Raw genomic sequence first — 72089 nt, 5'->3', positions numbered from 1 at the left:
TCATATGAGCCCTCACAAAAACTCAACAAACAAGTTAGAATAACAAGATGGGATGCAATCGAGAGTTGCACAAAAGAAACATAACAACAACAGTGTCAGGTAAACAGTGCACGGATGCAATAGAAAACATGTCACAACAAAACACAAAACAGATTAGAGAGCAAATAGAAAAAAACAGCTACTGTCATCATCGCTACTGCTTCGCTTAGCGAGATGCTAGCGAAGCTTCGCTACATGTTCGCTTAGCGAGGTGCTAGCGAATGCCTGCGGGTTCTGGGTTCTTCCTTGATAACAGTCCGATTTCAGGAACCCCAAACCCTATGGTACCCATTTCAGAAATTAAGTGATTAAACATTCAAGGCATTGTTCTACACATTCATGCATATCTAAACCCACATGTGAAACCTAACGATACCCACTCTTCCAAATTCACCCATAATGCCTCATACATTCAGAAATTCCAAATTCAAAGCATAAAGTAATGGAAAATAGGGCAAACCTGATTGGAGAGATCGAATGAAATTGAATTGCCCGGTTGGGTTTGCAAAGCAATCTTAGGGTTTATATGAGATGGAATTGGTAGAGGTGATCCTGTGCAAAGGAGTTTTTTTCTTCAGTGTCTGGAGGCTGCTCTGAATTAGTTAGCTCTTCTCTCTCTCTAGGGTTTTTCCACTTAATTTTTAGAATTTGTAACCTGATTTTCGTGGCTTTGTGGGTTCAAAATGAGGGCAACTCAAGCCCATGATTCTGTTATATTATTATTTATTTATTTTAAACGTGTGGGCTTCGCCTAGCGAGCATGATAGTTCAGACTCTGATGGCTCGTTAGGCGAACCATTCTGTTCGCCTAGCGAGCATGACAGCTCAGGTCATCTTTCCAAGTTTGTAACCTGTGCGCTTGACCTTTGTTCCTTCAAGAGTAATGTGTTGGATGATGAATAGGCCTCATTTGAACATGTTGGAAGTAACTCAAGTTATTCCCTAGCCATTTGACCTTCAGTAGACCGAAGTTGACCAGAGGTAATTCAGATGAACTTTGCTGAAATGCAGTATGAAATGTTAAATGACCTAAAAATGAATGCATGAATGAGGAGGTCAAATTTGAGGTGCTACAGCTGCCCCTATTCAATCAACTGTGAACCTGAACGGATGAAAGCAGCGACTATCAGACTTTCAAGGTAAATAGGGATTGAATACCAAAAGAACCGGAGAATTTACACTCTGTGGGTGATGCATCAAAGAAAGCGAGGTCATTCACCGATGGCGGCTTCAAAACAAATTTGATATTTACCGATATCAAAGAAAGCGAGGCCATTCACCGATGGCGGCTTCAAAACAAATTGATATTTACCGATATCAAGGAAAGCGAGGCCATTTACCGATGGCGGCTTCAAAACAAAATTTGATATTTACCGATATCAAGGAAAGCGGGGCCATTTACCGATGGCGGCTTCACTGGGGTGGAAAAAGATGTTTACATGTGAAACAAGACCAGACATTTACCGATGACTGGGATGGAACTCGATGTTTACCGACATCGAACAAAGATGTTTATAAGCGAAACAAGACCATACATTTACCGATGACTGGGAAGGAGCTCGATGTTTACCGACATCGAACAATGATGTTTACAGACACCAAAGAAAGAACACACTTACGAAACGAAACCATTTACCGATGGCGAAAATGAAGTACTCGATATTTACGGATAGCGAATCTGCTGGGGAATCTTAAACGACAAAACCATTTACCGATGGTTAACAAGTGGCTGATGTTTACCGACATCGAACAATGATGTTTACCGACACCAAAAAAGGAAAGGACACACACGGGTGTTGACGGAATGATTTTTTTGTAGACACCATGAGAGACATGCCATTTACTGACGGCCAACGATTGGAATTCGATGTTTACCGACATCGAAAGATGATGTTCGCCGACATCAAAGAAAAGCACAGACATTTACGGGGATCAACACGACACTTACCGGTATCGCAAGGACGACATTTACATATGTCAAAATAAGGCAGACACTTACTGGTGCCTAAATCGGGAGGGAATCAAGCTTTCCTTTCACAGACTGGTGGGAAAATAAATCTCACTGGGGTTATCGATTCTGAATGTTGCCAAGAGCAATTGCTACAAATGTGCTATATTGATGTGAAAAAATGATTTGTCTCTGTTGGGGATACGAGCCAATCTGGTTTAACACATGTATGCATATGTTTGAATTTTCCATGGCGTAATGCTCCATACTGAATGGAAATGCTACGCGATTTGAGAATGCGAATGCAAATGATGATTACTACATGCAAGATGCAAAGGGAGGAAAACTCCTGCTGGGAAAGCAAATGATCACTTTACTGAGCACACAATTTCTGATTCGATCTTCCAAATCTGTGGGGACATACAACAATTCTGCTGAGGATACTTACTGGTCCGACATTCTCGGAACGGTGGAGAAACCAACTCAATTGAGGAGTCACTTGTTGGGAAAACACGACCTCTCGACCATGCTGGGGGAACAAATTCTGAACTCGACTTAGACGACCCAACTTCTTACACGACTGGACAGCGTTGAAACAAACAGGGTCTTCCTTCGAACAAACTTTGGCTCATCTGCTTTAGCCATCAATCAAAGATAGTAACCTGTAAAACGGCAAGACACACATGCCCCAGGGGATCGTATGGACAAAATGTACTCAAGTGTACTCAACATTCAAAATGATTTTCAGATGTTTTATCTTTCCGCACGTCATTGTCTAACCTTCATGTTTTTAGATGCAATGTTTATCAAAAATTCTGACGTTTTTTGCAAACAAAACAGTAGAAATAAAAAAAACAAGAGAGCAATTTGACTGAATAACGACTTTTATTGATTGAGAATGGCCTATAAAGGCAAGTACATCAGGAAGCAATTCCTAGAAAGAGGTAATTGCGCCAAAAGAGAAAATAAACTATCCTATTGGCAATGTGAACACGGCATTCCACTATTTTCCAATTCTGTTATGACTCACAGATCTTCACTTTCCCCAAATTCTTTGCTTTCTGAGAAGAGTGATTGGACCGATCATATCCTTCAAGATGGTAGACACTGAAACGCGATGAAGTACATGTAACTCAGACTGTAGTCTTCGCTTTAATCCCTCTTTTGCCTGGACCGCCTTTTCAGGTTTTCAATCCACCGGGATACCCATTTTTGCCTAAGCCGCCTTTGCAGGTTTTTGACTTACCGGGTGTACATATTATTTTTTATTCTTTATCCCTAACTTTTGCCCGAACATTTTTATTTTCTTCTCTTGGTTCGCCGGAATGCCCTTTTTTGCCTGGACTTTCTTTTTTTTGTCCAGCGGGTCAGTTTATGCGAAGTATTTTTTGACTACATCTGAATTCACAGGAGACGGAAAATCTTCACCATCCATAGTTGTAAGCATCAAGGCTCCACCAGAAAAGACCTTTTTAACAACATATGGACCCTCATAATTCGGAGTCCACTTGCCCCTGTTATCCGTACCGGGAGGAAGGATCCTCTTCAAAACTAAGTCACCTATCTGATAGCTTCGAGGACGCACTTTCTGATCAAAGGTCTTCTTCATCCTTCTCTGATATAGTTGTCCATGGCACACAGCTGTTAATCGCTTCTCCTCAATTAAATTTAACTCATCAAACCTGGCTTGAACCCATTCAGCCTCGTCAAGTTTTACATCCATCATCACCCTCAAAGAAGGGATTTCAACTTCTACTGGCAAGACTGCCTCCATGCCATACACAAGTGAAAACGGAGTTGCCCCGGTTGACGTACGCACTGAGGTACGATACTCATGCAAAGCGAAAGGCAACATCTCATGCCAATCCTTGTACGTCACAACCATCTTTTGCACAATCTTCTTAATGTTCTTGTTTGCCGCCTCTACAGCACCATTCATCTTTGGTCTGTAAGGAGAAGAATTGTGGTGTTCGATCTTAAAGTCTTTGCAAAGCTCTTTCATCATCTTGTTATTGAGATTCGAACCATTATCAGTGATGATTCTCTCAGGAACCCCATAACGACAAATAATTTCTTTCTTAATGAATCGAGCAACCACTTGTCTGGTAACATTGGCATAGGAAGCTGCTTCCACCCACTTGGTAAAGTAATCAATCGCGACTAGGATGAAGCGATGTCCATTAGAAGCAGTAGGTTCAATCTTTCCAATCATATCGATGCCCCACATCGCGAATGGCCAAGGAGAATTCATAATATTCAGAGGGTTTGGTGGTACATGCACTTTATCTGCATAGATTTGACATTTGTGGCACTTTCGAGCGTATTTGAAATAATCAGATTCCATGGTTATCCAGTAATAACCGGCTCTTAACAACTTCTTGGCCATTGCATGACCACCAACATGGGTACCGAAAGATCCCTCGTGTACTTCCTGCATTAACATGTCTGCTTCGTGTCTAACCACGCATCTGAGCAGAACCATGTCAAAGTTCCTCTTGTACAACACATCATCCTTGTTCAAGTAAAAGCTTCCAGCTAGCCTTCTTAGTGTCTTCTTGTCATTCTTTGACGCTCCTTCAGGATACTCTTGGTTTTTGAGGAAATTCTTAATATCATAAAACCACGGCTTCTCGTCAATAACAGACTCGGCTGCAAACACATACGCAGGCCTCTCGAGTCGATTCACAGCAACGTGTGGCACATGATTCTGCCAATGAACTTTAATCATGGAAGACAATGTGGCTAAGGCATCAGCCATTTGATTTTCATCTCGGGGTACATGATACAACTTTACTGTCTTGAAGAAAGTCAGGATCCTTCTGGTGTAATCTCTATAAGAAATCAAATGCGGCTGATGAGTATTCCAATCTCCATTGACTTGGTTAATCACTAGAGCAGAATCTCCATAAATGTCCATAGTTTTGATCCTTAGATCGATGGCTTCCTCGATCCCCATGATACAGGCCTCGTACTCAGCTTCGTTGTTGGTTACTTCAAAAGTCAATCTGGCGGAAAAAGGTATATGTGCACCTTTGGGATTAATGAGTACTGCCCCGACACCATTTCCATTCACATTTACCGCCCCATCAAACATCAGTGTCCACTTGTCATCGGGATCCGGTCCTTCCTCGACAAGAGGCTCTTCGCAATCTTTCATCTTTAAGTACATGATATCTTCATCGGGGAATTCAAACATCATCGGCTGATAATCATCAATTGGTTGCTCGGCAAGGTAATCAGACAGAATACTACCCTTGATGGCCTTTTGGGACGGGTACTGGATATCATACTCTGTCAAAATCATCTGCCAACGAGCCACTCGTCCGGTAAGAGCCGGCTTTTCAAAGATATACTTTACTGGGTCCATCTTAGAAATCAATAAGGTAGTATGGTTCAACATATACTGTCTTAGCCGGCGAGCAGCCCACGCCAAAGCGCAGCAAGTTTTCTCGAGGAGTGAATATCTTGTTTCACAGTCGGTAAACTTTTTACTAAGGTAGTATATTGCATGCTCTTTTCGACCAGACTCGTCATGCTGTCCCAATACACACCCCATCGAATTCTCTGTTACTGAAAGGTACATTATCAGAGGCCTCCCAGGAACTGGAGGTATAAGAATTGGAGGTTTCTGCAAATATTCTTTTATCTTATCAAAAGCTTTTTGACAATCATTGTTCCACCTGATTGCTTGATCTTTTCTTAGCAATTTAAATATCGGTTCGCACGTAGCTGTTAGGTGAGATATGAACCGTGCAATGTAGTTCATCCTCCCTAAAAAACCCACGAACCTGCTTTTCCGTTCTTGGTTCAGGCATTTCTTGAATAGCTTTTACTTTCGCTGGATCAACCTCAATCCCTTTCTCACTGACAATGAATCCTAACAGCTTTCCAGATCTCACTCCAAAGGTACACTTGTTTGGATTCAGCCTCAGTTTGAACTTTCTCAATCTTTCAAACAACTTTTGCAAGTTTATCAAGTGCTCCTCTTCTGTCTGAGACTTCGCAATCATATCATCCACGTACACTTCAATTTCTTTGTGCATCATGTCATGAAAGAGAGTCGCCATAGGTCTTTGGTAGGTAGCACCGGCGTTCTTCAACCCAAATGGCATTACCTTATAACAGAATGTGCCCCAAGGTGTAATGAATGTCGTCTTCTCCATGTCTTCTGGCGCCATCTTGATCTGATTATAGCCAGAAAATCCATCCATGAAAGAGAAAATCGAGGACTGAGCAGTGTTATCGACCAATACATCAATGTGAGGTAATGGGAAGTCATCTTTCGGACTGGCCCTGTATAAATCTCGGTAATCGACACACATCCTGACTTTACCATCCTTCTTCGGCACGGGTACGATGTTGGCCACCCAAGGGGGATAATTAGTAACTGCTAGAAAACCCGCATCCAACTGTTTCTGAACCTCCTCTTTGATCTTGACAGCCATATCAGGACTAGTTCTGCGAAGCTTCTGCTTTACCGAAGGACAATCTTCTCTGAGAGGTAGCATGTGCACCACAATATTTGTATCCAAACCAGGCATATCTTGATACGACCATGCGAATACATCCACATATTCTTGTAGCATTTCAATCAGCCCTCTCTTGACCTTTTCTTCTAAAGCAGCCCCTATCTTGATCTCTTTCTTTGCGTCCTCAGTACCAAGGTTAATGACTTCCAACTCTTCCTGATGCGGTTGAATGACCCTTTCCTCCCGTTTCAATAGTCTGGCCAATTCTTTGGGGAGTTCACAATCTTCTTCACTCTCTTCTTCGGCTTGGTAAATGGGATTATCGAAATCATACTGAGCCATAACAGAATTGTTTTTAATGGAATCCGCAAGATCAATTCTGCACGAACGGTGTTTCATGCTTTATTTTAGAAAAGAGTTCAAGGAAGTCACAAAAAAAACATTGTCATTTTTATTGTTTTGAAAATGAAAGTAATAAAAACAGAAAGACAGTGAACACAAATTTGATTGCAAAACATCCTTTATTGATGATGATCATTGAAAATTCAAAACATGATGTGGCCCTACAATGAACCACTACGCCTTGGGCAGAGCGTAGGGCTTTCATGCAAAAATGAAAAAACAGAAGAAAATTACTCTGTCTGAAGAGTAACTTGGACTCTTTCTTCAACAGTCCAGTTGTTGATCCTCTCCCCTGGAGCACACGGGCGCACCCAATTATCCGTATCACAATCGCTATCACCATCTTCATTGTCTGCTGCAAAGACATCCCCTTGATTCATCAATCCAGCACTAGTGAAAGTACACGGCCCTTTCTGATCCTGGACACCCTGCTCTGATGATTGAAAAGGCACAAAAATGATATGCATATGCGGGTTGACCTTTTTTCTTTTTTTATGCATTTTTTTTTAAAATAAACATGCTATGATGCAAAATGATGAAACAATGGCTGGTTGGCTGTGTATCACAAGGCACAGGATCAGAACTTCAGCATGAATTCGGAACCGGAAACCATAGAACACAGTCATCAACTTAGAACCCATACTTCAGAACCCTCGGTCACCAACAAGAACCAAATAAAAGTCACCGACAGGACACGGTCACCAACAGAACAAGTCACCATCAGAACAAGTCAGCATCAGTACCTGTAAATGATTCATTCCCGCCCCACTCACGGGTGTAATCTAGGCCAGGGTAAGGTCAAGAGAAACGCAGGATAAACAATCCTTTCAAGAATATTATCATATGCACACCAGGTGTATGCAACGATAATACCCCATCAGAATATGAACTGCTCGTGATACCATGTTCCGCTAAGTGGCGCCATACCACCCGCTTCCCATGAATCACTTTATTCCTAGGTGTCCTAAAGTTCACTCATAGCCTGTGTATTGGGCCTTTTACCTCTTGTGACTCCCCTCAACAGGACATCCTAATAGCAAGTTCCCAGCCTCGGGGTCCTCGGATTGGGCAGCGAGAATACGCCCACCAGAGCTAACATAAACGCGTCTCGAAGGAGAGGCCTCGACTGAGTTCTCGGGAAATGGTCACCAGAGTCGACGATTTCTAAAGGAACATTTGTCGTTATGGAACACCCATAGGACAGAATATATCCAAAAAAAACCTCGTCTGGAATGTGGGTCTTCATGAACGACTTAACGTAACAACATGCCACGCAAGCCTCATGACTATCCACTCTAAAACCTGTGTGTACGCTCAAGCCTGGGTAGTGGGCTTATCTCATAGAACATCCCGCCCCAACAAACAAACAACCCAACAGAATCCACAGATACAGCAGACATATGTACATGAATGCAATAAGATAAAGCAGGTAAATAAATAACTGTACAAAAGAATAAACACCCAAGAAACAAGAAAACTACAAAAGCTAGGAGGGACTCGCTTAGGGAGACATTCCCCAGCAGAGTCGCCAGTTGTCGCAACCAATAAAAGAATGCGAAAAAAAACAACCGGCGAAAAAAAAGAAATGACAGAAGAGTCGCCACCGTGCATTATTTATCCCAAAGGAGGGAAAGAAAACGCTCGAAGTAAACTTGGAAAAAGGAAAGGAAAAGACAAGGTCTCGCAACCAAATCTTGGGTTCGGGAGTCGATTATGCGAAGGGAAGGTATTAGCACCCATACGCATTCGTAGTACTCTACGGGATCCACTCTTGTTGTTCTTGTCTAAAGGGTGTGGGTTTATCTAGTGTACTATTTACTAAAAGAGGGGTCAAAAGAAAATGACTTACACGGATGTCGCATCCACTGCATACGTATCTCATCTGAATATGAGAATCAGAGTCTTCGTAGCTCGGCTGACCTATTTTCGTTTGTTTTGTGTTTTTTAGGTGAACGACGTTACTACGCAATCTACCGGATGCTCGACCTTTGGAGACTTACTCGCCTGTAGTAGAAGGAGTTAACGTGTTCTTAGGAGAAGAAAAATCAATGAGTTTGTTTGTGTTTTAGGAATGCTCATGCAAAAAGGAAGTCCTAGACGAAGGAACCGTGCTACCTTAATTGACATGCAAACGAGAGACTATACGAAGCCTAGCAATCCTATGGGGAGACGATCACACCATACAAAACAAACATGCATAAAAGTAAACACACCAACAAGGGGTTTCAAACATACATGGGTAGGGCTTTAGTCAAGAGGGGTCATATCAACCTCGACAAACAAGCCATGGAAGGGTAATCAAATGGGCTCTTAACCACTGACATTGAACGTCAGGGTGAGCAGATCAAAAGGGTAATGAGGATAAGACCTCATAGCTCTTAACCCTGGACAGGGTGAGCTCATGACAAAGAGTGGGGATTCAGGAAGATGGAACCCTCTCCACTGACTGACCGGACAAAAGATCTTGGGCTTTTGTTCTGAAGCCTCGACACGTAGTGTGAGCCTAGAGAACGACATACTGAATAACAGGGGATTGACTACTAATCCCTTTTATCCGTCAATTGCCTCTTCATGGAGGTCTTTAGCGCTGGTTCCCCCTCTTGGAGGTCTTTGGGCACAAAAGTAAACACACAAAAAACATTGCCTCCTATCGAGGTCTTCCAGCTAAGAAAGCGGTAAAATGCGGGAAAGATGTAAAAGGGATCAAGAGATCTACCACACGGATAAAGATCCGAAGTAACAGCAACTAAAGAAACGAGAAACCCATAGATCTCTCAGGCTAGCACCATCAAAGAAAACAGGTCAGCAAGGTAATCAGAATAAATCTCCCAAATGGTATCCCACAAATAAAGTGGAATACCAAACAAGCTATCTTTTCCGGAGTCATATGAGCCCTCACAAAAACTCAACAAACAAGTTAGAATAACAAGATGGGGTGCAATCAAGAGTTGCACAAAAGAAACATAACAACAACAGTGTCAGGTAAACAGTGCACGGATGCAATAGAAAACATGTCACAACAAAACACAAAACAGATTAGAGAGCAAATAGAAAAAAACAGCTACTGTCATCATCGCTACTGCTTCGCTTAGCGAGATGCTAGCGAAGCTTCACTACATGTTCGCTTAGCGAGATGCTAGCGAATGCCTGCGGGTTCTGGGTTCTTCCTTGATAACAGTCCGATTTCAGGAACCCCAAACCCTATGGTATCCATTTCAGAAATTAAGTGATTAAACATTCAAGGCATTGTTCTACACATTCATGCATATCTAAACCCACATGTGAAACCTAACGATACCCACTCTTCCAAATTCACCCATAATGCCTCATACATTCAGAAATTCCAAATTCAAAGCATAAAGTAATGGAAAATAGGGCAAACCTAATTGGAGAGATCGAATGAAATTGAATTGCCCGGTTGGGTTTGCAAAGCAATCTTAGGGTTTATATGAGATGGAATTGGTAGAGGTGATCCTGTGCAAAGGAGTTTTTTTCTTCAGTGTCTGGAGGTTGCTCTGAATTAGTTAGCTCTTCTCTCTCTCTAGGGTTTTTCCACTGAATTTTTAGAATTTATAACCTGATTTTCGTGGCTTTGTGGGCTCAAAATGAGGGCAACTCAAGCCCATGATTCTATTATATTATTTTTTTTATTTTTAAAACGCGTGGGCTTCGCCTAGCGAAGGATTTGCTCGTCTAGCGAGCATGACAGTTCAGACTCTGGTGGCTCGCTAGGCGAACCATTCTGCTCGTCTAGCGAGCATGACAGCTCAGGTCATCTTTCCAAGTTTGTAACCTGTGCGCTTGACCTTTGTTCCTTCAAGAGTAATGTGTTGGATGATGAATAGGCCTCATTTGAACATGTTGGAAGTAACTCAAGTTATTCCCTAGCCATTTGACCTTCAGTAGACCGAAGTTGACCAGAGGTAATTCATATGAACTTTGCTGAAATGCAGTATGAAATGTTAATTGACCTAAAAATGAATGCATGAATGAGGAGGGCAAATTTGAGGTGCTACACTCGCGAGAGAGACGCAAAAAGGTTTAAAGGCTATTTCTTATCTCTTAAAAAATAAAAATAAAACATTACATAATTTAATTTTTTTTAAAATAAAAAAAAAGTCCACAAAAAACAGATAAATTAATTTGCATAAAAATAAAGTCCACAAAAAATAGACAAAATAATATTATTTAGTTAAAGTAAAAAATATAAAATAATAAAATTAGCATAAAAATAGTTAAAATGAATAAAAAGAGGAAAGTGAAACGTGAGATATATTATAAATTGGACTAACTTAAGTGAAAACCGACGGTTGAAACCGACATATGACCTATTCGATTACGTCATTTTTCAAAACCGACACAATTTTCAGTAAATTGTGGCGGCTTATGTAATCGACCTAATAAAACCACCATAATTTATCCGATTTTTTGTAGTGTTTGGATGCCTGTAAGTGTTTGGCTGACCTCTTCCAAGATAATCATAATGCATGTGTTATCACTCTTGAGCAGGAATTCTCTAGAGTTCGCATGGAGACTTCTTCAAATGTCTCTGCTTATTGTCAACGTCTAAAGACACTTTTTGACCAACTACGAGATGTCGGTGCTCCTGTAAAAAATCACCCCTTGGTCCTTCAATTCATCTTCGGCCTTACTAACTCCTACCATGGTGTTTCCACATTAATTTGATAGAACAATTTGATCCCCTCCTTTCATCACACCAGGTCCATGCTCACATTAGAAGAAGCAATTTTAGATAAGACGACGCCCATTGAGTATCATGTTGCTTATCTTACCACCTTACAGCATCTTTCTGACGACTCATCCCATAGCATCAATCGCCGCTCTAGAAACTGCTCTCGTCCTCCTAACAATCAGAATCAAGGTGGAATCATCGTTACCATGGTGATCCATGCGGTATTAACACATAAATTTTTCCTCCTTGGCACAAGAAGCAGTCCCAACAACAATATCCCTCTTACCAACAGTGGGGTTGGACTCCGCCATCATGGGTCATGCCTCTGTGCTCATATCCTACTTCTCAGCGGATTTTCCATTCTACTCCTCCCCATCAACAAGACAGTATGGGCTAGCGTTTTTAGGCTTACATTGCAACAACGTCACCAGCACCCACTGACATTGCAGTTGATATGCACACCATGTCTTTCACTCCTACTAATAACACACGGTACATCAACATAGGTTCTTCTTCCCACATAGTGGCGTCACAAGGTAATCTCTCGTCTTGTTCTAATTTGAGTCACTTAAATTAGAAACTCTTTGTTAGTAGCTAACAAGGCATTCCATTTAGGGCTCTGGACACACAACCCTACCCACCTCCCATAAACACAAGTAGATGAACCTTACACATTGCATACACCACAAATTGTCAATAATTTCAAATATGTGCGACAACTCACTACTGAGAATAATGTTTCTGTTTCTTTTGACCCTTTTGGTTATTCGATAAATGACTTTCAGACGGGGACTCCACTTATGAGATGTGATAGCTTTGGCGATCTCTATCCATTTACCACTTCCTATCAGTTTGTTGCTCTTGCATAAAGTCTTTGGCATAGTCGTCTCAGACATCCCAGTTCTCCAGCTCTGTAGTCTCTCTATAGAAATTAGCTCATTAGTTATAAAATTTTGAATTCTAGAACATTTTGCACTTCTTGTGTGTTCCGAAAACATGTTAGGTTGCCTTTTGTTTCCTCCAATAATGCTACTATGATGGGATTCAATATTTTACATGGTTATTTATGGACATCCCCAGTTTTGAGTTCAGCTTGTCATCGCTATTATATTTTAATTTACGATGATTTTACTTATTTTCTATGGATGTTACCTCTAACCAATAAATCTCAAGTTCTTGAAATGTTCACTTCTCTCTCAAATCAAATTCGCACACAATTTTCTCAAATTGTCAAATGTTTTCAGTATGATAATGGATGAGAATATGACAATACATATTTTCATAATTATTGTGTTGCTAATGGTCTCATTTTCCGCTTCTCTTGCCCTCACACTTCATCACAAAATGGCAAGGAAGAACAAAAAATATGCATTATTAACAACACGATTCACACTCTTATCGCTCATGCATATGTCCCTCCCTCATTTTGGCATTATGCACTTCAAAGGCTACATATCTTATTAATATTCTTTCCCAAAAAACTATGTCTAATCTCTCTCATACCCAACTTCTATATCATCGTGACCCCTATTAAACACATCTTTGCATATTTGGTCATCTTCGTTATCCATTATTTACCTCCACTACCATCAACAAATTATAACCCCACTCAACTTCGTGTGTTTTCTTAAGGTATCATAAAGGTTATAAATATTTTGATTTGTCACACAGAAAAATCCTCTTCTTGCAGCGTGTGATCTTTGATGAGACTCAATTTCCCTTTGCCCATCTGTCCTCCACACCTGTCCCTATATACAACTATTTCACTAATACTTTACACCCCCAATAGACTCATACATCTTTAGAGTATCCACCAAATTACCTTCTTAGACATACACATATACCTAACCCTTATCATATACCACCATACTCCTCATCCACTACCTTATCCTCATCACTGAATAACCTAGATACCTCTCCCTCACCTACACCACTGGCCCAGACCACACTTCTTATCCAGACCATGGCCATTCGCAACATGAGGGGCATTTACAGACCTAGGAAACTATTTATATTGTTAGTTACCATTGATGATCTGACCATAAACTTGTCATTTCTGACCCTAACTAGAAATCTGACCCAAAAACCATAAACTTGTCATTTCTGACCCTAACTAGAAATCTGCAATGTAGTATGAATTTAATGCTCTTATTAGAAATAATATATGGGACTTAGTTCCTCAACCTTATGATGTTAACATTATTCAGTGTATGTGGGTTTTCCGATATAAAGAGATATTTGATGGTTGTTTTGAGTGTTACAAAGCTCGACTTGCAAGGGATGACAGGTCTCAAACTGCAGGAGTGGATTGTCATGAGACTTCCAGACCTGTGGTGAAACCTGCGACCATTCACATTGTTCTCACCATCGTTATCTCCAAGTCCTAGCCCAATTAATAGTTATATGTTCAAAATGCCTTTCTACATGGCGATCTTCATGAAAATGTCTATATGCATCAGCCATTGGGTTTATGTGATCCTTATCACCCAGATTAAGTGTGCCACTTGCAGAAATCTCTCTATGGTTTGAAGCAAGCACCTTGTGCCTGGTACTAGTGTTTTGCTGACTATATCTTCACCTTTGGATTTCAGCACAACGCCTCTGATCACTCTCTCTTCATTTATCGGTGTGGCTCCGACTTGGCTTACATCTTACTTTATGTTGATGACATCATCCTCATAAGTTTCACTAATGACCTACGCCCATATCCATTTTTACGAATTGTTACCCTACTCATTGTGGGTAATTTTTTAGGGTACCCATTGGGTATGGGTACAATTGCAATCCCTAATTATTACTCTTCATCATTATGAATGTATTCCCTTTTTATCCTTATAAGTGTAACTTTATTTTATCGGTTTCCTCCTTAAATGATTTTATTTCATCATTTTGCATCTTTAATGATTATGTTTCATCATTGTGCATCATTAATTATTGTGTTTCATCATTGTGCATCCTTAATGATTGTTTTCATCATTATTTTAACGTCTCTGAGGATCGTGCCTAACCAATGGTCTGATCTCCTTTCTTGGCCCTAGGTGAGAACTTGGTTTGAGGATGACATATTCCGAGGCTCCTCCGCCCGCGCTCTAGAGTGGCTAGCTACGAAGAGAGGGGTGTCCCTAGTGTGGCGTTGTATCTGTTGCATTAGAAATTCTAGGCTTACCTGCATTAACATATCGATGCACTCCGATTTTCCTTGAAAAAAGAAAATCATCGAAAATATAGTTAAAATTTGTTATATCATTCATTTCAATGGTCTAAACTTTTTGGTGTTCTACTTATGTAAAGTCATTTCTAATTTTTCAAGTATTCAAATAGGCTTTTCAAACTTTGTCGGTGAAATACATTCAATCATCGATAACAACGAATTATGGGAATGCGTACCTCGCTAGGATGTTGCGTTTGAAGAAATTATGTATGTTAACTACAGTTATTTAGCTAAGACTTTTGCATCCACCCATTTAGTGAAATAGTCTTCCATGGAAATTAGGAACTTCAACTGTCCATGGCCAAGGGAAAGGGATCTAGGATGTCCATCCCCCACTATAAGAAATGCTAGGGTGATGTCAACATTTTGAGCTCCGTTAGAGGGTGGTATGGATGTCGATGTGCTTTTGGAAATGCTCACGTTTCTTCACATATGGTTTGGAGCCTTGGATTATGGATGGCCAATAGTATTCAGCCATATGAATCTTCTTGGCTAAGGCTCTGGGATGATTCCTGTAGATGCTCTAATTTACCTCGGCTATCGCACATGCGGATTTTCCCCCTTTGATACATTTCAAAAGAGAGTTTACAAGCCTATCCAATATAATGTACCATATAGGATAGAGTATGAATTGGCTATCCTCTTCACGAGACTAGCATCAATCGGATTAGCGGGAAGCATACCATGTTCGATATACACCATTATCAGTGATATCTAGGAAAAGTAAGAGGTATCACCTGAGATTTCTATCACCACTTCAAGAGTTTTGATGATAGACCTTTCTTAAGTTTCAAGTATAAAGGAGGACATGTCTCTGAAATTGAAGATATGTGTATTTGGAACTTTTGAAAAATGGTTGTCGCTCCAGTAGTTAGGAAATATGTCTACACATTTGAGAGACCCTAAAGTAGTGGGAAGAAGAAGAGCCCGTCGATAAAACAGACAGGCTCTCATGAGCCTCACAACTCCGGGGAATGTCCAAGTAATTTCGATCCCTAAAATTCTTGAAGTTATATACATAAATGTCAAACATTTTTCTCAATTTCCGAAAAGATAGCAACCATTACCCTCTATCCGACATGGTTGAAGTATGTTGTACATTAAATAGGTGAAAGAAAAGCTTTAAAGTAGGAATATCTTTCTTATAGTCACACCAATATTGGAATACCTTTACATAAGCTTAACTAACTAGGTACAATTGTAAGGGGGAAATATTTAAATGATTTATAACCTCAACCTTAATCTCATTGAAAGGAAGTCTGAATCCCATTCTAGAAAACTAACTTTTGTGGATGGGCAACATACACCCTTCGAATCGGCTACACAACCTTTTGGAAGGATCTACATGGGAGACCAACCAATTAGAAGATGGGCCCACGTCATAGTGAGCATTCTCCATCTAGTGTACCTCATTGAAGACAGAAGTCGTACCCAAGACGTCTCATTCCACCCAGAAGTACTGATATGTGTTAGCAAAAAGTTTGAGATCCCTTTATCTCCTCTAAGCCATCCCATCACTATCTACAAACAAAAAAATATGATTGTGAGTTATGGAATGTGACCTAGACTCGATCCACCACCTAACATCATCATCACTCAGCTCCCTACTATATAGGTACTTAAAGGCCTTAACGTAAACATGGGCCTTCGATTCATTTTGATATTCCCCTACCTTCTCTAGGTTTATCACGGGGATTTCAAGGAAAGCAAAATTACTACCAACTTCCCCGATGTCAATCCAAAATAGGTTTGCTCATTCCTCTTCCTCCACATCCACCTCAAGGTTTTTTTGTCATCCTATGGACCTTCTGATCCTTTATCATCTCCTCCAGAGTCCCCACAACATCTAAGTTATACCTAATATCTATAAAGTTTACATGAGGATACCTCACCGCTAAAGAGACCACTTCCAGTATTTAAGGATCTACCACCTCGGTTCTCGAAGAAGCATCACGTATATCATATTCACTAGAAAAATCCACAAAGGTAATTATTGGGTTTCCTATGTTAGCCATGACTAAATTATAAACGAAAAAAACTAAAAAGGTAGAGAAGGAAAGTCTTACCTTAAGAAAACTACAGAGTTTGAGTCAAATGGACAAAGGCAAAATCACCATACACTCATAAATGTTGCTTAAGGGTTAAAATGGGGGTCGAAGGTAACAAGCAGTGGGTCACTTGTAAAGCACAAATTGCAGAAAGAAACAGAGGTGTAAAGCTTTGTTACATAAGGAGCATGGCAATCGATCTTTTCTTATATGCAACCAAAAAGTAGAGATATACGGCTAACATTAAGAAGAATTCCAAATAGAATTATCTACGGGAATTATGTGCACTCAAGTGCTATAACGGTGTCACCACTCTTTACTCTATGAGCCTATGCCTATGTGGAGAAGTTAAACTGTAGAACTTTTCAAGTTACAAGAAAAATATTTAATGTGCGTATTCTCGAGGTTACCTACTCTCACTCAACACGTATTTCGCCTCGTCTCCAAGATAGGGACTTGACCTAGCATAACGAAATGACGAAGGAGGTCGGTCTATGGGCAGTCTCAAGGCTTTCGTCATAAATCCTAGCTTCATACATGACAACGAGAACTTTAGGCAACTATTTCGGACCGACCAAATGGTCCAACATCAAAGGCTCAATCCAGAATGTCCTTATAGGAAAGCGATAAACAGGTAAACCTCCACCAGAGAACCCGAACATCATATCCAAACTTCTTGCTCATCAACATCCATCGGATCCAATTTGATGGTTTTCTGCACTTTGTGTTGTGCCAACAGGGGGCGGTTTTAAATCGCATGTCATATATAAGCTCGTCCAAGCATGATAACATATACATTTTTCATTCACTATTACAAATTACATTTGTCTTAATTCACTAACTTAAACATTAGAGTGCTAATCTTACATACACAATCCACTTTACTACAAGATTTGCTTCACTACAGTAAAAAAATTATCTCTGGGTCATTAATATCATGCCCCGCAGTAGAATACCTTCCAAAATAAAACATAATACTTTAATTTTTTGGAATGTGTTTATTATTAGTGACGGTTTAAAAATCAATTTTACTACAATTCTTTAGACTCATTTATGGGCTCGTTTATTTTCCCTTTTTTTTTAAATGATTTTTAGTGTTACATATTTTGATGTAAAAATAATTTACAAAGGAATTTTTCATAAAAAATTTAAATAAAAATTTTGTTTGAATAGTTATTTTTAAAATGTTATTTTAGATATTTTATCATTTTATCGAAAAACAAATTTATATCAAAATTTAAAAAAATTACTTGATTTTGAAACTATTTCAAATAGTGTTTCATAAAAATCATTTTTCAGATACAATTTTTTTAAAAAATTGTGATTTTTATTATGTTTTGATCTTCAATAATGTATGTTTATGTTATAAAATAAAAAATTTAGTTTTTTAATTTATAAAAAAAATAGAAAAATTTATAATATCTTAAAAAAAAATTGTAATAAAATCCATTTTAAAAATTAAAAACAAAAAAAATCCATTTTTTTTAATTAAAACAAATGACTACAATTTAATAGATTCTGTCCCATATCCAAAACAAGTTTTCTATCTTAAAATGTTTAAGCAATCTATGACAACATATGCTTCATTTACTTTTTTTCTATAAATACAATCGATAGCTCATAGCTACAAAGACATTTGATTAAAAGAACACTAATTTAAATTCACAGGCAGATAAATATCTGACTGCTAAATTATTTGAATAAAATCTTGATTTTTAAGATATTACAAAATAACTTAATAAATTCTTCAAAATAATGTTACTATTGAAATAACTTATCTCTTTGCTTTGGTCCTTAAAATAAATATAAATATATTACAAAAAATATATAATAATTCAATTGCTAATTTAAAAAAATAATTATTAATTTAAAAATATCAATAATTGATTAATTGCACTCATCTTGATCAAATCAGTTGAACTATCTCAGTAATCGGGAAAGTTAAATTGAATGATATTCATATATTGAAAATCTAAATTCACAATATTAATTTATAAACTAGTTATAATTTCTATATTCTAAAGATTTAGAACAAATTAATTGTTTATTCATATTTCTTAATAACACATTCAACATGACCCAAAGTTGCCGGCCCAGAAAATTGTTTTACATCATTCACCAATATATTCTTTGGCGATGGCCATTTCTCAGAAAGTAGTGATTGTTTTACACACTTTATTCTTTGCTCATTTCACACTTCTCTACTCCTTTCTCATTTTCCTTTTCATATGATCTCACATATTTCCCATCTTTCCATAAAAAGTAGTACTAAATTGTATATATCCCCAAAAGTATCATAACACTGATTTTAGGAAAGCTGTGGTCCCACAACAAAGTTACAAAATAGACCAGATCTATTTTCAAAGCATGTTGCTTTTCTTATTAACTTTAAGATGCCCTACCAACCTCAAGTTTCTAGAAAACAGTTACTAATTTCTTGAGACCACAAAAAATTCACAAATTCATATTCCACTGTCACAACCTACTAAAATAACCAAAATTAATGAATTGTCTTGATTTTAAAAGCACAGACCATGTAATTACATTTATAAGTAAATATTTTCAATTTCTATAGTAAAGGAAGAAAAAAAATTGAGGGATTTCCTCAAAAGAATCTTGGACAAGCATGAAAAGAAAAGAAAAAATGAAACTATGGCTAATGTTGTCAGAATCTCTAATGGCTAGTGACTACACTTACACTACCCTCAGTACCACCATGAACTGAAAAAATTAATTTGCAGTGATTTTGACTATTTGAGGGAAGCAAATGGAGCAGCACCAGCAATTACATTAGCATAACCTACGGTTGGTTAGTACTCAGTACCGATGTTAGATCTTATAAGGATCAAGATCTAACATATAAGCACGCATACTCAGTTAATAAACTTATCTAAGAAAAGGTGTTGCAGTTTTGTTCTTCCTCTGGAGGTAGATTTAGATCAGGCAGCAGGAATGGTAATTCTCGGTTATTATTTTCTCGATGAATCTCTCTTTGCACAGATGATGAAGCACCTTCTGTTATGACAGCTGATTCCTTCTCTTGGACTGTCTGAGGCTGGAGTAATTTAGATGATGAAGCACCCTCTGTAATGACTACTGATTTCTTCTCTTGGACTGTCTGAGGTTGGACTAATTTAGATGAAGCACCCTCTGTAATGACAACTGATTTCTTCTCTTGGACTGTCTGAGACTGGACTAATTTAGATGCTGAACCGCGGTTTGTGTCCGCAACCTGCGGTGTGTGAAGAACAGCTTTTCCAGACACCAGAGAGATTATGGCTGTTTCTGTGTTCTTTTGTGACACCAGAGAGATTCTGGCTGTTTCTGTGTTCTTTTGTGACACCAGAGAGATTCTGGCTGTTTCTGTGTTCGTTTGTGACACCAAATCAAGCTGTTACAGCAAATCAAAAACATGATTAGATAAATACACCAATACAAATAGTCATTAATTAAGCATAAGTTTTAACTTTGGTGGTATATAAAAAAAGCACAACTTAATTTTGAAAATACAAAGGTCTTATAAAGGGTAGTAAAAGAACATGAAGTTATCACCTTCATTTTCTTTAAGCTTTCATTGTTGGCTCTTTGCTTCTCAACATTGAGATGCATGGAAGCCACTCTCTGCTCAAAACAAAAAACATTAAGTAAGAAATATATCTCCAAGCAAGAGGGTCTATACTCTATATAGACACGTGTGTGATGCTAAAAACACAGAAAGTAAGGAAAGTAGAACTAGTAAAAAATCATACATCTTTCAAATTTCCTCTTTCTTTCAGAAGCAACCTCTCTTCCTCAAGTAGATCAGGTAGAGACTGCATAAAAGCATTAACACATTAAGCATGTAACCGAAAACAGGACATAACATTTTGCTCAAGAATAGGATGAAATTATTATGACAAAAGATGTGCAATGCAAATACATAGACATTCAAACAAAAGTCTGTATTTACCCTTTTCTTTCTTAGCCTTTTGTTGCCACTGGCTTCACATTGCTCCTCAACCTGCAAGATACAAAAATATTAGACACATAAATCAGAACATATTCATATTAAACCAAACAGTCTAAACTCATAAAAACCAATTGAATCTTAACAACAGGTTTTTGAAAGTAATGGTACTCAACCATCAATTATAAATGCAATAATGTAAGAGAATGCAATAACAAACTATTTACTTGTAGTATAGTACTACCCCACCACACCAGTATCTATCTTCAGAACACAGTGCTCCACGTACCATATTCTATCCTAATGTTACATTCAACCCTACACTGTAATATTCCGTACTATATATATCACGCAAATCTCACTAACCTTATAAGATGCCATGATTTCTAAGATAAATAACATCACCTATTTTTTTGGCACACACTCCTATGTCCCACTTGATAATTTAATATACTCACCTAATTAAAAAAAATACCTTTTTCATATATTTTTTACTGGGAATAAAAATAAAAATGTTTCTTCTATAGATAGCCAATTGTAGGAAAGTTATTAATTATACTTTAAAAAATGTGACGTGGACCTTACAACAATCATAAAAGACCATCTTATCCTTTGGAATAAGAAAGCTAACTGAAAATCCGAACTAAAAGTTGCTATCATTCAAACGAATTGAAGAAAAAAAAAAGGATAAAATTGTAATTCATTTAACTGATTAATCTCTATACTTTGTCGTAGCTTCTATTTTTAGTTCCTGTCAGAGAGAATGAATGAAACAAAAAACTAAAATCAACGTGAACGCGTCCGCACGGAGAAGTACAGTGAGGGAGACCACAGTGGATTATACTCGGCAATCTTACTACTGGTGTGTGGACACTTCGATGTTACGAAAATACCCTTGGCAGTAATTCGCCGCTTAATCAGTTAGGACAGATGCATCTAACAAAAATTATGTAGTTAAAAACATTCATTTCTCATTAAAAAAAAATTGCAATTACTGTCATTTAAATTATTCCTACAAAAACAAAATAATAAAATAGTCAAAACTTAATAACTTAATAAAACAGTATATAAAAAGGTCGAAGAGCTTTAAAAAGACAAAAATATTCTCAGAAGGGCGTTTTCGGTAATTTCTGATTAATGCGGCGAGAAAAAATCGCAACAAGAGTCGTGAGTTTGTAAATCTAAGGGAAATTAACTGAAGGTTTCCGCGGTGGTTCTGGTAACCGAAGACGACGAAAGGCACCGATCTGCTACCAGAATGACGAAACTACCCTTACTGACAAAATCGTAGAATATAAATTACCAGATGGTATTTTCGTTCAATAATGAGAAATGAAAACTCAAAACTGTCAGAGTCAGGTGAGAAAGAAACCAGAAAAAAAGAATTTCAAACAACAAGGCACGCGTGAACAAAAAAACCGAACCGGGATTTTAAAAAGAATAAAAATCGCAATCGAACCTTAGATCTTGAAGTGTGAACCGGTTTTGTGAGACGACTGGATTCTTCGTTACCGTCGGCGCCACTGGCGGAAGTGGCGGCGCTCCAAGAGAGAGGCGTTGTAGGACTTGCTCTTGTCGAATCGGTTTTCATCTTCCGAGTGCGGGACTTTGAACGGCGTTGACGAACGGTCCAGTGAAGATTAAGAGGCGGAGAAAGTGAAGAAGAAGGAGGAGATGATGTTTTCTTCATGGTGAGAAGGAAGTTTGCGACTAAGTTGACGTCAGCCATGGCCGTTTCGACCCAGTTATCGTCATCGAATTGGCACATGAGCTCTGAAAGAGAGTGTGGTTGCGAAGATGAAGGAAGAGAGAGAGGAAAAATTTGTGTTGTGTTGTGAATTGTGAAATGTGAAATGTGAGAATGTGTGTAATAAATTGATAGAAGAGTGAGATGAGAGGGTTTATATATGGTTGTGGATTTGTTGTTGACAAACAAACCTAAAGGATGGGTTATGGTTATCGATGCTTCGTGTGGACCCTACACATACATTATATACACTCTTTTCTTTAACGTGGCATTCCATCTACTCTCCTTCCTTGTTTTCCAATCCATTCATTCTTTAAAAAAATAAAGAAGAATTAAATTAATTATATTTTATATTATAAAATTTACTTTTCATGTGTAGTAATAATTTATTTTCAATAAAATTATATCAGCTATTTATTATTTATTTATTTTTGTAATAATTTTAATGATAAAATTCATTTTAATAATATTGACTTTCGTTAATTGAATTAATTTTTGGACATAGAGAGAAAGAATATATATATATATAACTACAAAAAGTGTGGAAATTGATCTAGAATAAGTTTTACTTTTTGTATGTTTTTGTGAGAAGAAAAATAAAAATAGACTATATTGACTTTATTTTTCATTCTAATATTGACTTTATTTTAAAACATTTATGAACATTAAAAGCAGAAGTGTTTTGTAAAAAAAACTAAATTATTTTGAAAGAGAGAAGTGTTTTCAAAACTGATATCTTGTAAAAAAAATTAAATTATTTTGAAACTATGAAATATAAAAATGTTTTTTTATTATTTATTTATATCTAATACATATCTTGTAAAAAATCAATTTAAATTATTTTGGAATTATGGAATATAAAATATTTTTTTTAAAGAAATTGTTGATTTATAAATTTTAATATAATATTTTATGAAAAAATGCAAATAAATATTACTCTCAAAGATTGAAACTCAAATTAACAATTTATATTTATTTAACTTAAATAGCATATCAATTGAACTATTTTACTTATACCTTACTTATCCAAATATTTAAAAAATATATTTATATAATCAATTATTTACAATTATTAAATTATTAATAATATTTAACTTTTGTTGTAATCAAAAAAATAAAATACTTTTTCCATTCTAAAATAATTTTTTATTTGTAAAAAAATATGAGTTAAAATAATTAATTTGTTATGATCGTTGCACTGGTATTATTTTTCTAGCTTGTTTGAGAATGAATTCATAATCTCTAATTTTTTAGTGTTTATTTTAAGAATGCAATATTAATCAAATATTTTCTAATTATATCATTAATTAATATTATTTAAATCACTTATTTATTTTATAATAAAAGTGAAAATAGTATTTTAATAAAAATGTCATTTTCTTTTATTCATACAACTTTTTTAATTTTTGTAATTCGATATTGGACTAGAGAATGTAGTAAGAAGATTTTTATATATTTTCGATATCTTTCATTTGTTTCGAATATAGTGTCTATTAGGTATGTAAAGTCGGTCAATGCATAGGGTTTAAAAAAAAATCAAAATGAATCTATATTTAAATAGAATTAATAAATTTTAGCATTTTCAAAATACAATTAAATTTGATATAATTGTTTTGTCATAATCATATATTCTAAAAGAATAAGGGATGTAAATATTTGTTTTATATATATATATATATATATATATATATATATATATATATATATAATATATATATATATATATATATATATATATATATATATATATATATATATATATATATATATATATATATTATATATATATATATATATATATATATATATATATATATATATATCGCTTAATGTCTCTTTTTACATAAGCATTTCTTACCCTTTTATTTCATCTATATTAAAAAATATTACTGAATTTAATATATTTATTTTATACATATTTAAAAAAATATATATTATTATATAAATAAAAAATTAATGTGTTAATCGATTGGCTTTTCGACGAATTAGAAGTCCAAAATGTATCGATTACAAATACTCAAAAAATAAAGAATGGATAGAGATATATTGTCCAACATTAAAATGTTGTCATAATTGTTTGAGGATTGCGTTTCCACCTACCAAATTAATTTAATTGGGTAAAGGATCCAATCGATTGGTCAATTGAAAATTTAGTTCAAAATTTTCTGACAAATCATGATTCAAGTGGATACGTTATAGAAGGATTTTGGTTTGTTTACTTTGATAAATAAGGACTTTAAATAGGTTTGTAAATGTGTTGAATTAGTTGTGTTACTTTACAAGAATTCCTTTATGTTTTTATAAAATAAGATTCACTCGAACGTAATTGGGAAAGCTTTTACGTTTCCTCTCTTTCACACTTTGAAGTTTCAAGACTTTTCAAATAAGTCAATATATAAGAACTTTATTGTATCTTCTTTGAGATAAGACTTGAGATATCTTCAGGTTAAATTCCATCATTAGAGGATGTTTACAGTGATTACCAAGTCACAAATCTTCTGCTTGCATCTTTAACCTCTTGTCATACTTACTTGACTCAAGAAATGCATCTTCAAATTGTCATCAAAATCTATTTTAAGTTGTCATCATCAAAATCACATTATTAAAGACAAATCCTAATTGTCATCTTTTGGCTTTGATAACTTCTTTGATAACTTCTCGAGCAAATATGTCATCTATTTCTAAGTTGTCAACTCACCAAACCAGAGTTGGTATTTGCAAAAGCCTTAACAACTAGGATAGAATTTGTTTTCACCCAAAGTCTATACCACCCTTGTACTTTGAAATTTTTATTACCCTTAAAACACCACAAAATTCAAATAATAGATAATTCTCCCACTACAAAGGTTCGACAAAATCTAACAAAAATATATCATTATTATCTATGAAGATACCTCCACAACCCACAGAGGAGGGTTGGAAGAGTAACTCCTATCAACATTTTACTTAGTCCACCCTATGCAAGGTGGGTTTCATATTACTTTAATTATTTGGGCCTTTGAAGGATGAATTTGAGTATTTAGTGCCTTGAGAATGACAAATTCTTCCATGAAATTTTTGAAGGTTAGATTAGTCTTGCTACCCATTAACTTGAGTCAGTCTCTCTGAAGAAATATTTTAGGTAATTTTGAACTTAAAGTTGGCCATAGCAATTGGCCTAAATATATTCATTTCATCAACATCAATAATTTTGGGGATAATCATGGTATTAACATTAAAATTGGATTAAATCATACTTGTGTGTAAAGCACGTTTGGTATGAAGATCAACTAAGTTATTTGAATCTAACCGATTGGAAAACTCAACAATGATAAAATTGTTAGGAGTGTTGGACATTATGTTACTGCTCTGAAAAGAAGAGAGGTCATTCAAAATCAATCTTCTTTTTTAGTGGTGAATAGAAGCATAAACGGCTATCAAATAAAAATGAAATGAGTTATAATTCACCCTTAGAGACACAATTTGGTAAGAGATAGAGGTAGGATTGGGATCAAAAAGCTTGTAACAAAAACACCACAAGTTTGAAGACAAATCGGGTCTAGAGTTCATAGAAAATAATTTAGGCAAAAAAAAATCAAGGAAACTTTAAGGGAAATTTCTAAAATTCATCCATGGTTCTACTACAAAGAAAAAAAAATCAAGTTTATGGATAGAAATAAGAGACTTTAGTGTCAATCTTGTTGGAACATTGGTCAATCCTCAAGCATTAAAAAAACACTTTATGATGAAGGTTTAGAGGCATCAGCTCTTAATCTGGTTTCATACACACTTCTTGACCTTGCCTTTTGTCTAAATTTATTTCTTTTAGATATTTAAAGGGCAATTTAAATTTAATATAATATTCTTCTTTGTTAGCATCCTCAGCAGATAAGTTATCAGTTTCCTCCAACTCAGCTAAATTTGTCTAAGATAACTCTAAGAAAATCTTGTCCTTATCAAAGTGTAGCATTTCTATACAATTTTTATGTGGTTTTGCTACTCATTAGATTGAGCGGATAAAACAAAATTATGATTCATCAAATCTTATAACTTTTTCTTCCACTACAAGTGGTGGTGTGTTCAGGTTTTCCTTCACTATAGGTGAGATCATCACATGGTCTAAGGATTCCATAACTGGAACTAGTACAAGGGTCGTTGCCAATTTTTTACTTGATTCAAGGACTTTCAATTGATTTTTTTCCTCTGGACATAATTGTGACCTCTTCATTTTTGCTTAGGTTATCTGGTTTGATTTTTTCCATAAAAGTTTTTGTAAGTTTTTGTAGGTACCTTAACCTTTCTATCGAGATGACGAAAAGTTTTCTCTATCATGGGCTTGGTGGATGCTAGACCATAACAAATTGGTGTACCTATATTATTCGTGATTGCAAACAAAATCATGGTGCGCCAATATTCTTAAGCAAGGCCATAAAACCTCACCTAAACTTGAGTAGTATTGTTTTTTTGCAAACATGTTGTGAAGTATTTTGGACCGAGGAAAGAGCTTTAACATCCTAGAGTTAGGTTCCAGGCACCTTAAGCGCACCCTATTTAACATCCTCGATGGAGGTGTAGGTGAATTCTAATAAATCCTTGTCCAGCAAAATGACATCATATCTCCCTAAATCTTTCCACAAAATATAGAGCTTGAAGTGTAGACTTATAATTAACAAAGATGTTGAACATTTTGGCCAAAGAATTCTTCCATGAAGGTTAAACTTGCACAAATATAACACATGTCTAATATTCCTCATTTGGTATGGTTATTGAATGGCGATCCCCTTTTAATATTGGTTGAGGCAACTACAATGTTGGAATGTCTTACCCTCCATTGAGTGCTTGAGCAAACAATTTTTATTTGGAGACTTGCATCGATGGAATAGTTTTTGGTTTTAAAATTGGATTAGAGATGAGAGACGACCAAAATATGCAAAAGTATGTCATTGTTAGACTGCGTGTAGAATGGATGATTAAACTGAGTTGATGAATACGGTTAGATTAAACATTTCCTATATCGTTTGTGATACACATTAAGAGGTCGTATAACTTTATATGTTGTATTAAAATAGTTTAACTTTAAATAAATATGGAAATTGATAAAGAAGAATTTCTAATTTTTTATATTTTTATTTATTGTTTTTGTAAGAAATAAAATAAAAACGAGACTATATTGAGTTTTTATGTTCTAATATTAACTTTTTTTAATTAAAAAAACATATCAAAATTTAAAGTAAGAATATTTGTAAAATTAAAAAAAAAGTTTGATATTTAGAATTTTATTCCATATTGATATATCTCATATACATAATAGGTTTAAATTTAAATTTATTTTAGGTAATTGAATATACAAATAAATAACTTCGCATTAAATAACGAACATGTGTTCAACAAAATTCTATAGTAAGAAAATAATAGTAAAAAATAAAATACTCCACTTGTCAATAATAATTGACATGTTTGTCTCAAAATAATTAATTCGTTTTAATGTTAACATAATACTCCTATTAATTTTATTTTTTTAATTATACGTTTTGATTTTTAATATATTATTACTTAAATTACCCTTATTTTTAATATTATTCACTTTACAATTATAGTATAGTAAAGGTTGATAAAAATGGTATTCTCTCATTCATTGTTTCACAAATAAAATATTAAAACTACAACGATAAAAAATGTGGAAATTGATCAAGATGAAGTGATAGTTTTTGTATGTTTTTGTACAGTTTTTGTGAGAAGTAAAATAAAATTGAAGTTGTATTAAATATTTTCTTTTTGGTTTTAATATTGACTTTGTCAATATTCAAAGTAAGAATTTTTTGTATAATTAAAATTTACTTTAATATTTTAGAATTTTATTCAATACAAATATTTTATGAATAAAATAAAATAAATTATTTTTTAACACAATTTAATATAAAAACTTGACATGTTCAACAGAATTCTATGATACGAGAGTACGTAATCACAGGGGAAAATTCACTATTTCCTAAAAGTCTAATGTATTTACAAAAGCTTGTTTTGCAACAATCAAATTATTTTAATTTTTAATATAACATTAGTTGTATTTTTGAATTATACAATTTAATTAATATTATTTGAATCACTTTAAAATTAATATTTTACACTTTAAATTTGTAGTAAAAGTTGATATACCATTATATGATAATAATGTATTTTAGTCACACACACAAAAATAAAAAGCTACTCCCTCTATTTTTAAAAAAAAAAATCTAGTTGATCAATTCTCAAAGATCTAGAAAATTGTATTAATGAACGAGAGGGAGTACTAATTTATTAAAACACTGTTATCTTGTATTAGTATCTTTTAAAAATAGAAGATATTGAATTGAGGTTGATGCAGGTGATATTAACGTCAGGTACAATGAATTGACAATAAATAAATAAGTTTGTATTAAAAATTAAAAGAAGTCATTTATTTTTGAATAAATTATTTTTATAAATAGATCATAGTTTAAGATCCACATAGTCTTTTCTCATTTATTCATATGTTTTCTAATCTTTATGAATTGGTCAACTTCCTCACTTATTTAAAAATGAAGTGAGCATTAAGAATATGTTATCATGTTTTTCGTCAAACGTACGTTTATGTAGATATTTTTTATTTTATTTAAATGTAGTTTGTATGTTTTTTAATTATTTTTTAAAATTGAATATATATATATATATATATATATATATATATATATATATATATATATATATATATATATATATATATATATATATATATATATATATATATATATATTATGATTTTTTAAATCAAAATATATATTAGAAAAAAATAAAAAGTACAAAAAATGAGCATTATAGCCAAAATTCTAAAGACTTAGGAAAACCTCGTGTCAACTCAGAACAGCATGGTTATATATATTTCTTTCGGTTCTATTTATTAGAAAAAAAATTATTTTTAAGTTTATTGAATAATCAATGTATCCGAACGATATAACATACATTAATTTCAATGAATTTATAAAATCAATTTTTTCTTATATATCGGTTCGGAGGTAGTATTAAATACCACATCGTTTCCAAGTTTGACCATGAGAAATTTCCATTTACACCAATCGGGGTAGATCATAAAGCATCTAATGATGAAAAGTTCTCAAATTGTTTGAATTTCCTTTAGTAGAAAACCAACCTTCATTTATCGGTAGATGGTAGTGTTGTGATATAATTCAAGTTAGTTAGTTATATAGTTTGTGATAGTTACTTGGGTTACAAGTAACCAACTTGTATATATACATGTGCATAGTGTAATACAATAATAATATTTTTTAATATAATTACTTCTCTCTCTCTCTCTCTCACAGACACACACACACACATTCCTTCCTCACCCAAGTGCATCAACACTAACAAGTTGGTATCTAGAGATTCTGGTTCGTTTTTCTTAATCGTGAACTCAAAAACTGCACGTCGGTGGTCGTGTTTCCAGGGACCGTGAATCTTATTTGCTACAAATATGAATGGTAGCAATGAGATTCTCAATTCTCTTTCAATTCTTGATGCCAAAAATTGGATCTGATATGAAAAATAAATGCATTCATTGCTTGGTTTTCATGAAACCTTATAAGTTGTTACTAATGGCGTTCCTAAGCTTGCTAACAATGCAAACGATGCTCGGAAAATCATTCAATAGGATGTCAAGAACAAAAGATTGCAAGGTTGTGTTTTGTATTCAATATGTAGTAGATGCAACTAATTTTGATCGGATTTCTCATGTTGAATCGGTGAATGAGGCATGGGATATTCTTGTCAAGTATTATGAAGGTGGTGAGAAGGTTAAAATTTTAAGTTGCATACACTATGGAGGCATTATGAGTTACTGCATATGAGAGAAGATGAAAAGATTGGACGTTATGTCTCGAAGGTGCAGAATCTTATTCATCTCTTGAAAGATTGTGGTGAAGTCCTAACTGATAAGATGATATTTGAGAAGGTAATGCATATATTTACCTCTCACTTTGATCATCTTATTGTAGCCATTCAAGAATCTAACAATCTTGAAACCTTAAAATTGGAAGATTTGGTTGGTTCGTTGGAGGCACATGAGTTAAGAATTGTCGAGAAGAAAGGGGTTTAACATTTGATACAAGCACGTTAAGCCCAAACATGAAAGAAGCATGGTGGTTCCAACAAGTTTAAGGGAAAATCAGACAAGAATCAGAGCAAGAAGTCTTTGGTGAACCTTCAAAAACATAAGGTTGATGATAAGGCTTCTAAATCCTTGAAAAGAGGAGAATGACCTTATATTAGAAAGACAAACAAAAGGAGAAAAAATGTATAGTGCTATAACTGTGAAAAATGGGATCACTTGACCAAGAATTATTGGTATAGTAAAGACAAGGGAGTGACAAAAGGCAGTGATGATGAAGGAGAAAACCTTACACTTCAAGATTTAAATGATTCTTAAGGTATGATACTTATGGTTGTAATCACATATGAGCGTGTTGAATCCAAAATCTGGTTCCTCGACACAAGCTGCTTGAATCATATGATTGGTCGAAGAGTGTGGTTATTATATTTCGAAGAGTCGAATTAGAGCAAGGTTGGGCTTGCAAATAGTAGCTCGTTGTAAGCAGGTGTGCTGGTAATATAGTTATTCAAAGGCATAATATAGCAAAAGCTATGATCAAAGATGTACTCTATGTACATAGAATGAAGTGCAATCTGCTAAGTGTTTGACAACTAGTCGAAAAAGGTTTCTCAATGGTTATGAAAAATGGAGCGTTATATATGTTCGACACCCAAAATAATTTGGTCTTAAAAACTCATTTGTAGAAGAATAAGACATTTCAGACCATGATCAGTTCGAATGAGGTGCATTATCTAAAAGCAGTTGTCGACCATAAGCATAGCTGGCTACGGCATTTGAGGTTTGACCATTTGAACTTTAGGTCACTCAATTAAATGATTAGTAAAGATATGGTAAATGGTATACTAAGTCTTGTGAGGCCCGACAAACTCTATGACAGTTTCCTAGTAGGGAAGCAATCAAGAAAGTCTTTTGTTTCGACTATGTCAATGAGATCATCGTGCATACTAGAAATAGTACATTCGGATGTATATAGCCCATTTGAGGATCATATCATTGGTGAAAACAAACACTTTATCTCATTTGTCGATGAGTATAGTCAAAATCTTTGGATCTATGTGATCAGGCGGAAAGACAAAGTATTTTCAATCTTTAAGAAATTCAAAATGCTTGTCTAAAACTAGAATGAAAAGAAGATCAAAGTTTTGTGAACAGATGAAGGTGGCGAATACATGTCATACCCCAAAATTTGCCCTACTTTTTTCACTTCATCTAGTTCATGGCTCATTGCATCTGCATATTCACATGTCCTAATCATCCATTATAAGACATTCATTTATAGTTGCATTTTTCAAATAACAAACATTTGATTCAAAGGTCTCTTATTTAAGAAAAAGACATTGGATTAGAGTTTTCAAGATTGGTTCATTATACATCTTTGATTGTTGGTTATAGTCTCAACATTTTTGGTTGGTCATTCTCTTGGGCCTAAGGCTTTGACATCCTAAATCTTGGTCTTTGATCTTTGATCATATTATTTACATCATGGAACAGTTGAATTTGAAGGTCTTTTTAAGGGTATTTCATTCAAGTGGTCATATGCAATTCAATTTCATTCAAGGTCAAGTTCATATTTAAGAAGCTCTTATTTTAAATTTTTTGAATCTTGGAGGGAAATTACATTTTCTTTAGAAACAAGTTATCATTCATTTCAAGGGGTCCATCCAATGTTATTACACAAAGTCAAGAATCAAATTACACAAAAATTACATATTTGGACCTAGAGTTGACTTTTGGTCAAATGTTGATTTTTTGATCAAATAGTTGACCAAAGTCACCTATCTATCCTAAGTCTTATCCTACTTCTTATTCATTCACATGCCATCCCCTTTTTGTGAGTCCTTAAAACCTTCAGGTTCTTCATAATTCTTGATGTTGATTCATATCTTCATGACCAAAATACCATGCCAAAGTCTTGCTCATCCTACCATCCCTGCAAAATCGCACCAACAATGCACAATTAGAACTCGTACAATCATAGCCATGACAATTACACATTCATGCATATACACACATTCAAGCCTAACAAGTAATTTTCAATCTCCTAACAACTAACCTTCCAATTACTAATCCAAACTAACTCACCAAAACAGAATTTCAAAACTGATTGTCCTAACATTCAAACACTAACCTACTAACATAACAGCTTACACATATTCTACTAGTTACTAACAAACCAACTTAAATTAATCAATAATAAAGCTAACTATTTTCACTAGACTAAACTAACTTCCAATTCAATCCACCTCTAACAGCCAAACTCACAGATTTAGCAATCATAACCAACTAATTCCTTGAATCACTTGACACTAACAATGCCCTAACTTCCAACTGAATTGCCCAGAAAATTGCCCGAAGAAGTTACACTAATCCCTCTATATAACTACATTCTCTCTTAAATCTCCTTAAACCTTAAATCATTTTCTTCAGAATTCACTTTCATCGCCATTTCTCTCCAATCACCTCACCACTCTACAAAGCTCTTTTCACCATTGTTGAGCAAGCTTCTCCTTGAAGCTTGTGGTAACTTGATCATTTTATCCACTCATATCCACTTCTCTACACTCTGACACACGCAATCAACAACAACAACAATACTTACAACCTATGGACTAGATCTCAAGCAGAAGAAGAAGAATTTTGTGCAAGAAAAGTTGCAGGTTCAAGTAGTTACCTGGTGTCTGGTCTTCTTCCCCTTTTCAGCTCCATCTTCTTTAATTCCTACAAACTCCATGGACAATCTCTGCCCTGTAGGTAAGCTCCTCCTCCATTCGCGTCGAAATGGTTACCATAATGTAGCATCTGAAGCTCTGAACCAAACCCTTAAGGTTTGAGTTCAGATTAGTGCTCCTCCACCATTTAATTTTACATTTCACAAACTATGCTTCTTGGATTTTGGTTTGACTTTGAGAACTTTAGTGATTTTTTTTTATGAAACGAATACAATATTGAGGGAGAGGACATAGAGAGGATGATTTTGGTGTCTGTTAATGGTTGTTGGGACCAACTGCACCGCCTCTGGCGCAGCGGAGCAAACGACGATGAAGGGGAGCATTTTTTGGAGAGAGATAAGTTAAGACAACATGAAGTGTGAAATGAATTGTGTTGATACTTTCCACTCTCCCCTTTTGCATTGCATTTCATGTGCAGGCCTCAAATGCCATAGGCCCGTGGAGATTTTCTAATAGCGCCACTAAACCACTAGCACACCCTTAGTCTAAGTAATAACAATAGACAACATTGCTTTAGGACACACGCCCTCTGGCCCCTTCACCCCCTGCAAAATGAAACTTTTTCTTGATTAACTTCTTTTGTTTCTTTAATTCTTTTATCACTTTTTAACTCATGAAAATATTAATTGAAATACACATAAAAAAATGTTTAGGTTCACATTTTAATGTAATTCATTTTAGGTAGAATTTAATTCCACTTTTAAATTTATTAATGACACGTTAGAGATTAGGATGATTTTTGGTTATTTTCTTTTTTTAATTCCATGTTTTTTTTGCCTTGAACATTTGCTTGCTTCCTCTATCTTGTCAAGTGATCATAAGTCTCTTGATCACTTGATTGGGTTAGACCTATGCACTTTCCTTGCACCGGATCTCAAATCAAAGTTTCACATTCAAGACTCTGAAGACTCTGGACATCAAGACCTTGATCATTGTTGATATTCATTCACATTCATTTTATTTTCATTGTTCATTTAAGACTAAAATCTTTTTACAAATAACTTCAAAAAGTCAATTATAACATAATAGTCGAAAAGCTTGCTCCACAAGTGCACACAACAAGAAACCCTAGTTCATGAATATTAATGGCATTTTTTTGCATGATTCAACATCTTGTACCATATTGAGAACCAGTAAATCATCTGGTCAAATTATCCATATTCAAGTATTGAGGCATCCAGTGGAAATCATGAACCTATTGAACTAATGATGTTACCTTATGCAAATGAATGATTTCTAAATGAATGTTGAGAGGACCATGCAAATGAATTGGAGATCATAAGGCATATAAAACAAAAATAGGTAGGGCAAATTTTAGGGTATAACAAAATCATAACTGGAGCCTGATATTTTCTTACTCAAGAACAAACAAAGTATAACTTGACCAAATAGTTGAAACAAAGCTTTATCAAAACAAGCCACAAATTCATATTTCGAGAAAGTGAAAGTTGGAGGTTTCAATCCAAGCTAAAACCAATATCCCTATTTTCCAAAAATCCGAGTTAGATCAAGTTAACAAAAGAGAAATCAAGATTTTTGAGGGTTAAAGTTGTTTCAAATTGAAATTATAGATAAGTTAAGACATTGCAAAACACGACCAAATTCGGTTTTGAAAAGGAATGCAAAGTTTAGGATTTTCAACAGAGTTTAAGGATTTTTGAATTAGGAGTAAAAGTGACTGATTAGGGAAAAGAATACTCACCCTTGGAGGAGATGGCGCTCTCGACGGTCTGAGAAAATCTGGTACACTGGTGACAATTTCCCGACGTGGCATTGACGACTCCAAACTATTCAGTTCAATCCAAAAGAAGAAGAATGAGAGTTCAAAATAATCCTTTTTTCTCTACTCGTTTTCTTTTGACAACGAGATTACTCAAAATAATAAAACTGTCAGTTCATGAGAGAGCCCATGAGATAAGGATCAAGAATATGAATTTTGTTTTTCGCTTGAAGGTGGTATTGGTCAGAAAAAAGTGACAAGACCGAGGGTGGCGGCTTTAGGGTTTTCGTAGAGAGGAAGAAAATGTGTTTGGTTGTTGGTTGAGAAGGGAGAATGGAAAATAAAAATCATTTTCCTCTTTCTCTATTCTCTTAGATCTTTGATGATAGAATCCTTTGGTTCACAGCCACCTGAAAAATGATTGAGTCTACCAGATATGGGTTACTTGATAGCGAATCGCTATAATGTTGTACTTGTCTGTTTAAGCAATTCGTGCATGACTTTCTTTTCGATGACAAGTTCACATTCACCAAATGTCTCTATTTATTGCATTGGTTTTGTTAACCACAATCATTGGGTTCAGGTACGTATTTATATGCCTAAATATTTTAACTATTTCACTACATTATTTCAGTTAATATTTTATGTTATATGACATAATATTTTAATTATTTTACTTTATCAGGTTAACATGAAATAGGGGTTTCCATTGCCACCGGTCACATTAGATTGGAAGAAATTTCGGTCTCATACAACAACTACTTGGATGTTAGGATTTGCAGGACGTATGCAACATTGGCAATTACTTACACCTGTATTAGCATGAATATGTACTCAAAACATAAATATGTAATAAAAACATGAATTTTATATTATGTCTATTATATTCAGTTCTAACAGCTAATACATAAATCAATGTGAATGAGAAATATGCAAAGCTTCAAATAAATCAGCAAACTGTGGATCTTCCTCTTCGGCATTAACCTGTCTCAGATAGCGATGAATCAATGTAGATACACGAGCCCAATCAGGATCAGATGACCCTGCGTCATATATAGGAAATGGTACCTCTTTAGGATCGTCACGATGGGGAGGGACCAACCGTGGATGGGAAACACAATAATACCACTCCAGATAACCATATTCTACATCAGATGGAGTGGTGGCCACGGTAGATGGACCGATCACAGCGATAACACTCTGATGGTAACTGATCCAATCAACATCAATATTCGTCGCCATCATACAATCCAGAGGTGGGGATGGAACATACTGCCTATACCTGAACTGACGTAAACATCTGTCAGGCATGTATGGAACAACTGTTTCACCCCTCATCAAATAAACGCCATGCTCTATGATCCTCAAATTGACGCCATATGACGTCGACAGGTGTCAACTCGTCCAAAATAGGTCGTAAATCATCAACCTTCAGGACTCCTTGCCTATATGACCATCTCATCGCTCGGGGAAGACCACAATTATCAGCAGGTTTCCAATTCTCCCCTCTTTTTCCAACAGTTGGAAAGTACTCGTGAATCCAGCACTGTTACAAAATACAAACATAATAAATAAAATAAATTAAGTTAACATATTTTATAAAATGAATCCAACACTTAATAAACAAAATTAAATTATATACTTGTAGGAGAGTAGGATATCCACCGAGCTGTTTGCAACTGTACATGGACGCATCTCCAAGATATTTGTAGAGGGTAACTAGTGCAGCTGCTCCCCAACTATATCCTGAACATCTATCCAAGTCCGTAAATAGAAGGAGGTATCGTGCCTCTACAAGTTTAAAGGTCTTATCAGCAAATATGGTGGAACCCACCAACATCAATAGATATGCTCTGGTCGCATATGTCCAGCTGGAAACAACTTTATGCTGTACGAATAAATCATATAACCACTCCAACTTGTAATATGACCCCCTGCAGCTACGAACATGTGACTGTGCCTGACCTTGTGACACTTCTAGGTAGTCAACAACAAGTTCAACAACTATCTCTTCAGTCATATCCTGAGGACTCTAGAAGATACCCCTGATGGGCAAGTGAAGTAGACATGAGACATCATCTAAAATAATGCTCAATACAAACTATATCAAATATATTAACCTATAACAATTCATTTAGTACGATTTTGCAAAATACAAACTATAAACCGAATCAAACCGCACAAATTTATTAAAATATGATCCAAAAACATCTGAATTAAATATATTTTTTATAATATTTTATTTAATTTAATTTGATTAACAATTTTTTTCATTGAATTGATTTGATTTTGAACATCTCTATTTAAAAACAACTTTAATTTATTATCACCTTTTATAAAACACAAAATTAGTATCTAAAATCTTAAATAATCAAAGCAAACCAAATGATAATAGCATGCTGATCCTCGAATTCTCTAAATTTATTAGAGGTTTTTGGTAAACTTTTTCTTGTTTTCTTTCTAGACCTTTTGACCCTATTTTGTAAATTTCCAAAATTTGATTTTATTTTTGAACAAAATTTCTAAAATTTTATTGTTTTTCTTTTCTTCAAACTTGAACACTATCTAAGCCGCTTCGAGATGAATGAACTGTAAATAAAAACCCTAATCTTTGATAAACCCCTTTCCTTACCCTTCTTCTCCACCAGCCATGGCGCTCCTTCTCCGCCTCAAAACAACAAGACTCAAGACCCACACGCACACTAACTCTCCTTCACTCCACCACCTCTTCTCCACCTCCAATGCCGGCGGCGACGGCGGCGACGATGGCAACAAACCTCCTTCCGACTCCTTCGTCGACGCTTTAAGGGATCTCAGAAGCTCGCTCAAACGACAACCAACCTCGAACCCACCTTCCCGTCTCTTTTCCCCCAATTCGCAACAGAGTGAATACACCGGCGAAATCATGAGCAAAATCCAGAGTTTCCGCACACCACTTCCCGAAGATCCATCTTCGTCTTCTCAGAAGAAGCAAATCTCGTTTCAGGATATTTACAGCAAAATAAGAAATCGTTCAGGTGATTCCGGAGAAAATGCTGGTTCGGAAACTTCAAAACCCGCCACCGGCGGAAGAGGCGGTGCTATGCCTATTGAAGTTATTCGCGGAAGCTTAATGCAGCTCAAAGGTACGAATCCAACACCGTCCTCGAGATGGAGGCCTTCTCCAAGCTCCCCGTTGTTCAGTGGGACTAGTACTAAGCCGGATTCGATTTTCGGAAAAGAGTTTAGGGAAAGATTAGCTAAGTCTAATGATCCTTCGGCGAGTTTGAAGAATTTGGGTTCTGTTGGGATATACTCGCATGATGAGTTGGGTGAGAAATTGAAGAAATTGAGACCTCCAGTGAAAGGAAAAGAATGGTTTTCAATTGCTGAATTGAATGAGAGGTTGACGAAAGTGAGGGAGATGGATGAAAGTGAAGCTAATTCCAGTTCCAGTGAAAAAGATGTGTATAACATTTTGAAAGAGTCTGTTAATCATATTAAAGCTAAAGAAGCTCAGAAGCCAAAGATAGCTTCACGTTAGTACCATTTTTTTGTTATTGTTGATTTGATATGTTTCAATTATTCATCTTAGTTATGATATGATGGTGATGTCACATTAGAGAAGCTTGTCCTTTCATCTTGCTGCGAAGGGAAACCATTTGGATTATTATATCTAGTATTGTCAAATAGTGGCACTATAGCACAATAGAATTTGAACAAACCTCTATTGTTTTTGTTTTGCAATACACAGTTTAGTAGTGTTGTTAAGTAGCGGCTATAACACTGCAATGTAGTAAAATTTGAACTGTTATTTTCTGTTATCTGCAATTGACGAAACTGAATATATATATTTGCATTTTGCATCTTTGGTTTTGCAGTAGTGGGATTGAATGTAAATGGTGTTAAGAAATGTGGTTGAGCTTAACTCAACCCTACAAAAACCGGCTTTGTAAAGACGAGTTAGGCCAAAACTCTGATATGGCATCAAAAACCTAATTTAAGATCAGGTGGGCCACCTGCTATCAGGTTTCCGTTATAGGACCATCCACCATTTATTTTTGCACTCCAGATGTTCAGTTCTGTGTGTGTGTGTGTGTGGGGGGGGGGGGTTAAGAGTCTCACATCAGACAATATATGACCTGAACATGTGCTTATAAGTGAGGGCAATTTCACCTTACAAACCGGTTTTGTAATAATGAGTTAGGTCAAAACTCTAATAATTGGTAGTCTTGTTTCATTAAGCTCTTGCTTGGTGGCGGTATTGTGGGCATGTGTTAAGACTATTATGATGTGTTTATATATGAAAAAAAACTAATGGTATGATTTTTTCAGTGCAGAGAGTTGATTTTTTGTAATGATGAGTTAGGTCAAAACTCTAATAATTGGTAGTCTTGTTTCATTAAGCTCTTGCTTGGTGGCGGTATTGTGGGCATGTGTTAAGACTATTATGATGTGTTTATATATGAAAAAAAACTAATGGTATGATTTTTTCAGTGCAGAGAGTTGATTTTTTGTCCATGATGGGTGGGACTCCTTCCTACATGACAAAGCCTCCTAAAGAGCATCTTGTTGAAAAGGCAAGCATGGTTTCATTTGGTATATCTTATTTATAATTTTGATTTGTTGTCTTGTCCTTAATGAAATGTTGATTGTTGATGTGTGAACCTTCATCTGAAGCTACATTGTTCATTTGTCAAATCCATTGCTGTTTGTTGATTGCGTCGGTCTATTCTGTACATGAGAATTGTAGTTTATAACATCAATAAATTGAAGCTTTCATCTTTTTAATTTTAAGCTATGATAGCATCTGATGATGTCCTTCATCAAGTTAATGACTAATCCCTTGCTGTTTGTTGATTGCATTGATCTATTCTGTACATGAGAATTGTAGTTTGCTTGATATTGTTGAATGAAACTCTTGATGTCTGAGTTGTTTTGTTTTTGATGTCTGTCTATATTTAAACAACTATTATTTTGTTAATGGTGTTAATCAATTTGTTGCCCTAACATTGCCAATTTATGTTTTATCCAGTATTTTCATCCAGATAACATGTCCTCAGCTGAAAAGTTGAAAATTCAACTCACGAAGGTTAGAGATGAATTTAAGATGTCCGAGTCAGATTGTGGCTCTGCTCGTGTTCAAGGTAAAGGAAACTACTCTTCATTAACTGATTTGTGTAGTGTTTGATAATACAGTGGATGTAACTGAATAGGTTTGCTTTACTTTACTTATTTTCTTTCATGATCTGATCGAGTATGATTCTAACTTGTTATTGAACTAATACTAACCCACCAATGTTATACAGTTGCCACACTCACAACCAAGATTAAGCATCTATCATCAGTTCTACATAAAAAGGTGAGTTGCTTCTCTGTTATTTATCTGAGATATATTATTGTGTTTGTAGCTGTATACAATGGCTAGAATACTTAATCGAAGATTTGTCTGTTCAACTAATTGGTGACACAAACGTTGATGGTGTCAGTTACTCTGCTTTGTTTATGAACTTGTCATGTGCTTCTTTTAAATCTGGTTTGTAAGTGCTGTTATTTTACCACTTTTCGTAGTTTGTTACTTAAATTTTCTATTGGCTGCCGATATTTGGACATGCTTCTATTTGGTAGGAGTGGATTTTGTAGTTATAATCAACCAACTCTTGAGTAACTTTCTGTTAGAAACTAGTACCTAAATACAACTTAATTGTAGAAACATACTTTTATTGATGGTAGAATACATTATCAACAGAAACATAGTTACACAAACTATAGCGAATGCAAAATCACACATAAACTTAGGGGAGAGATGATGTACTATTACAAGTCAATTCCCATCCCAAAAATTTCAGAGTCTTGGTCTCTCTCTTCCAAGAACTAGATTGCTTGGTCTCTCTCTTCCAAGAACTATTGGCTGCTGATATTTGGATGTGCTTCTATTTGGTAGGAGTGGATTTTGTAGTTATGATCAACCAACTCTTGAGTAACTTTCTGTTAGAAACTAGTACCTAAATACAACTTAATTGTAGAAACATACTTTTCTTGATGGTAGAATACGTTATCAACAGAAACATAGTTACACAAACTATAGCGAATAAAAAATCACACATAAACTTAGGAGAGAGATGATGTACTATTACAAGTCAATTCCCATCCCAAAAATTTCACAGTCTTGGTCTCTCTCTTCCAAGAACTAGATTGCTTGGTCTTTCTCTCTACCAGAAACATTCAATAATTACCCCATAACCATCTTCCCTTTTTCCTTTCTCTATTTGTTATTCCTAAAAATAAATAACACAGCTGACCAACAATAAAACATAACTGCTATAACTGCCATTATGGCATAATAAAACGTCAAACACTTTCTTTTGTTACACCTTACTGTAAAAAAAAAAACCAGTTGTGTAATGCATGACCAAGATTGAGCTTTGCACCATTTGGTTTAGAACTTTGTCCTGTGCTAGTATTTTTATAGAAAAGGCAATTTGACTGGATTTAGTCTGGCTCTAGAGATTTATTTGATAGTGCCTTCTATTGAACTGTATGTCACAGAAGATTTAACATAAGCTATTGCCCCATTCTAATTCTGCTGCTGGAAGCTGTAATTTTCCGTACTCTCTGGGTTCATCACTTGTTTTACATGGTGGACAATGTAATCTGTGATTCCATTTGATCCCTAGTGCTGTGCAAATATGTTGAATGTTGCTATGACTTCTCTTCTTTTAGCAAAATCTAAAATACGATCTTTGATAGAATTTTGAATTGGTATTTGCATAGTGTTCACATTTATATATCATGTTCTTTGTTTTGGTTACCTAAATGCGATTTATGCTATTTGACATGTTTATCCTAGTGTGCAATGAATATGTCATATGAACTATTACCCGTCCCTCGAGTTATACCCCAGTCAAAGAGGAAATATGGTTGCATAGCTACAGTCTGGCATAGTATTACTATTTTATCACTTCTGATTAATTTCATTCTGTGATGCTCTAGGATGTGCATTCTCGGAAAGGTCTGATAGCAATGGTTCAAAAGAGGAAAAAGTTGCTGAAATACCTCAGAAGAACCGATTGGGATTCCTATTGTTTTGTTATCTCTAAGCTAGGTCTACGTGATAATCCAGAACATACTTATAAAGCTCGGACTGGCAAATCCGGCGATGTAGCCAATTAAATAAACCCCAGCATAAACTAATTGAAAAAAGGAAAAAAGAAAGAGCACCAGGCTGTTTTTATATAGTCTGAGTGTCCGACTAGCCAGGTCATTTCTGGCTGTTTGTTTTCAACTGAAACTGGTGAAGTGGCTTAAGTCAATGGTTTTCCAGATTTGGCTTCTACAGCTATGTTCCATATATCAATGGCTGAAGCAATTTCTTGCCCATTTTTTCTTTATGTACGACTGAGAATAATAATATTGCTGTCAGCCCATTATATTATTTTTATCATATCTGGTAACTGCTTAATTTCCTATACATTGTTTATTATATGGGATTTTTTGTTGTTTTTTCCACCATAATATTTCATGTATCATTATTGTTAATGGAAAATAAAGTTGGGTAAAAAGTATCCTATTAGGTTCACTCTTCATTTAGAGCAGCTTGTTAAGCCAGTGTTTTTACTAATAAATTATTGACTTTAATTTGACTAAATATTACTAGAGTTTGTCTAATATTCTTTCATGTTAATTTTCATGTAATATCAAATTTACCATTTATATTCTCTCCTATTTTTCATATTAAAAACCATTACATATTTTTGATATTCAAGGGTCTATCTAGATTTTACTTTCCCCAGGTCATTGGAGATGATCCATATTCATAGAACTGAAGTTTAGAAAACAAGATGGTAAAAAGTATTACAGATTACATTTCAAGTAAAAATTTAGTCTCTTGCTATATTCTTCATTACCGGCAGATTTTGTCTTTTTACTCAAAAAAATCAGTCTGTTATTCTTCACTAATCGCCTCTAAGTCAAGTACCTAGTTCTAATATAATATTTAGTATTATATTTTCACTATCATATATTTATTTATTAATTTATTATTCAACCACTATTTTAATTATAATTAACATAATAATATTAGTTTTATTAATTTATTTTGTTCAACTATTTTTTTATATTCTAATAAATGATATTAATTTTGTTATTAAAATTAATATATCTAATTATTTTTCTAAAAATGGTATTTTATTTAAATAAGACATTTTTTATGAAATGAAAGAGGAGAATATTGAGAATAGGTATTACATTAATCACCTACTAATTTTTCTGTTTGGACTCTGTTCTCCTCTCTGAGTGATTCTCTCTATCCGTAATAAAGAAACTATGAGACGTACAAAGATAAGAAAAATTACAAGATTCTTATCCTCAACTAATAAATATCACATATTTCTAGTTTTTTACCCAAAGATTTATTTATGATTCCATGCATGCATGAAAAGAGAAATTGACACGCAAGAAGTAGGATGGTTACAAGTTACAAAATCATTGAAGAAAAATTTAGTGAAGCAATTGGCACGTACAACTAGGCTTTCCAATTAATTCCTTACAACTGAATTAATCTCATGCATGTATAAGATACAGAAATGGAGTAAATCAAAAGAAGAAAGGCCACTGTTTTATGGTTTATATGTGTCAATTACAGAGTGCACGCATGATGACATAGTATACATCTATTCAAATGCAATTAATTACTTACTATTTTCTCAAACTCCAATCATATTTTATTTTTATCTAGCACATAGCATATTATTATTTTTCAACGTTACATATCAAGTCTTAACATTTTGGATATTATTTTTTCATATCATTTTTATTTTTCAGTTCTTAGAATTTAGATTCATCATGACTCTTAGAAGGTAAGACATGCTCCCATGTACTAGTATAAGTTTATATTCAAATTTTATAGTATAATTTAATGGTGTATAAGTTTATATTCAAATTTTGTAGTATAGTTTAATGAGAGTATTATCACATCACATGAAGTCAAAGAATAAATATTTGAAGCGGGATTCAAGTGTGTGATAGATAGCACTAACGTGATAATAAATGGTTCACATTTTCGATAGATTCTATATCTATTTATAAAGTGAGAATTAGGGATGTTTTAATGTAAGAATTTTTTTTAGATAACACATAGTTTTTAAAAAATAAAATAAAATATTGTCGCTTTCATTATAACCACCGTTTCATAATTCCAATTTAAAAAATTACATTTTAAAATAAATTTAAAATAACAACACCTTATTAATTGTTTCAAAGAATATATAGATGCATTTTCATGCAATTTCTTTTTCTTAATTTAAACTAATAGTAATCATAAATTGATTAAAAAATAATTAAAAAATTATAAAAAAATGAATATTAGTAATTGATATGTTTGGATATATTCTTAAATCACATCAATATTTTTTGAAACCGATCTAAATCAAATGCACATATTGCATTAATTTATTGTTTTGTAATATTTTAATTCATATGATAAATAAATCCTTAAGCATAATTACATTCAATATTTTATAATATTGATATTTCATATATAGTCTATATTATATCTACACAATTTTCTATTTTTTTTAATATTAATATTAATATAAATAGTATAATTTTAATAATCAAAAACCCATTCAAATTAATGACATAAGATTTGATCTAATTAGAATTTTAAAATTAGTTATTCAAAACCAAACTGCAAACACATAATATTCAAAACTACCATTACATATTAAAACGTACCATTACATATGTTTATGTTTAACTTATCTACTATAACAAGTACTAAAATTACTTCAAAAATAAAAAAAATATAGTATTTCATCTTTGAGTTTAACTACTAAAGGTCTATTATTTCATCTTTGAGTTTAGCTTTGGAATTCAAACTCTAAATTCTTGTCAAAACCTCTGCACGCTGCATTTAAGTCTTCCACGCATATTGATACACAAAGCTAACTTAAATAACTAAAAATAAATAAAATGAAAATAAACTACAAATTACAATGCTAGTTTGTGTTGTTATATAGTAGCTCTACTAGAATGTCAACAAAAACCAAACCTCTATTACAAAATGAAAGCAAGTGTAATGATTACACCTTTACTTCTATGTCTTGTTTTCTTCACACAACAAACTCTAGTTGAATCCAAAACCTCCAATCACTCTCAACACCAAAATGAACAAGAGTTAACATTTTATAGATCAAGAAGAAACTTTGGAAGAAAATGGATACCAACTTCAACTTGTGATCCATTCTACCTTTTTCTATTTGATTGTTGTGGCTATTGGCCTTTCCCTACTTTTCCTTCCCCTGATAACCCATTTGATCAAACACCTCCGCCTTGTTGTCCACTACCGCCTTCACTACCTCCACCTTGTCCGCCGCCTCCGCCACCTCCATGTCCTTCACCTCCACCACCACCTTGTTGTCCATTACCACCATTACCACCATTACCACCATTACCACCTATTCCACCCTGTTGTCCATTTCTACCATTTCTACCAATTCCACCATCACCTCCACCACCACCGTTAGTCCCGTCTCCGCCGCCTCCATTTCCTCAGTTTCCACCACTTGTTATTCCTCCTCCCTTATCAGACTTACCAGCACTTCCATTACTATCACCTCCTTCTTTTTCCAACACAAATCCACCAGACCTTACTATTCCACCGCCACTTGTTCCTATAGTTACGACACCACAAGATCCATCTTCATTTTCATCTCCACCACCAGCTATTTTGCTTCCCCCTCCCATGGCTCCAGAACTTCCGCAAGAATCACCACCATCTTTCACCGTGACAAATCCAACACCAGAGATTCCACAGGAACCGCCGGTTTTGGCTACACCAACACCAGACGTTTCTCTTCCTTCTCCAGAGATTCCTCAAGAATCACCAATTTCCACCATGCCAAACCCAACGCCGGAAATTCCGCAGGAACCACCGGTTTCCGCCATGCCAACACCGGATGTTGATGTTTTCATGGCGCCTCCGGTGGTTTCTGAGTTTCCAGGTATCCCACAAGATCCTGCTCCTGATACTGATCCATCGCCTCCATGAAGCGCAATTGTTCCGAGGATTTAGCTAACACTTCTTCTTTGCAAAGAGTGAAGTTTATGTTAGTTTTGTTTGTTGGTATTTTGTTTTGTTTTCTGTCAATAAGTTAAAAAGTCTCTTTCATATAATATCCTTTGAATGCATGATTGGTTTTAGAGAAAAATAATGTGTATGATTTTAAATTTAAAATAATAGAAAAGTGTGTTATTTGAATTTTAAAATTAATAGAAGATTTGATATCATATAAATATACTGTAAATAGAATTTTTTTTTAAATATCCAAAATTTTTAAAAAAATTTCAAAAATATCCATTTTTTCCAAAAAATTACAAAATTGGGCAATTTTTGCCCTAATTTTGTACATAGGCGCCACCCTAGTTGGCGCCTACCCTTAAAGGGTAGGGCAAGTCGCCACTAGGAGTGGCGCCTACCCTTAAATTTTTTTTTTTTTTTTTTTTAAATATGTTTTTTTTTGTTTTTTTTTGTTTTTAATTTTTTTTAATTTATGAATTTATATTTTTTCTAAATTATATTAATTTATATTAACACATATATATAAATAAAATTATTTAGAAGATATATATATATATATATATATATATATATATATATTAATTTATATATATACTAATTTAATTTATAAGTAATTATTATTATTTAAATTTTTTTGAAAGAATTAGGATTAATCATCTATATATCAATTATAATTAGGGTTTATTGATCGGTTATAATTAGAGTTTGGTAGTTATGACCTAATTGAAACCCTAATTCCATATAAGATTAAGTAATCAAGTGCGACACTAATTAGGGTTAGGTAGACTGGTGTACAACCCAGATCTTTTCCTATAAATAAAGTGTTATTTCCTTGCATTTTCTTCACCACTGTTTCCTATCACTTTCTGTATCAAGTTGAGTTCATGGCATCCCCAAGACCGTCGTCATGGCAGCGAACATCATCAAGGCGCCCGGATCCTGAACCAGTAATCTTAAAAAGGGATGGGCATGTTATTTTCTCGCCTTTGAAACCCCCAATGGAGATGAAATTTTGGAACATCCGTTCGTTAGACCAACTAAAAAGGTCCTTGATGTCTTGGTTAGAGGGAGATTACCAACCTGGTAAAGTCATCAGAAGGATTCAGAGGCTTAGAACAAGGTTCTCATTTGAAACTGGAGAAACGATACGTTGGTGGGTTGAAGTTGAAAGCGACATTGATTGCATCCAAATGATGCATGGATCAGACGACATAGTCTTACCTGTTGTAATTTCTTAGATTTTAATGGTTGTTTGTCATGTTGTTGTTGTATTTGTTATTGTTCTAGTACTTGTTCTTGTTTTAGTACTTGTTTTTGTTCCAGTATTTGTTTTTGTTTTAGTAATTGGTGTTGTAATGTTAGATGTTTGTGTTTGTTGTTCAAGTGTCATCTTCTATTTGGAATAAAAAGTAAACTTTAATTTAAAATGATTTTGGTACACAGATTTATGAAAGTGAAAACTAAGTTGTGGAACTAGATCCACGATATGGACATTTGTTCTTATTATGCCCTAGTTGTCTACATATGCTACACTTCCTCTGCATTTTCTCTGCGACGTCCATTTCAGTTCTAATGCGCCTGCTATTTGGGCGACCATTTTTATTCCGCCGCATCGATTCGTTGTGCCAAACAATTTCCCCGTCATACTCTGGCCAATACGCCTCCAATGCTACCACCGGAAAGGGATTGTCGTATACATTGAGCAATGTTGCAACTTTGTAGATTGGAGACACTAGCGATAATGCATCGAAGTGGCTGTGTGAACACGCTGCAATGACATGGGAACAAGGCATACGATAGGCCTGAAATTGACCACAGTCGCACCAACGGTCTGGTATTAGGACCCTATACTCTTGTCTGGGCAGCCATTGGTTGTGGTCAATTGTTTCCTTGACACTAAAAGTGTGGCCATGGCGGTCGAATTCCGTAACCCGATGGCTGCTGGCTTTGGCAGATTCCTGCCTCATAAACTTCATGCAGGCATCACTATATACTTGACTCGTCTGCAACACTTCATTCCAGCGCCTGCCTCTTGTTACGAACAACGTTGCCATCCGAAAATACGTCGCACTCACCAATGCGGTTACCGGGAGGTTACGTATGCCCTTAAACACGCCGTTCATTGATTCCACAAGATTTGTTGTCATGTGGCCCCACCTCACCCCATCGTCATATGATCTAGTCCACTTCGCTCGGTCGATATTATCGATCCACCTCCCTGCATCAGAATTTGCCAACACTATTTCCCGGCGATAGTATTGGAATCCAGGTTGGTTTAAGGTATACCCCGCGTTTATCAAATGTTGCTTCAAGAAGTTATCCTTGAACTCCCGCATAAAATTTTGAGCAATATGCCTGATGCAGTAGACATGGGTAGACGGGGGGTCATGCCAACCATTTGCTGGATTATTGTATGCACTGTCTATTGAAGCGTGCCTGTCAGAGATCACGCAGATGCCAGCTTGTGGAGTCACGTGCGTTCGAAGATTCTTAAGGAAGAAACTCCAAGCAGCAGCCGTTTCTCCTTCCACCAATGCAAAGGCTATTGGGAAAATATTTGAATTGCCATCTTGTGCGACCGCCATCAGTAACGATCCTTTGTATTTCCCATACAGCCAAGTTCCATCGACTTGAACAAGTGGTTTACAGAATGTGAACCCGATGATGCAGGGACGGAATGCCCAGAAAAGTCTATGGAAAATTCCATTACCTTCTAGACGAGTTCCGTCAGGGGATTGTGCAGGCAAGGTCTCCATTATAGTAACCGTCCCAGGTGAATACAATCGTAGTGCAGCCAGGTAGCGTGGTAGTTGTTTGTATGATTCCTCCCAGTTACCGTACACCAGTTCAATTGCCTTGGTTTTCGCTAACCAAGCCTTTCTGTATGACGGTGTATATTTGAAAACAGCCACACAATGGGAGATAATTATTTTGACCTTCAGTGACGGGTCAGCCTCAACTAGAGGTAATATGGAATGGCAGATCATGTCATGGCTAAGTTTGCGATGATCCTGTGCCATGTTGGTGTTGACGCAAATGTGAGCTTGAGATATGGACCCTATCACCCACGCATTATGCTTCTTCTTGTACGATGCCATCAACCTATATCCACACTCCGGATTTTTGCATACAATAACGTATCTTTCCGGATTTGATTTGATAACATCGTAGTCAACACAATTTTTCAAGTGCCAGTTCTTTATTGCTAACAGACACTCTTCCTTGGTCCGAAATTGGTCACCCTTCTTTAAGTCCTCATCAGACCTCATATATGGGTTGTAGAACATATCTGATGAGGGCTCATCCTCGCCCAAGTTAAGTGTTGTGAAGTGCGCAGGAGGTGAGTAGCGTTGCGCTATAGGTATTTCAGCTTGGTCTTCGTCTTCAGAATGACGGTTCACCAAGTCATCAACCACGTCTTCAGCATCATCAACCACATCGTCTTCAACGTGGTGCTCAGCATCTTGTTCGTCATCAATCACAGGATCAATAACCTGTGATTGAATATTCTGAGTTGGTTGAGGTTGTTCCAACACAATGTACAACACTATGTATTCGTAACCAGAGTACTCATGGTTACGAAGCATGTATTGTGTCTCCATGTCATTTTGAATCAATGACTTATAAAACTTGACAGAGTTGTTTTCTGAAAAAAAAGGTTGTTGATAAAAAATTTGGGACACGGGTTGTCTTAGTTTGGACTCAATCTTCCTCTTCAGGTAAGAGAAGTCAGCTCCACTTTTTAGACAAAAACGAGTGCATTCGGTGTTTCTAAATTGGAAGCCAGACATATCACATTCATAAGTCTCACCATTGACGTGAGCTTTGATTTTGTATTGTGATGAAGATGCCATGTTTTGTGAAGATATTGTGAAGGTTTTGTGAAGGTTTTGTGAAGGTTTTGTGAAGATATTGTCAAGGTTTTGTGAAGATTGCTGTGAAGATATTGTGAATACCTTTGCGAAAATGTGTGTGACTATTTATACTGCAAGAATCTTACTGCCTATCCATCAAGTCTTCACCACCAAGTCTGAACTTAGTCTCAGAGATTCCCATGCATGCCTGTTCCCCATCAAGTCTTCACCACCAAGTCTGGCAGATTCCCACGCATGCCTTACACGTGTCACACCCTTGAATGCAACACTCCCACCTAGTCTGTACTAATGCATGCCAACCTATCCACCTAGTCTGAACTTAGTCTCAGAGATTCCCATGCATGCCTGTTCCCCATCAAGTCTTCACCACCAAGTCTGGCAGATTCCCACGCATCACTACTCATGATCTTTACTACTAAGAGGTCATATAGATTTAAATAATAAAGCAACATACATAACTAACATATTTTGGTAACTTGATTCATTAGCTTAACATGAATAATTGAACATAATGATTCATTCTAGATACTAAATGATTAAACACATGCTTTGGGTTTGTATAATATCTAAGCTGAAAGACATACCGAGAAAGATCTTTTCTAGAAAATATGTAAGCTGCATTAACAGATTCAGACGCAGTACCGATTTTGTAAGAGCGCTTTTACCCTAAAAGCGCTTTCATAAGTGTGTGAGACTGAGACCTATAAGAGCGCTTTTACCTTAAAAGCACTTTCATAAGTGTGAAACCCATGAGACCTATAAGAGCGCTTTTACCTTAAAAGCGCTTTCATAAGTGTGAAACTCATAGATGTGAGACTGAGACCTATAAGAGCGCTTTTACCTTAAAAGCGCTTTCATAAGTGTGAAACCCATGAGACCTATAAGAGCGCTTTTACCTTAAAAGCGCTTTCATAAGTGTGAAACTCATAGATGTGAGACTGAGACCTATAAGAGCGCTTTTACCTTAAAAGCGCTTTCATAAGTGTGAAACCCATGAGACCTATAAGAGCGCTTTTACCTTAAAAGCGCTTTCATAAGTGTGAAACTCATAGATGTGTATAAGAGCGCTTTTACCTTAAAAGCGCTTTCATAAGTGGAGACCTATAAGAGCGCTTTTACCTTAAAAGCGCTTTCTTTACATAGGCGAATTTTTTTTCAAGCTATTACAGCGCTTTTTTTAAAAAGCGCTTTCTTTTTGGTGCTGCCAAAAGCACTTTTTGGCGTAGTGCATGCCTTACACGTGTCACACCCTTGAATGCAACACTCCCACATAGTCTGTACTAATGCATGCCAACCTATCCACCTAGCCTGAACTTAGTCTCAGAGATTCCCATGCATGCCTGTTCCCCATCAAGTCTTCACCACCAAGTCTGGCAGATTCCCACGCATGCCTTACACGTGTCACACCCTTGAATGCAACACTCCCACCTAGTCTGTACTAATGCATGCCAACTCCCCTCACTGATAAAGAGATTATGCTTTACTCCCCCCTAAGAGTTTACTTATGCCCCTTTGGCATAATAAAAAATGTGATAAAAAAAGCGCAAGCACATAGATCACCATAAAATGACAACAAACATGTTATAGGAAAGAAATTCTTAAAATCGTGTTAGTAGTTTCTTACAAATAAAGTAAAATAGTGATTATGTGTTTAAAATAATATTCAATCTTATTTACGCTTAATTATTTATTTTAAATAAGATTCCCACGCATGCCTTACACGTGTCACATTTTTTCATCATCAGATTCCACCAAGTCTTCCCCAAGACAAGACAACTCCCACCTAGTCTGCACCAATGCATGCCAACACTACCACCTAGTCTGCACCAATGCATGCCAACACCACCACCTAGTCTGCACCTATTCTGCAAGATTCCCACGCATGCCTTCCACTTGTCACGTTTCTGCATCATCAGATTCCACCAAGTCTTCCCCAAGACAAGACAACTCCCACCTAGTCTGCACCTATGCATGCCAACACTGCCACCTAGTCTGCACCTATTCTGCAAGATTCCCACGCATGCCTTCCACTTGTCACGTTTCTGCATCATCAGATTCCACCAATGCATGCCAACACTACCACGCATGCCTTACACTTGTCACATTTTTGCATATTCAGTCTACTTGAAAACGAGTATAAATAGAGGGTCATTCTTGCAAGTTTTCATCAACCACTAACACTTTTATTCAGAGAACTCAGGCGAAACTTCTCATCCACCAAGCTTCTTCCTACATTGCAGTCATGTCGCTTCTTACCATGGGCCAAGAACACAGAGGAACTAGGGCAAACATTGCCTCATTTGTAAGTTTTTCTTGAACATTGCCTCTTTCGTATGTTTGTAATTAGTTTTTTAAAAGTCCAATATAATGATTTTTTATATTGTTTGTTTTTAAAGGATCCCAAGAAATTTCGTCAACGTTCACACCCAATGCCTTATCCAGACCCATGGTGCGTACCTTACATAGAGCATGCGGGTTTCGGTCATGTAATGCATGTCGTAAATGCCACCATTGATGCCAAATTCATTTTGGCTCTGTGTGAACGTTGGAGACCTGAGACACACACCTTTCACCTACCAACTGGTGAATGTACCGTCACATTAGAGGACGTGTACATGCTTTTAGGTCTTAGAATAGATGGTAAGCCTGTGACCGGAAATGTTCAACAACCTAACCAAATATGTGTTCAAATGTTGGGGGTAGATCTGGTCGAGGGTGAGGGGTCTGCCAAAGCAAGGGGTCAGGGTATTAAATTATCTAGCCTACAATTGTACCACGACTCCATAACTTTGACTGAGGAATCCTCCGAACAAGAAAAAGTCATAAAAACCCGGGTTTACATTATGCTATTGTTTGGGAACTTGCTATTTCCCGAAGGGACGGGAAATAACATAAATTTTATGTACTTGAGTTTGCTCGGGGACATTGATAGAATAAGCACATATAGTTGGGGTTCTGCAGTATTAGCATTCCTATATAGCTCTTTGTGTAAAAATGCACAAAATGAGCACTGTACATTTTCTGGATGTGCTTTTTTGCTCCAAACATGGGGGTGGTGGAGATTGCCGAGGCTAGCCCCAGAAAATCCTAATGACTACTCATTCCCCTACGCAACTAGGTAAATTTATGATCTTATTTCATTTTGTATATTTATTCTATAAATATTTGTAACTAATATTATTTATCTTTTTTTGTTTAGGTTCATTACAACCGGACTGGATTACAGTCTTACCCCCAAAAATAAAATTATATTTTATCGTCAACTGTTGGATCGTCTCCGAGCACAGGATGTATTACCACTAAACCCTAAACTTCTAACTGATTTATTAATGTCATGCATTCTCGATAAATAACATATTTACTTTTTTCTTTGCAGTTTATTTGGAGGCCATATTTGGGATTGGAACATCAACCCAACCCCGAAGATGCAGCTGTTTGGACAGCAAAAACGGCCATAATGCGGTTCACCACTGTGGAGATGCACCAAAGTGACCGTGTCAAGCTTCAATTCGGAATGCATCAAGAAATCCCAGGCCCCCCAATGTCTATGGAACCTTGGCATCTAAAAAAAGTCAGCCACCAGTGGTATGCCCAAAATTGGAAGGAATTTGCTAAGGAGTTTCGAAAAATGTGGAAAGACCGTGCCCACTATGTTCTACAATTTCCGGTGGCGCCCAACGAAATGAAGCCGACAAGGGAATATGTGGATTGGTATAGAGCAAATACCAATCCAGAAATGATTGTGTCTGACCCGTTCTATTTGGACGATCCCCGGATGCAAGAACCATATTTCCAACAACAACAACCACCACAGTATTCCCAACAACAACAACCACCGCAGTATTCCCAACAACAACAACCACCTCCTTATTACCAACAACAACCACCACAACCATTTTACCAACAACAACCACCACCACCTTATTACCAACAACAACCACCACCACCATATTACCAACAACAACCACCACAACACATGTCCACCCCCCAACCAAATCAACAATACATACCACAAACTCAATCCCAATACCATGAAGACTACCAACAACAAACTCAACATTCCCACCACCATCAACAGTCCCAACACCTACCACAATATCAATCCCCCTACTTCCACCAATCCCAACACTTCCAACACGACAATTTCCCAAGCTCTTCCAGTCCTCCACCTAGCCCCGACACGGGTATACAAGAGGACTACCAACAGGACTACTACACACCACAACAAACATTGCACTTTGGCCAACCCGATTCAACCCTAAACTACCAAAGACCACAATTCGAGGGCGCACCCAGCAGTAGTCAGTTTGTCCCACCGAGACAAAGCTTCGAGGGCGCAGAGGGGACCCGTCTTTCCTACAGCACTGAAGGGACTTCGACCCAACCACAACGGCAAGCGGCAAGGGGGCGCGTTAGGGCAAGGGGTGGTAATAGGGAAGCACCACCACCACGTGAACCGTCTAGGCGAGTAACTAGACCTCCCCCGTGCGGATCGTACAAGGGACCGCATCATATGTGATTAATCATATCTTTGTAATATTTGTCTTGTCTATTATTTAAATAAAAATATTTTCTGTTTATTATCTTTATATCTTTATCTTTATCTTTAAAAATATTGTCTATCATATCTTTATACGTATATAAATTAATTTTTTTTCCAAAAATTTACAAATAATATTAATTACTTATAAATTATATTAATATATATATATATATATAAATTAATATATATATATATAAATTAATATATATATATATATATCTTGTAAAAAAATTTATTTATATATATGTCTTAACATAAATTAATATAATTAATAAAATATATAAATTTATAAATAAAAAAAAATTAAAAAAACAAAAAAAATAACATTAAAAAAAAAAAAAAAACAAAAAAAAAGGGAATGGACATAGGCGCCACTCCTAGTGGCGACTTGCCCTACCCATTAAGGGTAGGCGCCAACTAGGGTGGCGCCTTAGTGTAAAAAATGGCCAAAATTGGCCATTTGTGTAATTATTTTGAAAAATTGTATATTTTTGAATTTTTTTTTAAATTTTTGGATATTTTAAAAAAAAATTCCTGTAAATATATATTTTATTAAATTAATAGAATATAATAATAATTTTTTTAGAGTTTAATTGAAATACACTGACAGTGTAAAAGGATTTTACACCGTCAGTTAATCATAGACGTCAGATATTAAAAGAAGTTTGACTTTTATTTTAAAAATTTATAAAGTAATACAAACGGATGATGGTGATGAATCGACGGTGTAAAACTTTTACACTGACAGCGTATAGTAATTAATCTCATTTTTTTACGGTTTTGAAAAAATTTCACCGAAAAATTGTCCAATTGCATACTAAATTACTCTCTCCAAAATTATGCAAGACAAATGATAAACTACACCTTCAACAAAAAAACAACCTAATTTTGTTTCAATTTTTTTTAAATATTTAAAATAAATTTATAAATTTTTTAAATGAAATTCTTTCTTCTCCCGATAAACATATTTTTAATTAAAATCTCTCATTTCTCCTACTCTTATCTATTTTAAACCGGATAAATATATAATAGAAAAAATCACTTACCTCCCCTCCCTTTTCCTTCTTTCTATTGAAATTCCTTCCTTTCCTTTCCCTTCCCTTCTTTTAAACCAAACACACTTTAAGAGAAGTGATTACTAGGGTTATAAAATGTGAGATGTGGTGGATTGTTTAATAAATTACAAATAATAAAATATTAATAAAAAATTAACTTAATAACAACCGAGTGTGCCCAACTTATTAATAAAATTTAATAGAAAAGATTAATGTAACTGACGGAAGTTGATTTAAGGGACTTAAAATCAATATTTATTAAATAATGGACAAAAGTAAAATTTGAAATTAAAATAAGGGACCAAATGATGTATTAAGCCAATTTTTTATATATCATTTAAATTTGAAGCTATTTTAAATAACTTTTTAAAAAGACTCATTTTTAAAATATATCTTTTTGAAAAATTTGTGATTTTAACTATGTTTTATTATTCAATAATATATATTTATGATAGTTGATGTCAAAATTAATCTTTTAATTTAAATAAAATGAGTTAAATTTTTTTTTAATATTTTAAAAAAATTTTATAAAGAATATTTTTGAAAATACAAAGATTTTTTTTTTTTAAAATTAAAACAAACGGACTCATAATCGGTCTAGAAATACACTCTTGATGGTATGAAGACCACTCTAAATAATTCTTAGACGAGGAGAAATTCAAATAATTCTTTTAAGAGAATTTAATAATGATCGTTTGACCACCCTAAATAAATTTTTGAACGATGAGAAATTCAAATGATCGGTATGCAAAATTAAGTGCGAGAAAACTTTCAGAGTAAAGTTCGATAAAGAAGAGCGATTAAACCTTTAGTTCGAATCACCTAATTATATTTGTTGATAAATGTGTATCACGTGAATAAAATTTACGCTATATTTATATGGAAAATTAATAAGACCACTACACTCAATTCTTTGGTCTGCATCTCACTAATTTAGACGATAATTCCCTAACTTCTTAGGCGAATTCAAAGTGAAATTAGGTGTTTCTAAGTTTGTTAATTCTACATCCATAACTTATCGGGCCCTTTAGCATGTGCAAGAAGTGCTATAGCTTTGGCCCCTAAATTTTGTGGGACCCATATTTTTTTTAATTACTACAACTATACATTTTAAAAAATAGTTGTTAAATCATAATGTTTTCAAAATCTATTTTACATTTGTTTGTTAAAAATAGGTGTAAAAACATATTTTCTTTTCAAAACCTATGATTTTGTATCGGCTTTTTCAAAAATTCGATATAAATTCATATTCTTTTAGGCCTATTTTTTAAATTAGATCGGGGCCCTCGAATTGATTGGGTCAACCCTGTAACTTATAGTTACCTATTCCTAATTAATTACTAAGTTGAACAATTGCCCTAATTTAGGTTGGTAGATTTACGATCAATAATCTCTATTCATCTAAAATCACTTTGTACGCTCGTCAACACTCAATGAATAGTAAGAATAAGAATAATTGAATAATAATTATAACATAAAATATTCAAATAATCTCAAACATTCGTATGATCCAACATAGTTTAATTAGGTTCATCTCTAAAGACCTAATAAAAAATAGCTTAGCTACTCATAGTGAAATTAACAATTTATCATGAGTTATAAGAAGAATTCATGAAAATTAATGAAAAATAAGCTCCCAAATGACTCAAATGCTCTCTAAAATCGCATACAAATACTCATTGTCGTCACTTTTCTACCTAGAATTCGTAGCTCCTTGAAAACTATCCATCTTTTTCTATTTAAAGTGCCAAAAACATGTAAGAGAAAAGCATCATCGCGACCGCATTACTTAGTATCGTGATCATGATACTTTATCATCGCTCCCACGATGAAGCCATCGTGGTCGCGAGAAATCCAGAGGTGAAAACACTATTTTTTTTCTTTTGATTTTTTTCTAAGTCTAAACTTTCTTCCACTTTTTCATTTTTGCTCCATTCTTCTTCATATTTGTTTGGCTTTTGTTCATAATTCCACCGATTCCTTTGAAAATACTCACAAAAATTACACAATGATAGAGTGTCATCACAATATCAAACTTACTTTGTTCCTTGTCCTCAAGTAACCTATCTGTAAACTGAAAATTTCATCGGAAATAAAATGGTTACCTTTACTAATGAACATCACCATTCTATTTTTTTTCTAGTCAACACGTCTGTTCCCTGCTTAAATCCAAATAATTCTGAAAATTTCCTCCAACATCAAAAGTATTCAACCAGTCTCTCATCTCATATTTTCTCACTCAAATTGACAAGGTATTCACACAATCAATGTACAAAAGATTTTAACCATAAGTTTGTAATTTTTTTAACAAAGTCAATCAAAGTCATATTTAAACACACACTTTCGAGGTCTTTTCAAGGTTGTAACGTGACTTACGTCAGGGTAGAATATCTTAGGATAGTAAACTTAAATCTTTGGAGTTAGGTACCTAGTTTTCCTTATGTTAGCATATTCCTTTCATAACAATCTTTTTCCTGGTCAATCGGTACTAGGGAATGCATTTTGTTGGTCCTATTCATCTTTCTTTTTATTTTCAGTTTTTTAAAGAAGTCATTTTAACTTGTTATTCTTTTTCTTTTTCTTTATTTTGACCATTCTTTACTCTAGTACCCCAACCCCAGATTTAAACGTTGCTAACTTTCAAAAGTAAACCCAAGTTTATTCTTTTTCATTAGACAATGAAACTCAAATTTCTACCTAACTCTAAAGAGGTTGAAAAGATTAATCTTTCAAGCCATTTGACTATATAAGAGGTTATGTCATCGAAAGAAAAGATTCATACTAAAAGTGGTTAAATAACATATATTAACACTTAAACCAGGCTGGCTTAAAAAGGCTTAGAGTTTTCACAAACAACTACCTCAATGTGTATTTATCAGACCAATAGACCTATTAGAAATAAAGCAAACTCTAGAAATTACTAATGTACGAATACTCTCATAAGAAGGAAAAACAAACAGTGGAATTTTTCGGTTCAAACCTTCCTAGCTGAGATATATAAAAATTGAGTACAAGTGGTCGGTTTCCTTTTCTTCATAAAATGCCAATTGTAAATGGAACTTCAATGTTGATCATTTTGGTTCATTATTTTCCGGTGAATTTTTCTTTTCTTTTTCATATTGTCACTTGTAAGGTAGCAAATCATAACCGAAAGAAACAACAATAGCAAACTTGTTCATTAATTAAAGCATAGAGAAATAATACAAAATGGGAGAAGTATTGTTAAAGCTAGCTACTACTCTTTCTAAGGTTAACGTGTAATAAAGGGAATAAAATAAAACTAAAACTTCTAAATCATATGTTGTCGGAGTTAAAGTATTTGTACATGTCATGCATGTTGTCTTCGAAGTTTTGGTTTTGTCTTGCCCAGGTAGTGCTCATCTCATCCCTCATATGAGCTAAGGCTTGATCCTACTCTATGTGTTCGCTGTGAATTTTGGCGAACAACCTCTGGTTTACCAAAACTTGTAGAATTGGGTTACTTGCAGGATCAACCACACAAATCCTAGGACATGTGCAGATCTAGATGGTCTTGGAGATGCCTAGAACCACTTTCATATCTCTCATTTTTGTTCTCTAAGTGTTTTACGTCGAAATATGTTGATTAAAACGTTAAGTAGATGTAAATTTAACAAGATAAAGTAAATGGCGGAAAATAACTGACGAAATGTAAAGTGTCGAAAAAGAGAAAGTGCAGAAAGATAAATGACTGGAAAACATAAAAGAGATTTGTAAAGAATTTTAAACTTTATATAATAAAACTTCAAAAGAATTGGTGTTTGTTTACACATACATGTTCCAAATATGACTCTTTTCTCTCACACGGGTACTTTGAGCGTTTTCAGGAATTTTGTACAAGTAATTCTTCACACCCTTTTTTTGATAACAACTACCCTATTTATAAACAAATAACATAACTGTTACTAACGACCAAATCCTAAAACCGTGACACATGGCTTTCTTCCTTTCGCCAGATGCTTTTACGCGTCTTCTGCCAAACGTCACAACTCTTTAAATTCAAATTTACACTTTAAGTCGAAATGACGTCTTCCTTCAGGCTTTTTGTCGAATTATCAATATACTGCAATGTTTTTCATGTCTTGTCAAAAGTACTTTTCTAGTTGCAAATATTATGTCAAAATATCAAATCGTTTTATCCCATGTCATCATTTGTCGAAAAAGTCATTTCGTACACCAAATCTCATGGCGTCGAAAATGCACGTATACAAATTGCCCCCCAGCAAAGACGTTTCGACTGTTGTTCTGGAGAAACAGTCATTTGTTGTCAACCAGTGTTTTGATGCCATGTCATTTAATCTTCATTAAATGCAAGTCTGATAATCTCAATTTCCAATGCAGGTTCATCATTGCACTTTCTTCACAATGTCACGTCTAGCCCACGTTCACAGCCTACTTCCATCATTTCCTCACATCATGGTCTCTTTTCAACTTCCACCTCTTTATCATTCCCATCAGAAATGGCCACGTGTCCCACTAACGTCATTACCATCCTAAAACGTTTCAACATCTTCTTCCTATAAATACCCACAAACCTTTTCTTTAAACCCTTTTCCGTTTCAGATTTCTTTCCATCATACCCATTTCTCAAGCTTTTCACATTTTCTGAGAAATCTTCTTAAGTTTTTCTAACAATGGCGCCTCAAAAACCTTCAAGCAGCAAGCATTCCAAGAAGAAACAAGACTCAACTTTTCCTCCTGTGCACGATTTAAAAGGGCCAATGACCATTGGACATCAACAGTATGTTCCGGAACCTCCAAATGAGAAAGAAAAAGACTGCATCTATAAATCTCAGGTACTAATCCCTGTTCTTATTTCTGGAAATTGTCATGCTATGTTAGGTCCCCTTCCAAATCCAGAGATTAAACCAGAGCGCTTAAGAGAATTTTTTCCCTCTTACTTTCACACAAAACCCATAGGCGCTGGAAGAAAACCTCAGCCTAAAGATAAAGTTGTAGAACAAAAAGATTCATCGAGTTCGACGGATATTGGAGAGTTGGACTTAGCCTATTTGAACTATCCCAGGATATTTAGAACTTGCCCATGGTCGAAAGATCCTTCTGACTACGTATCTTGGTTAGATAAAATCGAAAAAGTTAAAGGGGCTTTTTGGAAAGAGGTAGGCATTTTCAACCTTATCCAGTTGTCGAGAGTAGGACCCAATATCTGCCCAAATATGCTTTTGGTTTCTCTCTACTTTTGGGATAGCACTTACAACACCTTTCACCTTCCTTGTGGGATGGTTACGCCTACCCTTTTCGACGCAGCAACCATTGTTGGTCTTCACCCCAATGGTATAGATTTCGACCCTACCGTCTTAAATGAAGATACCATTGCTTTCGAGACTAGCCTTGCACCCTACTCCTTATTCATGTCATATTATCACGATAAGAGTACTACTGAAGTTTCAGATGTCGAACATATAGCTTTTCTAACACTGTGGCTATCCAAATATGTGTTTTGTTCTCGCTCTCTCCAAGTTGCTAAGAGATTCATCACCATAGCCAATTAGCTTCATGCAGGCACGAAACTATGCTTGAGCGAAATGATTCTGGCGAACCTTTATGAATCTCTGAGTGAGAGCGTACATTTTTTAAAAAACACCAAAACCCAAGGGAAGATCAACTTATCAGGACCTTTCTGGCTCTTGCAATTATGGCTCAATGCCACGTTTGAAACCAATCTTCCTGTAGCACCAGAAATAGATGAAGAAGAAGTAAAAAATAGGACTGTCGAATGGCCAAGATTAGTGCTAATAACGCCATCTGATGAAGGAATCAGCCTTCGACAAGCTTTTAAAAGCTATGTTATGATGTTTGCTAAAAGGTATCAATTTACTTCGACCATGGCCCCTTTTGCTGATAGAAAGATTGGACCTAAGTGGTTTACCCAACAACTGCCTTTGGAGATGCAAAAGGATGAAAATACATTTCTGAATGTTTGGGAATCATTCTTAACCCCTAGGCTCCTTTTTTCTTACCGTAACACCACTAAAAATCAAATTGCTTTGATAGTTTATCAACCCAACCTTGTTTCTAGACAGTTTGGCCTAATCCAGATAATACCTCGACCTATATTTCCCAAGAAAGGATCCATCATCTTTTATAACTCCCTTCACACTGAAGACGAAGGCAAAGAGCTGTCGAAGAAACTAGCTGATGACTCTCTCGATATTCGACCAGTTATCTTTCGACCGTCATTCCTATGCACTCCTGAGTTTGATGAATGGTGGAAGGATTATTATTCCAACAAATTTTTCGACGTAACTGCTTTTGCTACACATTTGACAAATGCTTTCGCTTTTGTGCAGGATCGGACCAAAAAAGGTATTCAACGACACATTAAGGAAATACAGAAATTTCAAAAATATTTTGAAACTGCGTATAGACCTGATGATCTTAGTCGAACCATATGCGAAGCAGCGGCCGAATTAAAACGTAAATTGACGGAGAAGTTTGAAAAACTGTCATTGCCTTCCAATCTTTCACCAGAGGCGCGCTATGACCTGGCTTTCAGTTGTCATCCACCAAAGTTTCCTCCTTTGCCAACTGCTGACTTTGGGGTGGCGTTTAGTTTTCCACTTCCAGACTGGTTCCTTTGTGGGGATTTTATGAAAATTCTTCGTCAAAAGTATCAAAAACCTGCTGAGCGTGTGGTTCCGACTAAGTATCATCTGGGCGAATATCCAGGACACCTTCATATTGGAATAGAACACGTTCGCGCGGAAGATCCCATTCTTGAAGGTGTTCACAGAAAAACATGATTTTTCCTTCTGTTATTCTAACTGTCTTATCATGTCTCTCTTATATTTGTTTCTGAATTTTCTTTCTTTCCTTAGCCGTGAAGATCCCTGCTAAGAAAGCTGCTGTCGAAGCGACGCCCAGTACTGCTAAGAAGCCTTCGACAAAGGTACCAAACTTTTCTCTTCTTATTATTCATCTTCCCTTTTTTTCAAAACTAACTGGCTTTGGCCTGCATGACTAGGTAAGTCGAAAACCCTCAACAATCCAAAAGAAGAAGAGTGAAGAGGAGAGAGGAGAGGATAAAGTCCCTAATGAAGAGTCTGGTGACGAATCTCCAGAGTTAATCCCTCCCCCTCAGAAGAAGAAGAAACTCACGAAGGTCTCTTCCCAAAGATCCATCGTTAACCCAATCAGGAAGGATTCTGCCAGTACTCCTCCTGCTAAGCCTCAGTCGAAAGATACGGGGAGTGGGAAATCCGGCTTTAATACTGAAATTCCTGAGGTAATTTTTTTTTTATTTCGACATCATATGTTCATCTTTCCTACATCTTTTCTTCTAAATCTTAGAATTTATTTTTAGGAACAAGTGGTTGTCGAAAGAACGCCTGAGAAAATTCTGGAGGAAACAGCCCCAGAGGAAGATATCCCCACAAGTGACCATGATATGCAAACCGTAGAAGAATTCGACACTACAGTGGGTGAAGCTTCTGAAGATGAATCTCCTCCTCATCCAGGATTACATGTTGCACCTCAGGGTGATGATATTGAAATGGAGGTTGTGGTCGAAGATGATCCTGAAGATGGAGCTGCCAGAGATGGGGACAACCAGTCGAAACAAACAGAGGTTAAGCATACTTCGACGCGAAACACTCCACCTGCTCCTGACCGGGCCCAAGGGAGTGGCAAATCAACTGGTTCGACCAGTTTCTCTCGCGAGGAACTTGAAAATCTCAAAGTGCAAAGACCTTTGGAGTATCTGAAAGCCATGCTTAGCACCCGTTTTAATTTCCAGGATTCTTCGCAGAGTAGTTCGACCACTTTTGGGGCAACTTCTGAAGCACCATCACTTGGCAACCTCCTGACCAAAATCAAAACGAAAATCCTTGATGTCGATTTGTTTAAAGTCTTGGAAGAGAATTCCCTTGCTCAAATTGATCTTAAGAAAATTTTGAAGCAAGTGAATGTCCTGGAAGCTTCTTCTGAGATTGGAAGTTTTGTGATGGAGCTGATGACTCTCATTGACTTGGCCACTGCAGATCTCCATCGTCAAAGAGATCTCACTAATCAGATCTCCTCCAAGTCTGAAACTCAAACTGCTGAATGGGATGCCGTTTCGACTTCGACTGACAAAGTTTCAAAATTGCAAAAGCTCTCTGAAACTTATGTCAAAGAAGTTGCTGCTTGCGATGACAATATCCAAAAATGGAAAACACAGATAGCAGCACTTCAGGAAAAGATCTCTCAAGAGGAGAAACGTAAGGCATCCATACAGCAACCCAAGCAGAGCGAGATTGACGAAGAATTGAGGGTGGGTATTCGACATGCAGAAAAAGCCCAGCAACTTAGTCAGGAGATTGAGACTCTCTCTACTCACAAGAGTCTTTGTGATCATCGACTCCAGTTTCAGAGGCAGAAATTCGCCACTTTGAAGGATAATTTTGCCAATTTTAATTTGTAGTCGAATTTATTTAGCAACTCTCAGCCCTTTTAGGCTTTCTTTGTAATAACTTTTGAATGCCATTTTTATTTGGCCCATCTTATCACAATTATGTTTGCACTTATTCTGTTACTACTTTTACTTCCTGCAATATAGGCTTATACTTTTTCAAATACTTGCCATTTATTCTTAGGATTCTCTTATCCTTCTCTATTTCTTCTATTTCGTACACGCCGTTTGAAAATGTTCTCAAAACCTGGAAAGGCCCCTCCCATTTAGGAGACCACTTTCCCATTAATTTATCCTTTCGATCCATAGGAAGGATTACTTTCCACACAAGGTCACCTGTTAAGAAAGTCTTGAATCTTACTTTCTTGTTGTAAAATCTTTCGACCCTCTTCTTTTGTCTTCTTATTAGGTCTAGCGCGCGTAGCCTTTCCTCGTCTAAATCAACTAGTTCGTCCATCATCATACTCCAATATGTATCTGATGGGATTTCATGATGCCTTTGCACTCTAACTGACTGCAGATATATTTCGACCGGCAAAACTGCATCATGTCCGTAAGTCAACTTGAATGGAGTCGAATTCGTTGCCTCTTTGGGGGACGTTCGACAAGCCCACAAGGCTTGATCCAAAGTCTTATGCCAATTTCTAGGTTTTTTCCCCACATGCTTCTTAATCAAGTTTATCACTACCTTGTTGGCTGCTTCAACTTGCCCATTTGCTTGAGCGTAGTAAGGTGTCGAAGTAAGGAGCTTAAAACCTGTTTCTTGTGCAAATTTCTGCATGTTTTTACCGGTGAACACAGATCCTTGATCTGTTGTTATTGTCTCAGGTATCCCAAATCTGTAAATTATGTATTTTTGGATAAAGTCTATGACTGCTTCTTGATCCACATTCGCCAATGGTATAGCTTCAGTCCATTTTGTGAAATAGTCTATCCCAACCAAAATGTACCTTTGTCCTTTTGAGGAAGCTGGTCGAATCTCCCCGATTAAGTCCAACGCCCATCCTCTGAATGGCCAAGGTTTTATAATTGAGTGCAACTCACTTGCAGGGACGTGGGGTATGCCTGCATGTACTTGACATTCCTGACAACCTTTTGCGAATTCGACACAGTCTTTCAGCATTGTTGGCCAATACATTCCTTGTCGAAATAATAGCCACTTCATTTTGTGACCTGCTTGGTGTACGCCACACGCTCCACTGTGTACATTCGACAAGGCTATGTAGGCTTCGTCTTCACTCAGGCATTTCAACAAAACTCCTTCTGCAGTCTTTTTGAACAATTCATTTCCCAAAAGTACGTAACTCAAATCTTTCTTTCTGCTTTCTGATTTGGGTCTTGTAGATAATCCTTGACAGGCTTTCTCCAGTCTGTTATTCCTGAATCATCTATGTTGAATATCTCAAAGTTTTCTTCGTCACCGTATCCTAATCTTATTGACTCTAGATCTGATGGGGACAACTTGGTGGATACGACTCTTCTTCTGACTTCAATGGCTTCTTCTAACTTTTCCTTCGACACTTTGTATCCGGATGCTAGTTGAGCAAGATCGTTCGCTTCTTGATTCTCCAACCTGGGAATGTGCCTGAAGACGACATTGTCGAACTCCTTGAGAAGTCTATTGGCTATTACAAAGTACATGATTAAATTTTCTTTCACGCACTTATACTCTTTCTTCAACTGCTTTATCACCAGTTCGGAATCACCCATTATTTCGACTCTCGTTGCCCCCAATTTCAACAAGATTTCAAGTCCAGCGATCAAAGCTTCATATTCTGCTTCATTGTTTGAACACAGACTTTCAACTTTGTACTTGAATTTTGTTGGAATTCTGTCGGGAGAAATAATCAACATCCCAACGCCAATTCCATTTTTATGACTGGAACCGTCGAAGTACAGTTTCCAAGGTTCTAATTCGACGTACTCCACATCTTCGTTTATAGAATGGTCGGCTATGAAATCAGCGACCACTTGTCCTTTCACCGCTTTTAAAGGCAGATATTTCAAGGAGTATTCTGTTAAAGCTAAAGCCCACTTTCCAATTCGACTATGTAAAATAGATTTAGATAACATATACTTTATTACGTCGAAATGGGAAGAAATATATACATCGACAGGTTTTATATAATGCTTTAATTTGATACAAGAGAAATACACACACATGCATAGCTTTTCTATAATGCTATATCTAGTTTCGGCATCGTTCAGGACTCTACTGAGATAATAAATGGCCCTTTCGACGCCATTCTCATCTTCTTGACACAACATACTTCCTAATGTTTTGTCTGATGCCGAAATGTACAATCTCATATTTCTTTTTCTGCAAGGAGACATCAGGATTGGGGGATTAGCCAGGTACTCCTTGATTTTGTCGAAAGCCGCTTGCTGTTCTTGCCCCCATGCGAAGTCTTCTTTCTTTAGTCGAAGTAGAGGAGAGAAAGCTTGTGTCTTCCCACTGAGGTTGGAGATGAATCTTCTGAGAAAGTTGATTTTCCCTAGCAGAGACTGCAACCCCTTTTTGGTTGATGGCGCTTTCGCTTCCATTATGGCCTTGGCTTTATTTTCGTTTATTTCGATCCCCTTCTTATGGACCACAAAGCCTAAGAAATCACCCGCATGAAAGTTTCGATAAAGTCATGAAAGATGGAATTCATGGCACGTTGGTAAGTCGCTCCAGCGTTCTTTAAACCAAAAGGCATTACTACCCATTCGTACGTTCCTATGGCTCCAGGACAACGGAAAGCCGTTTTAGGAACATCTTCTTCAGCGATAAAAATTTGGTTATAGCCAGAGTATCCGTCTAACATACTTAAGTACTCATGGCCGGCTGCAGAATCTATGAGCATTTCTGCCACTGGCATAGGATATTCATCCTTTGGGGTAGCCGAGTTTAAGTCTCGAAAATCAATGCATACCCTAAGTTTGCCATTTTTCTTAATTACTGGAACAATATTTGCAATCCATTCGACATACCTGGTTGTGCGGATGAACTTGCATCTTAGAAGTCTTTCGACCTCTTCTTTTATTTTCGACAGGATTTCTGGTGCGAAGCGTCTCGGAGTCTGCTTCACTGGCTTCTTTCCTTCCATTATTGGCAACTGCATTTCGACCAGACTTCTGTCAAGACCAGGCATTTCGTCATAATCCCATGCGAAGCAGTCTTTGAACTCTTTCAGCAACTGGACTATTTCGACCTTGAACTGGGGGTCCATTTTTGCGCTTATGTACGTTGGTCTATGTTCTGCCCCCACTCCTAAGTTTATTTCTTCTAAAGGATCCTGCGCCACCATCTTCTCGTTAGTTGACACTGGATCTTTTTCGAACCCCAGAGGTTCGTCGTCGTAAATGGCGTCAAGCTTTTGGTGTTGCCATCCGCCCATTTGGTTGGTGACATGATCTTCCGCAACGTCTTCTTGGGGACATTGTTTGTTGGAGTTCTCTTGGTTGGCTTCGACAGCCATATTTTCTACTTCAGCCTCAAGGGCCTCTTTTAGTTTGTTTTCGGCTATGTAAGCCGTAATCTTTTCGATCGCTGATTGTTCACTCGTCATCGTCAAATTCACTACCCCATCCCGTCGGCGCTATATGAGTGGTTCCCCATATGTAAGTTTCGCCAATCACTTCTTTATCCCACTGGAAACCATGCGTTGGATGCAGGTACATGGAGCAATAGGCATTGTCTGTCGTCTTCAAGTCGAATTCTGCCGGGCTACAGGGAGGTATATGAGCCAGGTTTTTGTCGAAGCTTTGGTTGTTGACAGTGTTCACCTCGGTCATGAAGTAGCTTTGGTCAGCCTCGATGTTTTCGACGATTCCATCTGGCCTCCATATGGCTATCCGCTGGTGCATTGAAGAGGGTACAACTCCCACGCCGTGAATCCACTCCCTACCAAGTAGCAGGTTGTAGTTGGCTTTCGAAGCGATGACTATGAACATTGTAGGCCTTGTTATGGTTCCTACAGTTAAGTTCACTTGGATGACTCCCATAGTTGTTCCTATCTTCCCTTCGTAATTCGACAGCACCATGTTGTGAGGCTTCACGTCCGAATCGTCTTTTCCAATCTTCTTCAGCATGTAGTGGGGCATCAAATTCACTGCCGCTCCCCCATCCACCAGTATCTTATTCACACCGACATTTTCCACCTTTCCTTTTATAAACAGAGGTTTCAAATGCGCTTTCATGGAGTCGTCTGGTCTTTCGAAGAAAGCGTTCTGCTCTTCGACGCATCCGTTGTTCATCACGTAGTAGCAGACCGGCTTGTGTGCCATTGTTTCTTCTTCCATTTCGTCTCCTTCATCCTCGATCTCCATGACTCTATCATAGTCTCTAGGGAGAACAGAGACCACGTTGCAAATCACGTTGAAGGATGCTTCTGCTCCTTGTCTGACGATTTTTGCTAGATTCGGCTTCGTCTGGACCATTCATGTTCTTTTTTGCCATCTCTATTTCTGCCCTCTTCTGCCTTTGGAACCTCCTCCATTGGGATCTGGACATGGGATTTTTGCCTTTGTAATTCTCTGAAGGGTACGGTCTTGGCTTGTGTTTTTCCATTTCCTTCTTGCCCTCCATCGACGCGCCTCTCTGAACCTCAAACCTTCCCCATTTCTTCTGCCCCTGGGCGTCTCTAATGGGTTGAACCCATTTGTCGTCCGTTGCTTTGTCAGATGGTTTATAGGTGTTCTGGCGTCTCTCTCCGTGCCTCCACTGGTGGTGATCACTTCTCCTTGGGTCATATCTCACTGTTCCCCAATTCTCTTTCCTCTTGGTCTTATCCACCGCTTCCAGGTTGGTTGCTGCCTTCCTGTCGAAGACTGCGCTGCAGCGTGGGCACAACATCACTTCGGTTTTCATCCTTTGGCACCTCTTGATGAATTCCATTAAGTTTTCCTTCTCTCTAGGATACGCCAGCCTTTGGTGTTCTTTCCGACGACGATCTTCGCCCTCTTCGACCTGGTCCTTCTGAGATATTTCCACCATATTTACCCCAACATTTCGTTCGTCGGCGATGCTTAATTCGTTCATCTTTCTAATGAGCCTCTCTTCTTCGCCTTCGACGCCTTTTGGTGTTTGGTCGAACTCTTTCTCTGGGCAGCAGCACCAAGATATGGTCCTGGGACCATGTTTGCAACAGCATTTGTTCCAATTTCTTCTGGGGTCTTCCATTGTCCTACGCAGAATCCCACTGATCACGGGCTTCGAAGGACCGTTAGCGGCTTCCGCTTTGATTTTTGTGACTTCTTTACTGAAAGGCCCCATAGTGTTAACGCAGGTGGCGATATCACCTTTCTTCTTTTTGCTAGAATCAAGGCCTTCAGCAGCCTTGTTTTCAATCACGAGGTCTTCAGTAACCCTCTCTTTCGTATTAGGGGAATGCTTAATTTCGTCGACTGTTTCTTCATCGTTGTCTGAAGAAGCATCTCCCCAGCCGCTTGGTCGGATTGTGTTGATGTCGATCTGGGAGCTTGCCGGCGCGTCGTACTTCACAAGATAATCATATTTCCCACTTGGCTGTCCCAAGCGGTCCCAATTCTTCTCTTGTCGAAACTCCACATTCTCGACAGCATCGTCACCGTCCTTCTTGTCGAAACCTTCAGTAGTTTCTATCCTTTTCTGGCTTGCGAGATCATCAGCAATCTCGACCATGTTGACATTTGCGTCGAAACTTCCAGGGGCTTCCACCATTTCCAAATTGCCATCAGGAGCAACTTCGGCCTCCACCATGTTCACGACGGATGGTTCAGCGTAGTGGGCTTCGACTGCTTGCATAGGATTTGAATCGATCTTCATCTGTTGTTTTGGTTTGTCACCAAACTTCAGCCTTCCGTCACGGATAGCATTTTGAACGAGATCCCTGAAAAGGAAACAACGGGACGTCTTATGGCCCAGAAAATTATGGTATTTGCAAAAACCTCTCTTTTTCTGTTGTTCCATAGGCGGTTCTTTAGCGTCTGGTGGTTTTATTAATTGACCATCTTTAACCAACAGATCGAAGATTTCGTCACATTTGGTGATGTCGAACGTATAAGTCCTTTTGGGGAACTTATCGTTGGTTTCGACTGGGTTTCCGTTCGACGGAGTTAGTACTTTGCACGAATAAGGTGGCCCTTGCTTTAGTTCTGCTAGGTCAATCTCTTGTTCGTCGAAGCTACTTGGTTCGTTTTCGTCGAACTCATCATCTTGGCGAACCCCTACGTAGGCTACCCTCTCTTTTTTATTCTTATTTGCCCTGAATTTTTCGTCCCTTAACCTTTCGACCTGTCTCACTCTATCCGCTAATTGTGCCATATCCCTCAGATACTGGGTATCTAGTTTCTTCCTTATAGAATAGTCTAGTCCCCCTGCGGCCATTTCGACCAACTCATGTTCTGGCACTGGGGTGAAACATCTAGCCTTTAGCAATCTGAACCTATTTAAATAATCATCTATTGGTTCAGAGTGTTTTCTCTTGACACTGGCTAATTCTTTCAGACTTATTTTTGTTTGTCCCATGTAGAATTGTTCATGGAACAGCCTTTCTAATTGGGTCCACGTGTATACTGAGTTTGCAGGCAAAGATGTAAACCAAGTAAACGCGTTTTTTGTTAAGGAACTAGGGAAATATTTTATTTTCAAATTTTCATTACGGGCTATCTCCCCTGCCTCGATCAGATAACGTGCCACATGTTCTATGGTTGACTCACTAGTGTCCCCTGAGAACTTTGTGAACTTGGGTACTTTCCACCTTGGTGGAAGTTCTTCTTGCAGAATATATTCCGATAGTGGGGATGCGTAACTAGGCCTTTGTAAACCCATGTTCATCCCATTTTGTGCCATTATCGTTTCGACCATGGCTGCCAAATTGTTTTCGACAGGAGGATTATTATACCGTATCCGTTGTTGCAATACAGCATCCGCGTCCTGGCCTCTCTGGATTACTATCCTTCTAGGCTCTTGTGGAATGGGGGTTTCGACACGAGGCTGTTCGACTACATCCTCTTGGTTTCTGACGTTCGTTTGAGGATTTTCCAACGGCATCTGGTTTATCGTGGTATCTTCCTGGACTGCTACCGCTGGGTTATGAACCATTCGTTCTCTGTGTCGAGTTTGAGGGACTCCAAAGAAATCAGCAATGCGCGTCATCTGCGCTGCCAATAATTGGTTTGTTTGAGTGGTGTTTTGTATTAGTGGGTTAAACACCGCTCCCATTTGTTGCGTCAACATTTGGACCATATCATGATTACTCTCTTCCATCTGCTGTCTAATTACTTGCGCCGAATTATTTGTTATCGGCGGCACGTAAAGTGGTTGTTGATTCAGTCTACTCATATTTCCACCATATCCTGACCCTTGTAAGGGTGAAGACACGTTGGTCATCGAATCTGAATATATTAACGGGGAGTTGTGTAAATTTGCCATCACCGAAGTTGGCATTCCAAAGGGTTGTTCCCTACCAGGCGGAGGCAAGGTGAAATTTGTTACAAAAGGCCTAGGAGTGTTCCCCACAGGAGGGGGTGTCCCAACGGGCATTTGTTGTGCCCTGAAGGACGAACTAGGCGCGTTTTGCGACATCGAAACCGCTGGTATCGACCCTGTTGACGAAGGTATGGCCTCTGACACATGGATCGATCCTATATTGCCTTCTGTCGAAGGGGCAGGGTTGGATACTGGGATGGATTCGTTTGGATTATTTGGCTGGTTCGCCATTTTCCTTACTCTTGTTCTTTTAGGTATTTCTACTTCGGATACGGCTAATTTACCGCTTCTCAGTCTCATACAATGAAGAACAAATTTTGATTAGTGATTATCTAAATTTCTAGATTTTTTGCACTGTCCCACTGGGCGTGCCAATTTGTTCGCTGTGAATTTTGGCGAACAACCTCTGGTTTACCAAAACTTGTAGAATTGGGTTACTTGCAGGATCAACCACACAAATCCTAGGACATGTGCAGATCTAGATGGTCTTGGAGATGCCTAGAACCACTTTCATATCTCTCATTTTTGTTCTCTAAGTGTTTTACGTCGAAATATGTTGATTAAAACGTTAAGTAGATGTAAATTTAACAAGATAAAGTAAATGGCGGAAAATAACTGAC

General features: G+C 36.4%; 3 protein-coding genes across 3 annotated transcripts; 2 read left to right on the top strand and 1 right to left on the bottom strand.

The window, feature by feature from the left end:
- Positions 1 to 19296: 19296 nt before the first annotated feature.
- Positions 19297 to 22688, bottom strand: LOC127105376 (uncharacterized). The gene is made up of 5 exons (XM_051042553.1): positions 22216 to 22688; positions 20760 to 20810; positions 20560 to 20622; positions 20363 to 20431; positions 19297 to 20201 (listed from the first exon to the last, which is right to left on the bottom strand). Exons 1-5 carry the CDS (start codon positions 22522 to 22524, stop codon positions 19701 to 19703), a joined length of 993 nt encoding a protein of 330 aa, XP_050898510.1. The 5' UTR covers positions 22525 to 22688; the 3' UTR covers positions 19297 to 19700.
- A 14870-nt stretch (positions 22689 to 37558) lies between these two features.
- LOC127105375 (uncharacterized) lies at positions 37559 to 42506 on the top strand. The gene is made up of 5 exons (XM_051042552.1): positions 37559 to 38574; positions 39533 to 39615; positions 40071 to 40182; positions 40345 to 40397; positions 42029 to 42506. Exons 1-5 carry the CDS (start codon positions 37707 to 37709, stop codon positions 42206 to 42208), a joined length of 1296 nt encoding a protein of 431 aa, XP_050898509.1. The 5' UTR covers positions 37559 to 37706; the 3' UTR covers positions 42209 to 42506.
- A 2540-nt stretch (positions 42507 to 45046) lies between these two features.
- On the top strand, positions 45047 to 46295 carry LOC127105374 (vegetative cell wall protein gp1). Its single transcript, XM_051042551.1, has one exon. The coding sequence runs from the start codon at positions 45099 to 45101 to the stop codon at positions 46083 to 46085; it is 987 nt and encodes a 328-aa protein (XP_050898508.1). The 5' UTR covers positions 45047 to 45098; the 3' UTR covers positions 46086 to 46295.
- Positions 46296 to 72089: the final 25794 nt, after the last annotated feature.

The sequence above is a fragment of the Lathyrus oleraceus genome, chromosome 7 (assembly GCF_024323335.1).
Source record: "Lathyrus oleraceus cultivar Zhongwan6 chromosome 7, CAAS_Psat_ZW6_1.0, whole genome shotgun sequence".
Classification (NCBI taxonomy): domain Eukaryota; kingdom Viridiplantae; phylum Streptophyta; class Magnoliopsida; order Fabales; family Fabaceae; genus Lathyrus; species Lathyrus oleraceus.
The sequence above is the reverse complement of the archived record's forward strand: the minus strand, read 5'-3'. Positions and strand labels throughout refer to the sequence as shown.

Coding starts and splice junctions, on each gene's coding strand:
- LOC127105376 (XM_051042553.1), bottom strand. CDS start 22,524: ATGTGCCAATTCGATGACGATAACTGGGTCGAAACGGCCATGGCTGAC. Junction 20,623..20,759: donor AAAGGCTAAGAAAGAAAAGG/GTAAATACAGAC, acceptor GCTTTTATGCAG/TCTCTACCTGATCTACTTGA. Junction 20,202..20,362: donor AAAGCTTAAAGAAAATGAAG/GTGATAACTTCA, acceptor TTGCTGTAACAG/CTTGATTTGGTGTCACAAAC.
- LOC127105375 (XM_051042552.1), top strand. CDS start 37,707: ATGGCGCTCCTTCTCCGCCTCAAAACAACAAGACTCAAGACCCACACG. Junction 39,616..40,070: donor AAGAGCATCTTGTTGAAAAG/GCAAGCATGGTT, acceptor TGTTTTATCCAG/TATTTTCATCCAGATAACAT. Junction 40,183..40,344: donor TGGCTCTGCTCGTGTTCAAG/GTAAAGGAAACT, acceptor AATGTTATACAG/TTGCCACACTCACAACCAAG.
- LOC127105374 (XM_051042551.1), top strand. CDS start 45,099: ATGAAAGCAAGTGTAATGATTACACCTTTACTTCTATGTCTTGTTTTC.